The 72089-nt window shown below is 45.6% G+C and overlaps 2 protein-coding genes across 2 annotated transcripts; one reads left to right on the forward strand and one right to left on the reverse strand.

Annotated features, from left to right (window-relative positions):
• Nucleotides 1-30875: 30875 nt before the first annotated feature.
• Nucleotides 30876-31835, forward strand: LOC142290076 (olfactory receptor 52K1-like). Its single transcript, XM_075334015.1, has one exon. It carries the CDS (start codon nt 30879-30881, stop codon nt 31833-31835), a length of 957 nt encoding a protein of 318 aa, XP_075190130.1. The 5' UTR covers nt 30876-30878.
• Nucleotides 31836-51728: 19893 nt separating this feature from the next.
• LOC142290077 (olfactory receptor 6B1-like) lies at nt 51729-52676 on the reverse strand. The gene has a single exon (XM_075334016.1). It carries the CDS (start codon nt 52668-52670, stop codon nt 51729-51731), a length of 942 nt encoding a protein of 313 aa, XP_075190131.1. The 5' UTR covers nt 52671-52676.
• Between the last annotated feature and the right edge of the window lie 19413 nt (nt 52677-72089).

A 72089-nucleotide genomic window follows, 5' to 3' on the forward strand; every position in this document is an offset into this window, starting at 1 on the left:
TCACGTGGATGTGTGTCCAAGAGCATGCATCCAGCTGAAATACATTGCCGCACAGAAACCCATCAGGTCCCTGCGCTGTGCTGGCCGCCAATTAAAGCTATGAATATTCTTTGCTCCCCACGCCCATAATCCTTGGCATTGGCAAATATTCTGACACAGCTGACAGCACTATAAGTGGGTGCGCATGACAGTAAAGTCAAGCACTGCGCCACTTACACGTTGGTCAGTTACCAGCATGCCAGCACCAAAAGATGACACCAGGGGAGCGGCGGGAAGGTAATTGTAATCGTTTAGGTTTTTATACTGTGTGTGGCACTGGTGGATCATAGTTATCAAGATGCAGTCATATACCAGGATGGGGCTATATACAAGGATGGAGCTATATACCAGGATGGAGATATGATGGAGCTATATATACCAGGATGGAGCAATATATCAGGATGGGTCAATATACCAGGAAGGGGATAGGAGCAACTCGTATATCTTTACAGGATTTCAAATGCTACAAATCAGAGGGGGCCCAGGATCAAATTTTGCACCGGACTATAGTTACGCTACTGGTCCAAACATCATATTTAGCCAATGAAAAAATAAGTTTGGTATCTCTACAATTGTAATGACTTGGCAAATCATAATTATAGTTAATTTCTACTATAGAAATGTGCCGCCCCCGTGCCAGCAGCTGCCGCTGCTCGGATCCGGACCCGCTGTTGTGTGTGTGGCTAGAGGGATCCTCCGGACCCGGGGGTCACGCGGACATGCCGAATAAAAGGGGGGACGTAGTTGAATGGGCTTGGCTGTAATAAGTTCATGACGCCACCCACAGTGTGTGGTGAAGTGGGACACCACCGCTGCTGTTGTGGGGCACCCGGGGGAGATGTAGTGGAAGTTGGATGTTAACCCCTCCATCGGTAGGGATGGTTGCCCTGGGATCCATTGTCTCTGTGCAGGGTATAGCGATGGCAAGGGCCGGTGCATCCGGACGTGCGAGGGGATATTTGGTTACTCACAGTAAATGAATCACACGAGTCTTTTGGTAAACCAAGGTGCTGGTGGCCGGCCGCCGCGGCCGATTGCATTCAGGTTCCCCACCCGGGCTGGTGGTCACTGTCCTTTTCCTCTGCACTAGTTCTGTGTGATGTGGACTACCTGGTCTGGAACTCAGGAGTCCGCTCCCGGCTGGTTGTGGGCCTAAGGAGCCGTGCCCGCTGACGCTGACCTGTGGGATCTATGGGCCCTGGCGGTGGCCTTATCCCTCTCTGTGGGTGGTTGTCTGCTTATGGGACTTTGATTGGGACAGGACCTAAAATCCTGCCCTCAATCGGTTAATTAGCTAGGCCGTTGGTTCTGGTCCTGGCTTCAGGGTCCGAGTACCCCCTCTGTGCTACGGTTTCTGGGTCAGTTCGCCGTGTCGGTACTGGCGGGCTACAACCCTGTACCGGTCCACCTCGGATCTGCCGAGCTGTCTTCCTGTCTTCTGCTGACGGAGACCACCGTCTGCCACCTAGCCAAGGTACCAGGGCTCCAACCCTGGCACTGTTCAACTTGACCTTCTCCTCCGGCTGGAGCTACACCTAGCCCCAGCTTCCACTCCTCTCCACTTGAACTTCAGACCTTATCTAAAGCATAACTCAGACTGACTGTTTCCCCGCCCCGGGCTGTCTAGACACCTAGGTGGGCGTTTCCTACCGCCTGGTCCCACCCACTGGTGTGCCTATCTTTCCCTAAGGGAGGTGACTAGGGTTTCAGGTCGGCTGTATGTAACCTAGGTGAGGGAAGGTATTATGCGGGGGCCAATCAGTGACTACCTGGTTTTGCCAGGGCGTCACAAAAAGAATACTGTAAATATAAATATTAAAAAAACTGTGGTCGAAATTAGTTGTTGTCACCTTTTCTCCATCCACGCAATTTTTTTCCATTTTCCCTTTAAAAAGTGAAACTCATTTCTCAAACAAAAGCAAGCCCTAATCCAGCTACGTGGATGGAAAGGTAAAAAAGTAGTGAGTCTTGGAAGAAGAGGAAAAAATCTAAAGTACAAAAATGAAACTTGACCTCGGAAGGAAAGTGTTATGCCACACCACTGGACAGTAATGCAATGCTCGGCCTGGCTGAAAAGTGGCTACAATGTATCCAGTGTAGACAATGCTCTGTGAGCCCGGGCATCAGACTGATACAATGTAACAAACTAGTAGAGATCTGAGCAGATTCTGCTGCGTTCCGCTCACAGAGCACTGTCTACACTAATACGATTGTATCCACTTCTCAGCTGAGGTCAGGATTGCCGGGTGTAGGGTTACTATCTATATAGAGTGTTTTTAGTGTCTGGAACATGGAGTTTAAACAATAAATTGCCTTTATTTCTATATTTTTGTCCTCCTTGTACAGTTTTTCTCTTTCTAGCTAGACCTCAGCATTTAAAAAAAAAAATACTAATTGACAAATGTAACAGAAAAAATAATCTATCTGTGCACGATCAGTCTGTGGGTTACTACTCACCGAAAATCAGAAGACGCTTCCGCAGGGCTCCCGGCCTCCTGCTGCTCTGCTCCTCCGTGCAATATATATCCTGTGATGTCCTATGGGGACCGTCCCCGGAGACAGCAATGGAAACAATATCATTCAGTCTAGGGTGATATCACGCCACACGCATCACTGATGAAACGCCTGAGGAGTTCTATTTACATTCCAAGAAAATTAATTTTCCACAATTGGACTTTTGCCAAATATAACAGTAGATGTAATAATAATAATAAATAATAATAATAATAATAATAAAAAATAATAATAATAAAAAAAAACTGTTGGGTTTTCACAGCGTTACAAATGTCAAAGTGTCTTCATCACATAACAGGATGGTAGTAAACAGCCTATGTAAATACACACCACAGTATCAGACTTTTCACCATATTTTTTTAATTGCTAAGCGAGTTGAAATAGTCTACTTTTTAGGTGGCAGATGCTTTCCTTGATGATGTCTATAATTGGATGGTATCAGAGGTGAATCTAGTTTTTTCTGCATCCAAAGCAAAAATTCCCTATACACAGTCTCAGCAATTTTTAGTGGTCGTCACATCACTGTTTATATGCGATTTGCAAACTTACAGTCACATGCTGGTAAGCTGTTCTTGATTCTCTGAGAGTCAGCATGGCACCGTAAGTATGAAAATTGTACATGAGTGGTCATATGATGATCAATAGACTTAACATATAGATCCAAATCCTGACAGTGCTTATGTTACACACTATTAGGATTGGTTTACAGTGCTCAATTTACTACAGCTGGTGTAATTCTTAACTTGTCAAATGGCGTAATACTTTATTGACATAGCCACGTATCATGTTATTTGAATAGTTATGAATTGTTACATATGTAAAGGTTCAGAACCAATAAAAGCACTAAACTGCCTCCCAAACTACCCAGTCTCTATATTGTGCCCCTGCACATTCTTCTCCCACCATACCATCCCCTCACACATTTCTCCCCCATACTGCTCCCACACAAATCCCCCCATTCTAACCGCTCAGACATTGCCAGCCTGTTTTCTCATACATTTCCCCAACCATATTGCCTTCTCACACATCCCCCTGCACATTTTATCTCTTCCTACATTCCCCACCCAGCCATGCTGTCTCCTAACACATCCCTGCCTTATCATACCACATACCATATATGATTAAGACTTTCACCAATTGAAGGCCCACAGACCCAGCGCACGTTTTGCACAGATCATTTTCACTGTGAAAAAGCTCTGAGTGAAACATATGTCGGGGTCTGTGAGCCTTCAATTGGTGAAAGTCTTGATAATATGTGGTGTGTGATACATTTTTACTATTTTACTCTAATACTGCATTTGCGTATTTTCAGATGTATTTCATTCATTTATATTTATAAAACATTAGCACACTGTTATTTATATGGCCATATGCAGATGTACTTTTGTTATTTACCTTTTGGTTTGTACACTTCCAACTATTTTAAGCCTATTTTTTAAATGTTAAATTTTGGAATATTTTACGGTATTTTTAGTAATTTGTCACCATTTTGTGTGTGGGTTAGTTTATTTAAGGTGAAACTCCCTACATTATATTGGATAGAATTATTTGTCACATGGGACTATAGGGATAGTGGGAAACCATGGAATCTAAGCTGACTCTTAGACTAGGTTGGCCCTGTGCTATCCTTAATCTCAGAGATACCCCTAATGGTGGGGATGTCTGAGTCTCTTTCCTGGCCCTTCTCCTGACCAGCCTCCCCCAGGGAGGCCAAGACAGGATTGGGATTTAATCTACATAAATAGGCAAACAGGGGAAACCAAAACTGTGTAATACGGCATCCACAGAGAAAGGTATAAGATCATAAGAGATCAGGAAGAAAACAAGAGCAGGGAGTAAACAACAAGACAACGGTTAACTCCACAAGAACACCAAGCACAGGCTACTTTCTCTCCAGCAAATCTGGGACACCACAGCACACAAACCAACACAGCAGAAACTATAGTTGGCATGGGTACAAGATCTCCACCAATCTAAGTATGAGAGGAGCACATGTGATTTGCTTCCTTGCAACATGCGATCCCAAAAGCCTAACAAGCAGACCAAAAGAGGTTAATTCATGCTAGCCTGTCTATGAATGAGCACACCACTGATCAGTGCCCACGTCTGCCTGGGTAGATCAGAAAATCAGAGAAACCATAGGGTGGAGTGTCAGAATCTGCAATGTGAACAGCGTCTGATGCTACCATGACAGTTGTCAAGTTTTGTGTAAAACTCATGTGTAACAAGGAGACTATACTTTCTTCAAGCTACAACTGAGGCATTTGGACATAATGCCGAGGATTTTCAAAATGAGGTACCAGAAATTGTTACTGCTCACTGGTAGGTAACATGTTACCAATGTCTTCCTACAGTAATTTCATTCGGAAATAAAGAGCAACTTATTGGTGTGCCAAAATTGGACTATTGTAAAGTTGACGAAGGTTTATAAAAATGTGGTTGTCGTGGTCAGTGTCATCATCATCATTATTTTTACTCTCACTGTTAACTTCATCAATGGCCTGTGTCCAAGGTAATGTTATATCCCCCTCCACATTCACCTGCTCTTCTCCTCGTCCTTCTACAAATCCACATCCATAAAACACATCTTTGTAGGGTGGCCTATCACCCTCCCTAATCGAAGTTGAGTCACATATATCCTCTACACTATTTCTCAGAGCATAATTCTCTGACAAACTCGACTGCACTCAAAAGCATCACAAAGATAGGCTGGTGACCGGATCATTCAACCTTTATCTAGCCACCATTTTTTTGAGATGGCTGGACCATCATTGTAAATAAGCAGTTGAACCTTGTGTCACCCCCACCTCACCCCATTCTAGATTGTAAGCTCTTACGAGCAGGGTTGTCTTCATTTTTACTTTAATTATTGTATCTTCTATAACTGTTACTTATGTTTGTTTTTATATTAACCCCTGAATTGTAAAGTGCTGCTGAATATGTTGAAATAAAGACTATTAGCATTTTTATTATTATATCCTGCAGCATGCAGCATGGACCTTAAGGGCCCCAATAGGCTGAGATGGCAATTAAAATAAGCCCTTAACTGTACTTCCTCCATATCCCTGTATTTATCTGAGCAAAATTTCTTAAGTATTGAGGAAGATGATGTCTACGGCCCGGAAAGCAACAGCTCATTTCACTTCCTCTTATGTGCAGTAAAGTAAAGCAGTGCCATTTTATATCTTACAGCAGTCAAACTGTAGAGAGGGTAAAGGCCCCGTCACATGCTACGATATATCTAACGATATGTCGTCGGGGTCACGAAGTTTGTGACGCACATCCGGCATTGTTAGCGATATCGTAGCGTGTGACACCTCCGAACGACTGTTAACGAGCAAAAATACTCACCTTATTGTTGCTCGTTGACACGTTCATTTTCATAATGTCGTTCCTCCTTCTGCGCGCCGGTTGTTCGTCGTTCCTGAGGCAGCACACATCACTCCATGCGACACCCCGAGAATGAAGAACACAGCTTACCTACATCCCGCCGGCAATGAGGAAGGAAGGAAGTGGGCGGGATGTTACGGCCGCTCATCTCCGCCCCTCCGCTTCTATTGGGCGGCCGCTGTGTGACGTCGTTGTGACGCCGAACTTCCCTCCCCATTCAGGAAGAGGATGTTCACCGCCCACAGCGAGGTCATTAGGGAGGTAAGTACGTGTGACGGTGGTGACCGACATTGTTCGCCACGGGCAATGAATTGCCCTGATGCACAAACGACGGGGGCAGGTGCAATCGCTCGATATATTGTAGCGAGTAACGGGCCTTTATATTGAGAGCCATCAGTACCGGCTGATGAGGGATGTGTGTTACCTACTAAAGCTCTTTGAATAGGCTACTAAATTTGTCAAAAAAAGAATTCCAGCATTCTATATAAACCTGGGAGTGCGCAGCATGGCGGATGGAGCACGTTTGGGAGTGCGCAGCATGGCGGATGGAGCACGTTTGGGAGTGCGCAGCATGGCGGATGGAGCACGTTTGGGAGTGCGCAGCATGGCGGATGGAGCACGTTTGGGAGTGCGCAGCATGGCGGATGGAGCACGTTTGGGAGTGCGCAGCATGGCGGATGGAGCACGTTTGGGAGTGCGCAGCATGGCGGATGGAGCACGTTTGGGAGTGTGCAGCATGGCGGATGGAGCAAGTTTGGGAGTGCGCAGCATGGCGGATGGAGCACGTTTGGGAGTGCGCAGCATGGCGGATGGAGCACGTTTGGGAGTGCGCAGCATGGCGGATGGAGCACGTTTGGGAGTGCGCAGCATGGCGGATGGAGCACGTTTGGGAGTGCACAGCATGGCGGATGGAGCACGATGGGGAGTGCGCAGCATGGGGGATGCAGCACGTTTGGGAGTGCGCAGCATGGCGGATGGAGCACGTTTGGGAGTGCGCAGCATGGCGGATGGAGCACGTTTGGGAGTGCGCAGCATGGCGGATGGCGCACGTTTGGGAGTGCGCAGCATGGCGGATGGAGCACGTTTGGGAGTGTGCAGCATGGGAGATGGAGCACGATGGGGAATGCGCAGCATAGGGGATGGAGCACGATGGGGAATGCGCAGCATGGGGGATGGAGCACGATGGGGGGGTGCGCAGCATGGGGGATGGAGCACGATGGGGGGTGCGCAGCTTGGGGGATGGAGCACGATGGGGGGTGCGCAGGATGGGGGATGGAGCACGATGGGAGGTGCACACCTCCCCCCAACACACACACACACACGCGCACTGCACAACACACACACACTGGGAAACACAAACACCGCCCTACACAGACACCCACACACACAGACAACGCTGCACACACACAACACCCAACACACAAACACCGCGGCATACATAAATATACGCACATACCGCGCAACACACACACTGCACAAAACATACCTCCCCCCAAAACACACCACACACACACAAACCGCGCAACACACACACACACAACGCTACAGACACACAGCGCTCCACAAACAACGCAACACACGCAACACACATACAACACCGCTCTCACCCCCCGCCACACCCAGACAACACCCAGAACATGTACAGCCCCTACACAAACACTTGGTAACTACACACAACAACATCTATATATATATATAACAAAAATCATACATTAACTACACAATACGTAAATTCTAGAATACCCGATGCGTAGAATCCGGCCACCTTCTAGTTCTATATAAACCTTTAGCTTTTATTTAACCCTTCTTCCAATCTTACACAAAATTGGACATTGCCCAATCTGATGTTACTCAAGAACCCCATGTGCTTTTAGTCATAGATGAGCACTAGAGGTGCTTGAAATATATCAATTTGAACTTTATCTTGATTGTGTAAGATTCAGATTTTAATGGAGACAAAGTGTTATATGGAAAACTGAAATTCATTTACAGTACATACACGAGGTCAAAATTGTTGATTCCCCTCTCCCCTTGTTTAATGAAAGAAAAACCCACAATAGTCACAGAAAAAAATTTAATCTGACAAAAGTAATAATAAAAAAATCTATGAAAATGAACAGATGACAGCCAGACATTGCTGCTTTTTTGCTTTCACGGAATTTAAAAAAAAAAAAATAAACTCATGAAATTGACCTGGACAGAAATGATGTCACCCCTAAAAGAATGTGACAAAAGGGACGTGTTAAATCAAGGTGTGTCCACTAATTAGCATCACAGGTGTCTACAACCTTGTAATCAGTCAGTGGCCTGTATATAGGGCTACAGATACTCACTTTGCTGTTTGGTGACATGGTGTGTACCACACTCAACATGGACCAGAGGAATTGAAGGAAAGAGTTGTCTCAGGAGATTAGAAAGAAAATTATATACAAGCATGTTAGAGGTAAAGGTTATAACACCACTTCCAAGCAGCTTGATGTTCCTGTGACTATAGTTGCACATATTATTCAGAAATTTAAGATCCATGGAACTGTCGCTAACCTCCCTGGATGTGGCCGCAGGAGGAAAATTGTTGATAAATCAAAGAGACAGATAATACAAATGGTAACAAAAGAGCCCAGAAAAACTTCTAAAGAGATTACAGGTCAACTACAAGCTCAAGTAACATCAGTGTCAGATTGCACCATCCATCGTTGTTTGAGCCAAAGTGGACTTCAAAGAAGATGACCAAGGAGGACACCATTGTTGAAAAAAAAATCATAAAAAGCCAGACTAATATTTGCCAAACTATTACTATGTTGACAAGCTGCAAAGCTTCTGGGAAAATGTGCTATGGACATGAGACAAAAATGGAACTCTTTGGCAAGGCACATGAGCTCTATGTTCATAGATGGGAAAAGAAATCATATCAAGAAAAGAACACTGTCCCTACAATGAAACATGTAGGAAGCTCTGTTATGTTCTGGGGCTTCTTTGCTGCATCTGGCACAGGGTGTCTTGAATCTGTGCAGGGTACAATGAAATCTGAAGACTATCAAGGAATTCTAGAGAGAAATGTGCTGTCCAGTGTCAGAAAGCTTGGTCTCAGTCACAGGTCATGGGTCTTGCAACAGGATATTGACCCAAAACACAGTTAAAAAAAAACCAAGAATGGCTGAGGAAAACATTGGACTATTCTGAAGTGGCTTCTATGAGCCCTGATCTAAATCCTATTAAGCATCTTTGGAAAGAGCTGAAACTGCCATCTGGAAAAGGCAACACACACCAGACACAAGGAGCAGTTTGCTATTGAGGAGTAGAAGAAAATACCTGTTAAAAGGCGCAGAAGTCTCATTGACAGTTACAGGAATCGTGTGATTGCCTCAAAAGTTGTGCGACAAAATATTAAGGGAAGGAAGGAAGGAAGGAAGGAGGGAAGGAAGGAAGGAAGGAAGAAAGGAAGGAAGGAAGAAAGGAAGGAAGGAAGGAAAGAAGGAAGGAGGGAAGGAAGGAAGGAAGGAAGGAGGGAAGGAAGGAAGGAAGGAAGGAAGAAAGGGGGGAAGGATGGAAGGAAGAAAGGAAGGAAGGAAGGAGGGAAGGAAGGAAGGAAGGAGGGAAGGAGGGAAGGAAGGAAGGAAGGGAAGGAAGGAGGGAAGGAAGGAAGGAAGGAGGGAAGGAGGGAAGGAAGGAAGGAAGGAGGGAAGGAAGGAAGGAAGGAGGGAAGGAGGGAAGGAAGGAAGGAAGGAAGGAAGGAGGGAAGGAAGGAAGGAAGGAGGGAAGGAGGGAAGGAAGGAAGGAAGGAGGGAAGGAAGGAAGGAAGGAAGGAAGGAGGGAAGCAAAGAAGGAAGGAGGAAAGGAAGGAGGAAGGGAAGGAAGGAAGAAGGGAAGGAAGGAAGGGAAGGAAGGAGGGAAGGAAGGAAGGGAAGGGAAGGAAGGAGATTTCTCACGAAAAAGCTAATACAAGGAGAGCTCAAAACTTGTTCACAGACTGAAAACTCCTTAATTTATAAAATATTAATTTTATTAACAGAAGCAATTAATTAAAAAAAACACTTCCACGTTGTATAGAAAATATCCATGTAGTGCCATACAACAATTCAAAACATATATCCCCCTTATTATTGAAGTCCTATGTGTTTTTCCTATTTAGGAGCAAGAACAGATGTCAGTAAGGCATAGTACGGAAGAATATCCCTGAACAGTCCAGTAGTCAAGGGTCCTACAGTCAAGATCCCTAATGGCAGCACTTACCCTGTTAGTTGGTTCTGTATTGAGATATAGTTCTGTATATAATGCCACTTCCTATATTAGTGAGAATGTTGTCAACCCTCTACCCCTAATCGACCCGACGCATTTCCCCTTCCAGCAGAAGGTTTCTCAGGGGTCATCAAAAAGTAGTATAGAGAAATAATACAAATACATTTTCATCAACGCTGTCTCCACATGGGTTCTGCTGGAAGGGGAAATGGGTCGGGTCGATTAGGGGTAGAGGGTTGACAACATTCTCACTAATATAGGAAGTGGCAGTATATACAGAACTATATCTCAATACAGAACCAACTAACAGGGTAAGTGCTGCCATTAGGGATCTTGACTGTAGGACCCTTGACTACTGGACTGTTCAGGGATATTCTTCCGTACTATGCCTTACTGACATCTGTTCTTGCTCCTAAATAGGGGAAACACATAGGACTTCAATAATAAGGGGGATATATGTTTTGAATTGTTGTATGGCACTACATGGATATTTTCTATACAATGTGGAAGTGTTTTTTTAATTAATTGCTTCTGTTAATAAAATTAATATTTTATAAATTAAGGAGTTATTAGTCTGTGAACCAAGGAAGGAAGGAGGGTCGCCCAACTAGGGGTCAGGCAGACTGGTGGGAGGTGACAGAGCAGTCGGCTCCAGGGGAGCAAAGAGAGAGGAAGCTGGGGGTTGAAGCTCCCAGAAAGACAGAGGAGTGTGTGGCTCCCTGTTTGTGACAGATTGGGTTGCAGACGGTGGTCTGGGCCCGGAGGAGTCGGAGACCTGGTCGCGCAGGGTATTGAGGCTCGGTGCCTAGAACTGATCTTGGAGGACAGGAGGCATCTGAGTCTAATAACCAGTCCGGGACTGAAAGAACGGCAGGGTACAGGACCCTAAGTCGGGGAGTAGCTTCAGGCAACCCGGCAATTAACCTGTGAAGGATAGTGACTTTATGGACTGTCCCCAAGAAGCTCAGAGATTAGGGGCACTAGCGCAACGAGGAGGATAGGGCTTTCCAACCCATGCAGCCCACAGAAATCCCACGCGTGAGCCCTTGAGAGCACAGCTCCTCTACCGAAAAGGAGGGAGTGGGGCCTGAACAGCTTTATGCCAACGGGCCACAAGGACACTTTAAAAATTTGTGCAAGGAGGCAGGCCCGGACCACCCGGCAGTATAACAGGGAACGGAGACCCGGACGGGCTCCCCCAAGAGGGCAGCGGCACCCAGAGACTTGGTTTACCTTGTTGTCAGAGTCTTCTTTGCGGCTATCTCTTATCCCCTGTAAATAGCCCCCTTTTTATATTTGAGTGGCCGCAAGCCCCCAGGTCCGGAGACCCTGTGCAGGGACAGCACACAAGTATTTGTCAATTGTAAAGAAAAAGATATATGTTTTTCTAAATATTTAAAAAATTTAGATCTTAAAAATTGTGAGGTGCATTTGTATTCAGCCCCCTTGAGTCAATACATTGTAGGACCACCTTTCTCTGTCTTCGGGGGTCTGTCTATTAGTTTTGCACATACAGAGGTTGACATTTTTTCCCCATCTTCTTTGCAAACAAAACAAATTCTCGCTCAGTGAGAATAGATGGAGGCGTCTGTGAATAACAATTTTCACAGATTCTCAGTGGATTTGGGTCTGGACAGTGACTGGGCCTTTCCCATATACTGAATCAATATGCTCTGATCTAAAGCCTCCATTGTAGCTCTGGCAATATGTTTAATGTCATTGTCTTGCTATAGGGTGAACCTATGCCCCATACCACTTTTTTGCAGCCTTCAATAGGTTTTCCTCCAGGATTGTCCTGTATTTACCTCCATTCATCTTCCCATCAATTCTGACCAGCTTTCCTGCTCCTGCTGAAGAAAAGCCTCCCAACAGCAGGATGCAGCCTCCACCATGTGTGACTGTGAGAATGGTGTTTTCGGGGTGATGTGCAGGGTTAGTTTTCCGCCACACATAGCATTTTGCATTTAGCCCAAAAACTTCTGCTTTGGTCTCATCTGAGCAGAGCACCTGTTTCCACATGCTTATTGTGTCCCATACATGGCTTTTTACAAACTGCAAATTGAACTGGTTATGCCTTGCTTTTAAAAATGGCTTTATTCTTGGCCCTCTTCTAAAAGTCTCTTCAATTCCTAGAAGGCTTGATCTTCTTCCTCTCCCCACTTGATCGCTTTCCTCTTGTTGCCCCTAGGAGCCTCACCATTTAGCCATGCATATGTAGCGCCCCTGAACCCTTCAGGGCACAACTAGGTACTGCATCCTGTCACGGATGCAGGGCCTACCCCCAGGGACCTGGAAGCTCAATGCCGGTACCAATCAAAACACAAAACATCCCCAGTTCCCTCACCCAGATAGGGATGACTGACTAGTTGGAGACCCAATGGATGGCCACCTAGAGGTGGAGCCAATCCAATCCACTAGCGAACAACCCGGGGGGAGGAGAGAGACAGGAGAGGAGTGTGAAGTGACAAGTGAAGGAGATGGACGTGTCTCAAGATGGGGTCATGTAAGGGTGACCTGACTGGTACAGGAGAGTGGTTGCCAGGGAGGGTACGACGAGGTACCCCTGGAACCAAGGCACTGACGGGCACAGGGCCCTAGGTTAGGTGAACGCTCCAAGCTGCCTAACAAATACCTGCACAGTTAAGGGACCTTCATGGACCTCACTGTCCCAAGAATCCGGGGGCACCAGCAGTAACAATTGAGCCAGGGACCGGACCAGAGCACCGACCTTACAGGGTTCACGCTGCCCGCCGTATGGACCAGAGCCTGACAATTAACAGGAGGGGACTCCCAGACGCTCCAAGCTACAGGGTTACACAAAACGACAGAGAGGTGTGGGGGAAAGAAGCCCTTAGGGTACCACACCGGCACTGGAACTACAGGGACCAGTGGTCTGAACCAGCCATCCAGCGTCATCACCTGTTGTGAGTAAAATGAGAGTTGCACTGCATTCCCATCGTGTGGTCTCCATCCTTTCCATGCCACACCCCATCATTTACATCCTGGGGCTCAGCCCTACTTGCGGAGGGCCCAACATCCCCACTGCCATCACCACCAGCCCCAGTGTCAATAGACTGTGCAGCGGTGCCTCCAGCTATTTAGCCCCAACCCGCAAGTGGTGACTTGACATAAACTCTTTCATCTCCCCTATATATATATCCCCTTTTTTAAAAGCATCCCCAGGGTCACGGAACCGGGTAATGGCCATAGCACAGCCGTGACACAGCATCCCGATACATATACGGCCCGGGACCGAGTACCCCATATCCCTGGGTGACACACATATATAGGAGCTGCAACTTTGGCAAAATCCTTCATAAGTCTTCTGTAATAACTGACTAAACCCAAGAGGCCTCAGTGCTGAGACACATTGCATAGCATGGGCCATTGCTGCACTGCCTGGACCTGCAAATTTATATGATGGATTCAACAAGTTCCAGATAGACGATATTCTGTAGGAACAAGTGACACTTGCTGGGTTCAACGTCAACCTAGGCTTTTCAAGTTGGGTCAGCACCAGATCCAATTTCTCCAGATGCTGCAAGAAGGTGGGTGAGAAGATGATAATATTATCTCAGTAGCTTAGGAGGCACTCAATTGTCAACTCTCTTAAATATAGTCCCATGAGCCTTCATGGCTTGAGGTTTCTAAAATTCAGATGGCCTGCGGAGGAATTCAAACAGTCCCATTGGTGAGATGAATGCTTTCTCCTCTTGGGCTTTCTCAGCTACAGACACTTGCCAATACCCATTTGTCAGATCAAGGGTGGGGAAGAATTTGGCACAGCCCAAGGCTACTTGGGAATCCTCTATTTTAGGAATCGGATATGAGCATCCCAAACAGTATAGGCATTCAACCTTCGTTAGTCTACCCAAAACTGCAAGCTTCATCGTATTTCTTCACCAGCACTATGGGTCATGTCCATGGACTTTTGCTCTGTTGAATAATTTGACCATCTAGGATTCGCTTTATCAAAACCTTTGTTTTCTGATACAAAGCTGGGGACATGGGACAGTAATGTTGCCGAATGGATCCAGCATCCTCAGTGAAAATCTCATGCGCAATATGTCAGTCAGCACAAAATCAGCCTCATTTTTGGAAAAGACATTTAGATGTCTTAGCACCTGAGCCACCTTCTGCAATTCATCTGTAGAAAAGGTGGCCCTTTCCATCTGTACTTCCCACAGGAGCTGTACTCAGGTATTGTCTGTGGCCCTGGGAGTACCCTGGCACACTACCAATGGGGCCACTTTTACACTCTCCAGCTAGATTTGCCAGTCGGATTCTTGAGTTACTTGACCATTCCCAACAGGAAACACTTCTATCATCAACTTCCTGGGTACAAGAGTCACCTCATGCTTGTTAAGGTTGGTCAATCTCGACAACACCTGTCCGGCTTGAACTGTGCATAGTGTTTGGGCCACAGATACCTCTTATTTCGGCAATCCTGGCTCAATAAGTACTGTAGAGATTCGCAGTCTTTGGTTAGTGACTAATAGCAATGGCAACACTTCATTTCCCACTGGCACTGTTACTGGTTTAAAGTTGGCATGCAAACACAGCCCACCTTCCGAGATAAGTTCCTAGTCTCAGATGTCTCTGTAAGGCAGTATATAGCGGGTTGTGACTTGGAACATTCTTCAAGTACATGGGCCCAAACTCCCAAACTATTAGTCCAAATAAATCTTGCAACACATTGATGCCGAGAATCACTGGAACTTCATACTCCATTGCATTTTCTACCACTGTCATTCTATTCTTTTGTAATTCTCTTCCCCAGATCAATACTCTACCCTACCACAAGTATGGGTAAACTATTGACTGCTCTAAGTCACACTTGGTTGGTACTGTACTCTTAAAGGGGTGAAGCAAAATAGCTTTCAAATGCCAACCTCGCCATGGTGGTTACATGAGAACCTGTGTTGACCAACCAGGCTAGCTCTATCCCATTGAACTTTGCCTCAACCACCGGACACACTCACACTAAGTTTCTGGCTTCTTGCAAAGGGACTCAACATCTCCTCCTGCAGTTTGCAGAGCTCCCACTGGTATTCGGTGGGTAGACCTGGAGGGTGATGCTGCTCCTTCTGTTACCATACTTGAATCAATCCTGCCGATTACACCAAGTGTACGAGGATGCAGGAAAATAGGCAGCAATGACTGAGACTATTATTATTCATAATTATTTACTTAGTTGAGATCGGGGAAAATTACAGCAAACATTGGCAGTGATGGGCAAACCCAAGCTGAAAACTGCAGGATCTGTACCGGACACTTAGCGTTTGTGCATGGACCACGAACATGGACTTCTCAGGGAAGTCCATGTTACTGATCGGGTTCGGCCACTGGGATAAAATTTTTCTAAAAAAGCAAAAAGGAAGCAAAATGGGATTAAAGCAAGACAGTTATACTTACCGAGTATCTGTGTGGCTGTCACATTTCTTCCGGGTCCGCTCATTAACCCTTATGAATATTCACTGCTTTCTCCGCCCACCCTCTCTGAAATGATCTGTGATTGGTTGTAGTTAGACTGCCGGTATATGTGATTGGTTGCCCTCACACTAGCTGTCTAAGTGGATTGTAAAAATAAATAAATAATTGGAAAAAATGGCATAAGGGTCCCCCATATTTTAATATCCAGCACTGATAAAGCAGATAGCTGGAGGTTGTCCTTGAGGAAGCTTGTGGGATGTTCTGCAGTTGTAAATAGAGTTCTGGTGTTTATTAATTCATATTGAAATTTCCAGTGCAAGCACTGACTTACAAGAGTCCACAAGAGGCGCCATGGTCAAAGCTGGCAGATCCTGTACAATCACCCTATTTCCGAGGCCTCCATGCTTCTGGAATATCTCCTTTACAACCTTTAATATAATATCTATTGTGAGCAACTGCAGCAAAAGTAGGATGATAGTCCCTTGTCCTGATCAGAGCCGCTCTTGGGGGCTACATACACTGGAGATCAAAATTAGAGAACAACACACAATTTACTAAATGTTAAGGTCATTGTGTCCTATGTGATTATATCCTAACATGAGTAAACTAGCAGAATTTTATGCTTATTTCATAAATTTAATTTTTTCAAACGCACATAATAAAAATGTAAATGAGATAAATGTAAAAGACACTGATCAAAATTAGAGAACACTTTCAGTCGCCTGATGTTACTAATTTCCTTAATTATCTGACAAACCCTATGTAATTGGTGCCTAACTTTCCAGTTTGCACTGACTTTGCTGTTCCAAAGTGACTGAAACCCTCCGGCAGCAGGTTGTCCAGATGAAGGCCAAAGGGATGACCCTATCAGCCATAGCAAGAGAAGTTGGTCGTTCCAAGTCTGTGTTTTCGAGAATATTGCATCTTTACAATACCACAAACTCTTACAAGTCCCTCAAGAAGGCTGGTCGCCCTCGCAAAAGAGAACAGTATAGTGAGGAGAATCTCCATGGGTAATGGTTTCCACAGTGCAGCTGGAATTGCCACCAGTTCTGCACTGAACAGGGTAAAGATCTGTCTCGTCATACATTTTCAGGACATGTAAGAGCATTTGGACTGAAAGCCCACTCTGAAGTAACCAAACCTCTCATTAGAAGAAAGAATCACAAGGCTAGACTCAACTTTGATGAGGAGCATGTTGTGTGGACAGAGGAGAAGTGTTCACAGGTCATTTTGGTGATGAAAGCAAGTTTAATATTTTTGGGTATAATGGGAAATATTATGTTCATCAACAAACTGGGGAAAGACTGAACCCAAAGTGTGTGATGAGGAAGTCAGTGAGCGGCGGTGGAGGAAGGGTCATGGTTTGAGGAATATTTTCTGCAGCAGGAGATGGACCTCTCATACAGCTACATGGCAGAGTGAATGCAAGTGTGGATCAGAACCTTCTTCACAACACGCGGCTCCTTACTTTTGTTCATCATTCAATCAGCAGCAATTTTCATGCAGGACAATGCCCCTGTCACACAGCAAAACAGGGAAAGCAGGTCCTTGAAACAATAAAATGGCCACAGCCCAGAGTCCTGATCTAAACCCAATAGAAAACATCTGGAAAATCTTTGGTGACAAAGTTATGGCCAAGAAACCCACAAGAGTAAAAGAACTGTGGAAGAGTCTGGAAGAAGAGTGGGCCAAAATTCCCCCAGAGCAGTGTGAGAGACTAGTGATGTCCTGTGGAAGAGACTGGAGGAAGAGTTGGCCAAAATCTCACCAGAGCAGTGTGAGAGGCTAGTGATGTCCTGTGGAAGAGACTCGAAGAAGAGTGGACCAAAATCCCCCCAGAGCAGTGTGAGAGACTAGTGATGTCCTGTGGAAGAGTCTGGAAGAAGAGTGGGCCAAAATCCCCCCAGAGCAGTGTGAGAGACTAGTGATGTCCTGTGGAAGAGACTGGAAGAAGAGTGGGCCAAAATCCCCCAAGAGCAGTGTGAGAGACTAGTGATGTCCTGTGGAAGAGACTGGAGGAAGAGTGGGTCAAAATCCCCCCAGAGCAGTGTGAGAGACTAGTGATGTCCTGTGGAAAAAACTGGAAGAAGAGTGGGCCAAAATCCCCCCAGAGCAGTGTGAGAGACTAGTGATGTCCTGTGGAAGAGACTGGAAGAAGAGTTGGCCAAAATCCCACCAGAGCAGTGTGAGAGACTAGTGATGACCTGCGGAAGAGACTGGAAGAAGAGTGGACCAAAATCCCCCCAGAGCAGTGTGAGAGACTAGTGATGTCCTGTGGAAGAGACTGGATGAAAAGTGGACTAAAATCCCCCCAGAGCAGTGTGAGAGACTAGTGATGTCCTGTGGAAGAGACTGGAAGAAGAGTGGGGCAAAATCCCTCCAGAGCAGTGTGAGGGACTAGTGATGTCCTGTGGAAGAGACTGGAAGAAGAGTGGGTCAAAATTCCCCCAGAGCAGTGTGAGGGACTAGTGATGTCCCGTGGAAGAGACTGGAAGAGGAGTGGGCCAAAATCCCCCCAGAGCAGTGTGAGAGGCTCGTGATGTCCTGTGGAAGAGACTGGAAGAAGAGTGGGCCAAAATCCCCCCAGAGCAGTGTGAGAGACTAGTGATGTCCTGTGGAAGAGACTGGAAGAAGAGTGGGTCAAAATCCCCCCAGAGCAGTGTGAGAGACTAGTGATGTCCTGTGGAAGAGACTGGAAGAAGAGTGGGCCAAAATCCCCCCAGAGCAGTGTGAGAGACTAGTGATGTCCTGTGGAAGAGACTGGAAGAAGAGTGGGCCAAAATCCCCCCAGAGCAGTGTGATGGACTAGTGATGTCCTGTGGAAGAGACTGGAAGAAGAGTGGGCCAAAATCCCCCCAGAGCAGTGTGAGAGACTAGTGATGTCCTGTGGAAGAGACTGGAAGAAGAGTGGGTCAAAATCCCCCCAGAGCAGTGTGAGAGGCTAGTGATGTCCTGTGGAAGAGACTGGAAGAAGAGTGGGCCAAAATCCCCCCAGAGCAGTGTGAGAGACTAGTGATGTCCTGTGGAAGAGACTGGAAGAAGAGTGGGCCAAAATCCCCCCAGAGCAGTGTGAGGGACTAGTGATGTCCTGTGGAAGAGACTGGAAGAAGAGTGGGCCAAAATCCCCCCAGAGCAGTGTGAGAGACTAGTGATGTCCTGTGGAAGAGACTGGAAGAAGAGTGGGCCAAAATCCCCCCAGAGCAGTGTGAGGGACTAGTGATGTCCTGTGGAAGAGACTGGAAGAAGAGTGGGTCAAAATCCCCCCAGAGCAGTGTGAGAGACTAGTGATGTCCTGTGGAAGAGACTGGAAGAAGAGTGGGCCAAAATCCCCCCAGAGCAGTGTGAGAGACTAGTGATGTCCTGTGGAAGAGACTGGAAGAAGAATGGGCCAAAATCCCCCCAGAGCAGTGTGAGAGACTAGTGATGTCCTGTGGAAGAGACTGGAAGAAGAGTGGACCAAAATCCCCCCAGAGCAGTGTGAGAGGCTAGTGATGTCCTGTGGAGGAGACTGGAAGAAGAGTGGACCAAAATCCCCCCAGAGCAGTGTGAGAGACTAGTGATGTCCTGTGGAGAGACTGGAAGAAGAGTGGACCAAAATCCCCCCAGAGCAGTGTGAGAGACTAGTAATGTCCTGTGGAAGAGACTGGAAGAAGAGTGGACCAAAATCCCCCCAGAGCAGTGTGAGAGACTAGTGATGTCCTGTGGAGAGACTGGAAGAAGAGTGGACCAAAATCCCCCCAGAGCAGTGTGAGGGACTAGTGATGTCCTGTGGAAGAGACTGGAAGAAGAGTGGACCAAAATCCCCCCAGAGCAGTGTGAGAGACTAGTGATGTCCTGTGGAGAGACTGGAAGAAGAGTGGGCCAAAATCCCCCCAGAGCAGTGTGAGGGACTAGTGATGTCCTGTGGAAGAGACTGGAAGAAGAGTGGACCAAAATCCCCCCAGTGCAGTGTGAGAGACTAGTGATGTCCTGTGGAGAGACTGGAAGAAGAGTGGGCCAAAATCCCCCCAGAGCAGTGTGAGAGACTAGTGATGTCCTATGGAAGAGACTGGAAGAAGAGTGGACCAAAATCCCCCCAGAGCAGTGTGAGAGACTAGTGATGTCCTGTGGAGAGACTGGAAGAAGAGTGGACCAAAATCCCCCCAGTGCAGTGTGAGAGGCTCGTGATGTCCTGTGGAGAGACTGGAAGAAGAGTGGGCCAAAATCCCCCCAGAGCAGTGTGAGAGACTAGTGATGTCCTGTGGAGAGACTGGAAGAAGAGTGGGCCAAAATCCCCCCAGAGCAGTGTGAGAGACTAGTGATGTCCTGTGGAAGAGACTGGAGGAAGAGTGGGCCAAAATCCCACCAGAGCAGTGTGAGAGACTAGTGATGTCCTGTGGAGAGACTGGAGGAAGAGTGGGCCAAAATCCCCCCCAGAGCAGTGTGAGAGACTAGTGATGTCCTGTGGAAGAGACTGGAAGAAGAGTGGGCCAAAATCCCCCCAGAGCAGTGTTAGAGACTAGTGATGTCCTGTGGAGAGACTGGAAGAAGAGTGGGCCAAAATCCCCCCAGAGCAGTGTGAGAGACGAGTGATGTCCTGTGGAAGAGACTGGAAGAAGAGTGGGCCAAAATCCCCCCAGAGCAGTGTGAGAGGCTCGTGATGTCCTGTGGAAGAGACTGGAAGAAGAGTGGCCAAAATCCCCCCAGAGCAGTGTGAGAGACTAGTGATGTCCTGTGGAAGAGACTGGAAGAAGAGTGGGCCAAAATCCCCCCAGAGCAGTGTGAGAGGCTCGTGATGTCCTGTGGAAGAGACTGGAAGAAGAGTGGCCAAAATCCCCCCAGAGCAGTGTGAGAGACTAGTGATGTCCTGTGGAAGAGACTGGAAGAAGAGTGGGCCAAAATCCCCCCAGAGCAGTGTGAGAGACGAGTGATGTCCTGTGGAAGAGACTGGAAGAAGAGTGGGCCAAAATCCCCCCAGAGCAGTGTGAGAGGCTCGTGATGTCGTGTGGAAGAGACTGGAAGAAGAGTGGCCAAAATCCCCCCAGAGCAGTGTGAGACTAGTGATGTCCTGTGGAAGAGACTGGAAGAAGAGTGGCCAAAATCCCCCCAGAGCAGTGTGAGAGACTAGTGATGTCCTGTGGAAGAGACTGGAAGAAGAGTGGGCCAAAATCCCCCCAGAGCAGTGTGAGAGGCTCGTGATGTCGTGTGGAAGAGACTGGAAGAAGAGTGGCCAAAATCCCCCCAGAGCAGTGTGAGACTAGTGATGTCCTGTGGAAGAGACTGGAAGAAGAGTGGCCAAAATCCCCCCAGAGCTGTGTGAGAGGCTAGTGATGTCCTGTGGAGGAGACTGGAAGAAGAGTGGACCAAAATCCCCCCAGAGCAGTGTGAGAGACCAGTGATGTCCTGTGGAAGAGACTGGAAGAAGAGTGGCCAAAATCCCCCCAGAGCTGTGTGAGAGGCTAGTGATGTCCTGTGGAGGAGACTGGAAGAAGAGTGGGCCAAAATCCCCCCAGAGCAGTGTGAGAGACCAGTGATGTCCTGTGGAAGAGACTGGAAGAAGAGTGGGACAAAATCCCCCCAGAGCAGTGTGAGAGACTAGTGATGTCCTGTGGAGAGACTGGAAGAAGAGTGGCCAAAATCCCCCCAGAGCAGTGTGAGAGACTAGTGATGTCCTGTGGAGAGACTGGAAGAAGAGTGGCCCAAAATCCCCCCAGAGCAGTGTGAGAGACTAGTGATGTCCTGTGGAAGAGACTGGAAGAAGAGTGGGCCAAAATCCCCCCAGAGCAGTGTGAGAGACTAGTGATGTCCTGTGGAGAGACTGGAAGAAGAGTGGACCAAAATCCCCCCAGAGCAGTGTGAGACTAGTGATGTCCTGTGGAAGAGACTGGAAGAAGAGTGGACCAAAATCCCCCCAGAGCAGTGTGAGAGACTAGTGATGTGCTGTGGAAGAGACTGGAAGAAGAGTGGGCCAAAATCCCCCCAGAGCAGTGTGAGGGACTAGTGATGTCCTGTGGAGAGACTGGAAGAAGAGTGGCCAAAATCCCCCCAGAGCAGTGTGAGAGACTAGTGATGTCCTGTGGAGAGACTGGAAGAAGAGTGGGCCAAAATCCCCCCAGAGCAGTGTGAGACTAGTGATGTCCTGTGGAAGAGACTGGAAGAAGAGTGGGCCAAAATCCCCCCAGAGCAGTGTGAGGGACTAGTGATGTCCTGTGGAGAGACTGGAAGAAGAGTGGCCAAAATCCCCCCAGAGCAGTGTGAGAGACTAGTGATGTCCTGTGGAAGAGACTGGAAGAAGAGTGGGCCAAAATCCCCCCAGAGCAGTGTGAGAGACTAGTGATGTCCTGTGGAAGAGACTGGAAGAAGAGTGGGCCAAAATCCCCCCAGAGCAGTGTGAGAGACTAGTGCTGTCCTGTGGAAGAGACTGGAAGGAGAGTGGACCAAAATCCCCCCAGAGCAGTGTGAGAGGCTCGTGATGTCCTGTGGAAGAGACTGGAAGAAGAGTGGGCCAAAATCCCCCCAGAGCAGTGTGAGGGACTAGTGATGTCCTGTGGAGAGACTGGAAGAAGAGTGGCCAAAATCCCCCCAGAGCAGTGTGAGACTAGTGATGTCCTGTGGAAGAGACTGGAAGAAGAGTGGGCCAAAATCCCCCCAGAGCAGTGTGAGGGACTAGTGATGTCCTGTGGAGAGACTGGAAGAAGAGTGGCCAAAATCCCCCCAGAGCAGTGTGAGAGACTAGTGATGTCCTGTGGAGAGACTGGAAGAAGAGTGGGCCAAAATCCCCCCAGAGCAGTGTGAGACTAGTGATGTCCTGTGGAAGAGACTGGAAGAAGAGTGGGCCAAAATCCCCCCAGAGCAGTGTGAGGGACTAGTGATGTCCTGTGGAGAGACTGGAAGAAGAGTGGCCAAAATCCCCCCAGAGCAGTGTGAGAGACTAGTGATGTCCTGTGGAAGAGACTGGAAGAAGAGTGGGCCAAAATTCCCCCAGAGCAGTGTGAGAGACTAGTGATGTCCTGTGGAAGAGACTGGAAGAAGAGTGGGCCAAAATCCCCCCAGAGCAGTGTGAGGGACTAGTGATGTCCTGTGGAGAGACTGGAAGAAGAGTGGCCAAAATCCCCCCAGAGCAGTGTGAGAGACTAGTGATGTCCTGTGGAAGAGACTGGAAGAAGAGTGGGCCAAAATCCCCCCAGAGCAGTGTGAGGGACTAGTGATGTCCTGTGGAGAGACTGGAAGAAGAGTGGCCAAAATCCCCCCAGAGCAGTGTGAGACTAGTGATGTCCTGTGGAAGAGACTGGAAGAAGAGTGGGCCAAAATCCCCCCAGAGCAGTGTGAGACTAGTGATGTCCTGTAGCCACAGATGTGCTGAAGTCATTCACAGCGACGGCCGGTGCACGTCCTACTGATTGTGACTGTTGTTACCTGCAGAACATTTTATGTTGATACATTTTGGATCTTTTGTAAAACCCTGTTCTAGTGACATGGTGCACCCCAAATACAAAACCGGAGCATGGTCATCAATAGAGATTACATTATTTCTGCAAAAAGCAACTGGTCAGACATTGTTCTCTGATTTTCCAGTGTGTAAGGCCACTCTTCGCCGTCCATCATAGTTTTTTGTGTCCAGATAGTCAAATGACATTAAACTTTGATAATTGACAGGAATAAACCGATCGCTACATTATATCTGGATACATTATATATCATTACTATGTCCTTCTATTTACTATGTTGGCTTCTGGTGGGGAAATCATTGTGTCAGTAATGAGATCCCAGCTGAGGGAAGATGTCAGTAAACATTGATTGTTGATGTCTTCTATGGATCCCCGCAAGGAGCACCGCGCTATATTAGTGCGACACACCGGCTCCGCTCGTTTCTCCGTGCTGCCCTCCAGTATCTGACAGGTAAGACACAAGTATGTGCAACTCAATCCCAAGACGTGACCCCAGATTTACCGCTATGTGCAAGACGTCCCGGCTCTACAGAACTTTCCATTTGTTTGACCTTGTAAATTTATATTTTTGAGGATATTTTGGGATTTTGTTTTGTTCTTTGCCTCCATGTCAGATTCAGTGTAGGTTTAAAATTACTGATGGCGGAGGCCGATTGTTTAATGGAAATTTCAGGTTAACCAAAATACAAGAAACAAATGTCACAATACTGATTAATACCAATATCTCAAATATTTCAATTTTATAAGGGGCAAATAGCAGCAAATCAGAACCACATAATGTGACCATAAGGATAAAAGTATAAATAAAGTCCAGTGTCACCACCATACAGTGACCATATAGTGGAAGGCTATATACAGGAGCTCTGCAGACTATATGATTGAATATTATTCACAAAAATCCAGTGACTCACAAAAAATGTTATTTCTAATTGTAGACATTAATTTTCTCTTCTCCGTCCGTTCCAGACCACTATGATGATTCCTTCCTTCCTTCCCCTTATTTTCCCCCCATTTCTATGCCGACACCATAGTGATATAAACACCATAGCGCCACAAACAGTAATACCTCTTGTCATACACACTAGGAGTACCCATTTCTCATGTTCCGCACATTATTAGTGACACAAATAGTTCATTCTTCTTTGTAACAATAATAGTGTCCTTTTCTGCCCTCAAATAATAATAATACTGCTCTGTGTCCAAACAGAATACTATTTTTGTGCTCAAAAGTTTACACACCCCAGCAGATTTTTTTTGCTTCCTTGGCCTTTTTTCAGAGTATATGAATAACAGAGAATCTTTTTTTTTCCACTCATGGTTAGTGGTTTGGTGAAGCAATTTATTGTCATCTACTGTGTTTTCTCTTTTTAAATCATAATGACAACCAAAAACATCCAAATAACCCTGAGTAAAAGTTCACATAATCCAGTTCTTAATACCGTGTATTGTCCCCTCTAACATCAATGACAGCTTGAAGTCTTTTGTGGTAGTTGTAGATGAGGCTCTTTATTTTCTCAGATGGGAAAACTGCCCATTCTTCTTGGTCAGATGGTAAAGCCGCCCATTCTTCTTGGTCAGATGGTGAAGCTGCCCATTCTTCTTGGTGCCTCCAGTTCCTGTAAATTTCTGGGCTTTCTTGCATAAACTGCGCTTTCCTTGAGTTCTCACCAGAGTGGCTCAATGATATTGAGGTCAGGAGACTGAGATGACCACTCCAGAACCTTCACTTTGTTCTGCTGTAGCCAATGACAGGTCAACTTGGTTTTGTGTTTTGGACCATTGTCATGTTGGTACATCCCATGCGCAACTTCCGGGCTGATGAGTGCAAATTTGCCTCCAGTATTTGCTGATAACGTGCTGCATTCATCTTTCCTTCATCTTTGATCAAGTTTCCTGTGCCTTTGTTGCTCACACATCCCCACATCATCAGCGATCCACTTCCGTGCTTTACAGTAGGAACGGTGTTCCTTTCATCATAGGCCTTGTTGACATCTCTCCAAATGTAATATTTATGGTTGTGGCCAAAAAGATTGATTTTGGTCTCATCACTCCAAATTACCTTGTTCCAGAACTTTGGAGGCTTGTCTCTGGGCTGTTTGGGGGCTCGTCTCTGTGCTGTTTTGGGGCTTGTCACTGTGCTGTTTGGAGGCTTGTCTCTGGGCTGTTTGGGGGCTCGTCTCTGTGCTGTTTTGGGGCTTGTCACTGTGCTGTTTGGAGGCTTGTCTCTGGGCTGTTTGGGGGCTCGTCTCTGTGCTGTTTTGGGGCTTGTCACTGTGCTGTTTGGAGGCTTGTCTCTGGGCTGTTTGGGGAGGCTCATCTCTGGGCTGTTTGGGGAGGCTCGTCTCTGGGCTGTTTGGGGGCTTTTCACTGTGTTGTTTGGGGGCTTGTCTCTTGGCTGTTTGGGGGCTTGTCTCTGGGCTGTTTGAGGGCTTGCCTCTGGGCTGTTTGGGGAGGCTTGTCTCTGGGCTGTTTGGGGGCTCGTCTCTGGGCTGTTTGGAGGTTTGTCTCTGGGCTGTTTGGGGGCTCGTCTCTGTGCTGTTTGGCATATTGTAGGTGAGATACTTGTGGCATTTGCACAGTAATGTCTTTCTTCTGGTGACTCGACCATGCAGCCCATTTTTCTTCACGTCCCTCCTTATTGTGCATCTTGAAGCAGCCGCACCGCTAGTTTTCAGTGAGACCCATATTTCAGCTGATGTTATTTGTGGTTTTTCTTTGCATCCCGAACAATTTTCCTGGCAGTTGTGGCTGATATTTTTGTTGATCCACCTGATCATGGTTTGGTTTTTACGGAGCCCCTGATTTTCCATTTGTTAATCACAGTTTGGACACTGATGACCGGCATTATCAATTCCTTAGATATCTTTTTGTATCCCTTTCCTGTTTTATACAGTTCAACTATCTTTTTCCCGTAGATCCTTTGTCAATTCTTTTGCTTTCCCCATGACTCACAATCCAGAAACGTCAGTGACTGGAGGAAAGATGAAAGAGTCTGTCTGGACCCCAGAAACTCACTCAGCTTTTATGCACACACTGATTACAAGCAAACAGGTCACAGGCGAGGATGTCACCTTTATTAGCCATTCACACCCATGTGTGTCACCTTCTGTGCATGTTATTAGGCCAAAATCACAGGGTATGGGAACTTTTCATCAGGGTCATTTGGATGTTTTTGGTTGTCATTATAATTTAAAAAAAAGAAAAAAATTTAAAAAAAAGAAAACGCAGTAGCTGACAATAAATGGCTTCACCCGACCATTGACCATGAGTGGAAAAAAGATTCTGTGTTATCATTCAAATTCTCTGAAAAAAGGTCAAGAAAGCAAAAAATCTACCTGGGTGTGGAAACTATTGAGCACAACTGTAATGCCCAGGGGCAAGTGGGGTGTCCGGGGCCACAGGAGGAGCTGACTCCAGGGGCCACTCTACAGGTACATGAAAATACCTGCTAACCACTATCCCCGGGAAAGTGGAGCGTCGACAGTGAAATACAGGAGGCTCCAGCACATCTACTGTGCACATATCATATCCGGGATGTACAATTACGGTAGTTTACATTAAAGTGGTAACGTGATGGCGGGTGTGCTTGGCACTGCACGGTACGCGAAAAGGCATTGGGGTGCGCAGGACGATCAATCAAGTACCCCGGGTGCTGGAGCTAAATGCTCGACTCACCATTCTCTTACCTACCCTGACACAACCCCCAGCCATCACAGTTGCCATCATCTGCACCTCCGTCCCTATCATCTGTGTGCAGCCGGCATTGACTGTTACATTCCATTCTGTGTGTGTTGTCCAAATGTTCCCCCAAAGTAACTGTGCAGTTAATTCCACTTGAGTCCCCATTCCAGAAAATAAATGTCTTTCTCTCTTTTCTGAAATGGGGAATGAAAGTTGATGGACCATGCCAGCTGCACAGGTATGATGAGGACTGTTAGGGCACGTAACAGAACAGGGACTTGAGTCACCCATTGTCTCCTATTGTGCATGGCACTCGAATTGAGCATTTGCACATGTCCAATATGCTTGATTCAAGTGCCGAGCACCCGGACACTTTTGTGCTCACTCATTACTAGATATCACCAATCCATGGGATCCACAGAATGCGACTACTGGAAACCGTACCTATTAGACGATTCAAACACAAGCTCCAGTCTAATGAGGATAAAGGTTCACCATGCTGCCAATCAGTGCAAGTCACAGCAGTCAGACCCATACCGATCAAAAAGTTATCACTTATCCTGTGTATAGGCAATAACTTGATTTCACTGGAGAACCCTGTACGTACATTTCTACCACTGTGTAATAGTTACAGGACAGGGAGAGGTTAAACTTCCAAGTATTTAATCTCTAATGGAAATAAATAATCTCCTAATATCAAATTGAACAAATAACCTCCCCACACAACACAATCCAATATACCAAGATGAATAACACCCCACAAAAGGGAGAAATAACGCCACACCATGACCAGACCACATACTACCACCACATAGTGTCTGAAGAATATCAAATACAAGGGACAAATACCACAACACTGTGACCAGGGCACATATTACCACCACATAGTGACTGAATAATGCAATACTGATGATGGACAGAAACCACAATAAAAATACTAATAATACCATCATTATACACAGGAGCTCTGTATATAGTGTATAATGTACAGGAAATACATAGATCGATGGTTTAGGATACAGGTAAGACAGTGATCACCAGTGACATAATACATAGGAACTCTGTATATAGTATACATGCAATAAATTTATCACCGATGACATACTACACAGGGGCTCTGTGTATAGTGTACAGATAATACAGTGATCCCCAGTGACATTATACACAAGAACTCTGTATATAGTGTACAGTGTACAAGTAATACAGTGATCACTGGTAACATTATGCACAAGAGATCTGTATAAACTGAATAGTGTACAGGTAATTCAGTGATCACCGGTGATATTATACACAGGAGCTCTGTAGGTACTATATAGTTAGTGTGGGTGTGTGTGTGTGTGTGTGTGTGTGTGTGTACATGTAATACACTCTCTCACCATTGACATTTCTAATTGAAGTCATTCATTTTCGCTTTTTCTCTTCATCCAGAGCAGTTCGCCATCACATCTTCCAGACAGAAACTAGCATCTATAACTAATTGCTTCTAGAGTACAGTCTCCACGTTTTCCCTAACTTCACACTACACTACATAAAGAAATATGTGACATATTGGTGCCCTGCACAGTAAGCCTATGTTCACATGTTGCGTTTTTTTATGTAAATTTGAGGCTGCTTTTTGCAGTACGAGCTAAAGCTATAGGAATTCTGAAATACTGAATTGTAAAACGTCTGCGTTTATGAAAACTGCAGTATGTGAATTCTTTCAGTGTTTTTGCAGCATTTTTTCCCCATAGAAAACAATGAGCGTGGAAAAAATGCTGCAAATAATGCAACAAGGCATTTTGGCTGAATTAAATTAAACATATACTGTGGACAAATGAGATATATACTCTGCACCAAAAACACAGCAACAAAATCAGTAAATGTTGGTTTTTGTAAGTATCTTCTTTGCTGCCAAGAGAGCAAGTTTTGCCTGCAGAAAAAGAGCAACAAAAAAAGCAACGTGTGAACATAATCTTCTAGGATTTCCCTTTTATTCCACCCATGGGAAGCAGTATCCTCAAAGTTAGGACTCACATTTTTGTATAACTCAGACGACTGTTTTCTGATGTTTTATCATAGAGCAGTTTCTCCAGGGTTATACCATGGGGCAGTGCCGATTCGGCATGAGAAAAATAATCTCTGAGCGCTGCTATTGGCAGCGTATATCGGACAGTGCGCACCCATACAAGTCTATGCGTGCCTGCAAAACAGCAGATTGCACTGATGATGACTCAGTGCCCACCCCAGGGCCTTAGGTGACTTGGTGTCGGGCCGGACTAGGCCGGGGTAGTCAGCGGTGGCGGGCCCCGATTCCGTGACTCTGGCGGAGTCAATTAAAACGGCGGTATGGGGGAGATGGCAATAAAGTTTATATAAAATTCGTGACGCCACCTGTGGTATTTTGCAGCTATGGAGCCGCGGCTGCTGGAAGGGACTTCCGGGGCTGATGTTATGGCAGCTGAGGTGTTTCTTGCTCTCCACAGGTAGAGCGGATACCCCGGGGCAACCGGGCCGCTATTCTGAAAGTGTCAGCGGTTCGGGCTTTAAATAATGGCATACGGAGATGGCACGTGCGCAGATGGAGTTCTCAGCTCAAGATCTTATCTGCGCACCCACCACCTCCGACCCATTGATCTCCCTGCAGTGGATTTAAGGAAAATGGCGCCCGGAGGTGGTGCTTGCGTAGACAACATCTCTGCTTTTCATAGAACCCAGAGCTCCATTTGGAAACACAACATCTCCGGGCGCCATTTCTTTGAACCCCGCACTGCCAACAGTTTCTAGAGGCTCCTCCTGCCTCACAGTGCATGCAGCGAGCATCTGGGACACCCACCACACCGCCTGCAGAATCGCCCTACTCCAACACCATCCCTGCTTCCTGGTACCCCGCTCCACCACCGCTGCAGCCCCCCCTCCAGTAAGACACCACCGGTTTATAAGACGGACCCCATATTTTTTTCCCCTTTTCTTTACTCTAAATTTGGGATGCGTCTTATAATCCAGTGAGTCTTATAAAACAAAATGTATGGTAATCTCTCCCTCTTCTCCGCGCCTTTAATCCAATTCTCACATGCGAGCTAATTGGAGCACAGTGAGTGACGCTCGGTCACAGTTGCAGCATAGTTTGCGCCAAGTATCATTTACATATGAGGGGTAAAAGTTTTTTGGCCTACCTTTTATTGTGCAGTGAAAATGACCTAGCAACATGATTCTTCAGTATAAGGACCTCAGGGAAATAAAACAATAAAACCTGGAGATGAGTTTGGACTCTGTAGGAAATTGTTCCACTTGTGATTTTCTTTGCTCCATTGCTTTATCTCCTTATCTGCAAAAATACCGATGACTTCTTTGGAACGGTCTTAGCATTCAAGGTGGAAGGTTTCATCAGGATATTAGACCCTAAATACAGATGTGTGACTGCTCATTAGGCTAGGTTCACATTTGCGTTGTTTACGATCAGTCACAATCCTCCGCTCTGACAAACAACGCAATCCGTTTGGCGGATTCCGTTGTTTCCCATAGACTTGCATGAGCGGCGGATTGCGACTGATGCCCTTGCGTTGCATCCGCCGCCCAACTGATCAGTCGTGGAATGACTGACCGTCAGGCGGCAGGAATGCAGCATGTAACATTTTTTGAGCAGCGGAATCGTTTTGATTTCGCTGCGCATGCTCTCTCTCGGCGGCCGAACGATCAGCTGATTGCCCAGTGGCCAGTCTCTGTGAGCGATCAGCTGATCTCACAGATGCCGGCTTTTGAGAGCGATCAGCTGATCCCCCGGCAGCCGGCTTTTGAGAGTGATCAGTCACTCTCAAAAGCCGGCGGCCGGGAGATCAGCTGATCGCTCACAGAAGCCGGCCGCCGGGCAATCAACTCAACGCTCTCAAAAGCCGGCAGCCAGCTATTGTGAACGATCACTCATTTTACAATGGAGTCCGCTTTCTCGTGACAATGAATTCCAATTCTTGTCACCCGTTGTACAACGCATCAGTCACAAGCGTCAAGCAACACATGTGACTGATGCAAAACAACGGAAATGTGAACCTAGCCTTACTGTCTATTAAATCCACACATTATTTGTAGTATTTTATGTGGAAATGATGCAGAATTCCAGCCCTTTTAAACCTTCTAACATTCTGAGCCCTTCCTTCTGTTTCAGCTCATCACCAACACATGGCCAATCAGTCTGACGCCATGTTTGTGCTCATTGGATTCCCGGGGCTCCCTGAGATGTACCATACCGGGGTCTCTTGCATATTGTTTCTTGTCTACGTCACGTCCCTCTCGGCAAATTGCACGGTGATCCTGCTGGTTGTATGGAAGGAACAACTTCATCAGCCCATGTACATCATCATTATGAACCTGGCCCTATCTGATATCTTGTTTGATACAATAACTTTGCCTAAAATCGTAGCCAAGTACTGGTTTGGAGCTGGAACCATGACGTTCTCTGCCTGCATGTTCCAGCTCTTCTGCATCCATTTCTTGGGGTCTCTTGATTCATTCATCATCATGCTCATGGCAGTTGATCGATATGTGGCCATCAGTAAACCCCTGAGATATTTCTCCATCGTCACAAACAGACGGACCATAATTATCTGCATTTTCCTTTGGTTCCTTGCAGCTCTCTCTTCTTTGACCAATGCCGTCTGGAGTGCCCATTTTACATTTTGCGGACCTCGAAAAGTTAACAGTTGCTTCTGTGTAAGCATGGCGGTCGTGGCTCTCGCCTGCGGGGATAACTCCTTCCACAGACAGACGTCGTATTACATCGCCATGGTGGTTCTCCTAGGACCATTGTGCTATATTATCATCTCGTATGTCCTCATCATTGTGAGAGTCCGCTCATCGGTGAGGAACGAGGGTCTACAGAAAGCGTTCTACACATGTGTCACTCACCTATTCATCATCACCATGTACTATGGCCCTCGGGTGTTTGTGTACCAAATCTACAAGCTCAACATAGTGTTCAGTCTAGACATCAGCGTCTTACTTTTCTGCCTCTATACATATATCCCCCATGTTATGAGCCCGATCATCTATTGTCTAAGGACTCAAGAAATCCGGCAGGTCATTGGAAGAGCGTTAAGTAGAAAGTTTGGGTTAAAAGTTGAGATTGGGGTGCACTGATCTCAAGAATGTGTTAAAAAGATCACCAGCCTTCCAATAGAGGATGAAAAGAGAGGTGGTGTGCATGCTCGACCTCCATTCTATCCGGAAAAGGCTCTGATCATAGAACTGGTAGAGTTTAGACCACCAACAATCACAAAGAAGTCCCCTATCCTACAGATAAGGTATTGGTGCAATCACTTCTCTACCATATAATAGATAAATGTTAGAACATTAGGGTCGACCACTTGTAATCCCACCGATTTCCAAAATGGGCATCCCTGTGACCCAGTTCCCCTATTCACTAAATAGCAAATAAGAGGAAAAATGGAGCGGATGTGAAGTATGCACCCCTATATTCTATTCAAAGCCCATTAATTTATTCCCTGTCATTAATCTGATTTTTGTGTAAGTTCCTCATTGCACCCACACAGTAAATAGAGTAAAATAAAAAAAAATCCATATTTAACCAACTAAATTGTATTTTAGTTTTGTCACGTGCATTATTTTCTAACCAGTATTTCTAATCCTGGATAGTCACTTGACTGAGACGCACAGGTTAGAAAAAAGAAAATTAAAGGAGTTGTCCATTAGGAAGAATTGATCACAGTTCAGTGGGAAACGTCAGATGAAATGCAATTGTAATATACATCTAATAAAATGGTATACTGTACATTGGTGGTAGCCCGTATTGTCCCGTGGCCGGACCGGAAGGTTGGTTGACCATTGCCCTAGGTGGTGCATGCACGTGCTCAGTAGCTTCCATGTCCTATCGCTCCCCTTCATGCTGTGTAATTGTGGCGCCCTGGACAAGCCAGGACGTCACAGGTACTACACCAACACACCCTACACCCCGGTCAGGCACACCTAAGTCAAACAAAAACCCTTGTTGCCTCCCTCCAGGGGCTGATGTCCACACCAGGGGGTGGGCCAGGCGGTTGGTTCACAGTCCTGGAGGCGGGAAAAGTAGTTCAGAGAGTTTTCAGATTAGTTTGGAGAGGAGTGGAGTAGGAGTGAGGAGAAGTGGCAGAAGAGCAATCTGAAGTTGGTCCGGGTGTGTGGCCCGGACGATACAGCAAGGTTGGCAGACGGTGGTAACCGTCTGCAGGAGAGGCCTATTGGAGCTAGCCGTAAGGACCGTGGATGGGTGGTGGCCCGGCGGTACCGGACCGGTATGCAAAGAGAAGCCAGCACCAACCGGCAGGGCTTACGGACCCCGACAAGGCTAGGAGTCACTGCTGAAATTGTCAAATCCGTTAGCGAAGGGAACCTCCTGGGTTTCCCAGCAGCCAAGTCCCGATTGAAGGCAACAGTCCAACCGAGAGAGGGAAACACAGTCACCGCCAAGGCTACAGTTCCCAGGGCCAGAGCCTGCGGGCAAAAGGGGCTCCTTCAGCAACCTTCAAAGCTGGGGAGCGGGTTACCGGTGGGAACCCATTGGAACCGTACACAACACACTGGTGCAGGGAAAGGCAGTCACCATCAACCTGCCGGGAGGAGAAACACCACAGCCGTCTGTGGGACCCGTCCATCCAGCCGTCTGTTTTACCGGAGACTTTGTGTTCATGATTGGCTGAGTGAGTACCACCGTGCCGTGCGGCACAGCGCTGCCCCCACGACCCTGCACCTCACCAGGCCCCGTAACCCGCCTGCCATCATCCCTACCCCTCACCGGGCCCCGGGACAACCAAGCCCCCTACCCACGGAGGGGAGAACCAACATCCAAGCTGCTCCCTGTCATCGCTCCCGGGATCCCCGTCCAGAGCAACGGTGGTGACACAACCTCACCACAACCGTGGGTGGCGTGACGGACAATAAATCCCCAAAACCATTCCCCTTTTCACTCACGGGCGAGGAACGCCGCTCGAGTCCCCGGGATCCAGCCCACCGCTCGAGCCACCACCGAGCAGCAGCAGCAGCAGCCGGACCCGAGCAGTGGGAGAGCGCAGCGTCCCCTCCTCCGCCCGCGAAATAATGATCTACCAGATAAGAGACCAATGCTAAGTGACAGGAAAGGAGTAAATGTTGCAACAAGACAGTAAAAAGTGAGGATCAGAGAGAAGAGAAGAAAGATATTGAGATAGAGAAAGATAAAAACAAATCAATCCACTGTTTTAGCATAGCTATTAGCTTCCTAGGCTATTGAAATAAGAAATATAGAGGTGGATAAGAGACAGGTGTAGGGCTGGTGCTCCCATACCCCTGCCAGTACAGACAAAACACAACCTGGAGACCCATCTTGGAGTTTCTTGAGATATAAAAATATTTCAGGCAGACAGCAGGACAGCGGCATCAATTGCTTCCCCCATCCCACATTTCCCAATAGTGACTTGCACAGCATGGTGGTATGGTCCATGCAACACACAGGATGTGGCCTGGCATTTCCATTTTAAAAAGGGAGCACAAAGCGACTGTGCTTTCTGCACCAGTGCATCCAGACAGGAATAGTGGTCTAGAAATTTGTGTACAACCAGGTTGAGCACATGAGCCATGCAATTCACATGTGATGTCACCAAGCGTAGTGTCACCACCAAGTTTGCACCATTATCGCACATGGCTTTCCTTGGTTCCAGGTTCAGTGGAGACAGCTATGGATCAAACTGAGCCTGGATAGGTTTCCATAACTCTGCAGCTGTGTGACTGCGTTCTCTGATGCATATTAATTTAAGCACTGTCTGATAGCGTTGACTTAAGGCTACTTTACACACTGCGATATCGGTCCCGATATCGCTAGTGTGGGTACCCGCCCCCATCTGTTGTGCGACACGGGCAAATCGCTGCCCGTGCCGCACAACATTGCGCAGACCCGTCACACATACTTACCTGCCCGGCGACGTCGCTGTGACCGGCGAACCGCCTCCTTTGTAAGGGGGCGGTCCGTGCGGCGTCACAGCAACGTCACTGAGCGGCCCAATAGATACGGAGGGGCGGAGATGAGTGGCCAGAACATCCCGTCCACCTCCTTCCTTTCGCATAGCGGCCGGGAGGCAGGTAAGGAGAGGTTCCTCGTTCCTGCGGTGTCACACAGAGCGATGTGTGCTGCCGCAGGAGCGACGAACTACATCGTTACTGCTGCAGTAACGATAATCGAGAATGGACCCCCATGTCACCGATGAGCGATTTTGCACATTTTTGCAACGATGCAAAATCGCTCATCGGTGTCACACGCAGCAACATCGCTAATGCGGCCGGATGTGCATCACAAATTCCGTGACCCCAACGACTCCGCATTAGTGATGTCGCAGCGTGTAAAGCCCCCTTAACACACAGGATGTGGACTGGCATTTTCATTGTAAAAATAAAGAGAGGCATGAGTGGCAGGCGTAAGGCTGGTGCTTCCATACCCCTGGCACTTTAAAGCCATCTTGAAGACCCTACTTGCAGTTTCCACATTCCCAAAAATGAAAGTCAGGAAACAGGAAAAGTGGTAACAATTGGCACACACTACAAATAGGCCAATTAAGCAACTTGGCTTTGTGGGACTGGCCCAGAAACAAGGTCTGAATCATCATTTCTACCTTCACCAGGGACAGCAAAATAAAAGACAGGCGTAGGCCCCTTGCTCTCAGACCACTGAAACTGCAGTCAAAAGAGAATGTTGAAAGCTGACTTAGAGTGTTGAGATTTAAAAACCTTTCAGGCAGACAGCAGTATAGTAGCATCAATTTCCCCCCTCCCCATAGGGATTTAAAAGAGCTTGGAGGTACAGTCCATGCAACACAGGCTGTGGCCCGGCATTTGAATTTTAAAAATGAAGATATGCCTGATTGAAGGTGTAGGCTTGCTCCTCCCAGAAGCCTGGCACTACCGAAAAGACATTACTTTGAGACCCATTTAGGAATCTCAACATTCAAAATCCTTTCAGGCAGACAGCAGTACAGTAGCATCAATTGCCCCCTTCCCTATAGGGCATTAAAAGAGCTGGGTACACCTCTTGTGTACCCGCTACCCCACTGTAGCGGGTACACAAGAGAAGGTTCTGTGGTCGGAGACATGTGTTAGAATAGTTTCACCAGTGATGCCGGAGGAGGAAGAAGCAGCAGACGATGTTAATTTGTACTAAGTCATTGTATACAATGTTGGCAGATAACGGAATTTGGGTCCTCTTTTGTGGTCTCAAAAAAGGCCAAGGCTAGGCAACCCTTCCTACGAACTGCAGATCCGCTACCGCTGCTTGCCACAGCCAGTGTAGTGGCTGAGGATGCAGTGCTTGTAATAGTTGCATCACTACGTGTTTGTGTGGGAATCGCCACCATATCATCCTCAGCTTTCTCCTTCTCATTTGATGAGCTACTCAGCTGCGTGTCTCTGGGCTCACACCAAGTGGGATCTACAACTTCGTGGTCATGCTCTATGTTGTCCCCTCTTACTCTTCCTGCCCTGACAACACAGCAGAGTACACATGTGTCTCAGGTATCTGAGTCTCACCATCATTATCTCCACCCCCGGGGGTTAACGTCAGTTGACAAGGGTCGGGAACCTGCTGGGACCCTACTTCGTTCGAGCTAAGATCTAACTCACAAATATTTTGGGCATCGGTGCAGATGCTTTCCTCCTCTTGAGTCTAGGAATCTTTGCAGCGGACCTCTGATGTCCATGGGATAGAATGTGTGAAGAGCTCTGCAGACTCGCCCTTCTGGGGCTCCCCACAGTAAGTGTGCTGGTTGGAGATCTCTGATGCAGGTGCAAAAATGGGAAATTCGGGTGGCACCTCTGAGGAATGTAGACAAAAAGACTGACGGCACTCACCAAACTGCAATGTGAACAGCTGCATAACTGAACATGAAATAAAATACAAAAAAGACAGTTTGCATTCTGGAATGCTAAAGTATGGAAACTATGAATGTGTGAACATGGACCTGCATTACTGCTAAGGGAAATCTAAGAAAAATGAGATATTTAGCATATAGAAACGGCCATTTGTATATCTGCCCAGTTGCCACGTCACGGCATATTTCATACCTGGGTATCTACTCAATGTTGAAGCCTCTCTCTGGTTTAAAAAACTTCCTGTGCATGGTCAAGTAGGAACCTGCTATATAGGATAAAATCACCTGTAGCAAGTGGGGGAGGGGTGCACGGTCAGAAGGTATGACCCTCTTGAATATAGACAAGACCCAGAGAGAGGCTTCAACATAGAGTACGTACCCAGTTACGAGATATGCCGTGATGTGGCAACCAGGCAGATACACAAATGGCCATTTCTATATGCTAAATATCTCATTTTTCTTAGGTTTCCCTTAGCAGAAATGCAGGTAAATGTGACGCCCCTGGACTAGTCAGGTCATCACAGGGTACTGCACGCTCTTTATCTCCCTGTGCAGGACTCAACCCCCATGGTTCTGGGTTCCCAACTTGCAGTACTGCCTCCATCAGCATCCACAAATCCTAGTCACACCTCGCACCGCACCCTGTCAGGCACAACAGTGGGCTGCTAAGCTGGAATAAGGCCGCCCACCTAGGGGTCAGGCAGGGAGGTGGGAGGTGACAGTAGAGTTGAGTGGTAGCCCTCAAGCAGTGAGGAGCTTCGGGAAGCTGGGAGTTGGAGCTCCCAGGGGAGAAGTAGATTGGGTTGCAGACGGTAGTCTGGACCCGGAGGAGTCGGAGACCCAGTCGCGGGATATTGGGACTGGGTGCCTGGCTGAGTCTAGGAGGACGGTCAGCAGCTGCAGTACAATAGCCGGTCTGGGACCGAAGGCACGTCTGGCTACTGGACCCTCACTAGACCTTTCACTGACAGAACTTCCCACGCGTACACCTCCAACACCCCGCCTATTCCCCCCTTCCATGACAACCTCGTTGTGATTTACCACTCATGGTTAATGTACCCTTCACCTTCCAAACAAATGTTTTGCAACCCTACGACCCTCTTCACTGGGCCCCATACACCAGTAATGGTAGTAATGCCCTGATGGCGACCATGTGAGTGCAATACAATACTCTGCACTGCTCATTACTCAATAAAGCACCCTAATGCTTGGGAGCAATGAACTGTACTGAGCATGCTCACTCATCACAAATCTAAATATGAAACAAATTAATTTAAAAGGTAAATTATGTAATTGAAACGTCTTAATTATGTTTTTTTCTCAGCCACAGCACTGCAATAAAATGCAATAAACGACAAAACATTGTATCTATCCCAAAATAGTACCAATAAAAACATTAGCTCAGAACGCAAAAAGCAAGCTTTTAAACATCCCCATTAATCAGAGATTGAAAGTGATTCAAATCCTGGAAAATAGGGATACATGTGATTTTTTTTAGACTGTTTCAAATATTTTATCACCATTTAAATAAAAAAAATTGCATGCTTGGTATCTGTTTAATCTTACTGACTGTCATGATCCAGGCCGGTATCTGCCAACCAGGCAGTTTCCCCAACGCCAGCCTGGCCATGTGAGGTGTCCAGTTCGGCGCCAGTGATAGTTCTGCCTTGCAGCGTGTGTGCTGGCTCTGGTGAGTGTTCCCGATCTGTCCTGCTTCCCTGCTACTGTGCTCTGAACCATACCTCATGCCATCTGTCCGTCCCAGTCCAGCTCCTGTCGACTGTTTATCCCTTCCTGTCTGTCTTATCCACGTGCTGACCTGTTTATCCTCCTTCCACCTCGGTACTCTGACTTCCCAGCTCTGACCTGTATCCACGTTCCTGTCTCCGGGTCCCTTCTCCCCCTTTGGTATATTCATGACTCCTCGGCTTCCTGACCCCTAGCTACCACCTGACCACGATTTGTCTCTCCCTGTGCTATTGTCTTGACCTCCTGTTGCCGACTCAGATTACTTACTATTCTACTGCCCTCTTGTGGTCTGTCTGCTAACTGCCCTCTGAGGCTGCTTTGCTGGCAGCTTCAGCAGCCTTCATAGTGCAGTGTTACACTGACCAAGAGCACATGACATTATGACGTGTCATTAGAAAGCACAACTCATCCCACAAAAAAAGCCCTCATACGTCTATGTGGGAGGAAAGGTATAAAAATTATGGCCTTGGGAAAAAAGGAGGAAAAAAATAAAAAAATTGAGGGGGTTAAAAGTTTGATGTTGTTGCTATCATTGATATTTGATTCATCCCACGTAATCTGAGGTCTATGGCGTGACCAAAGATCTGAAGAGCCAAGCAAAGGACGTGCAGGAGCGCTGTGGTAGCAAAATACATGACGGGTGGGCCAAGGAGAGAGGAATATAATCTTTTATTGTGTTTTATGCCTTTCCTAATCTTCAAAAAAAATCCAGCAAAATGGCAGCCGTTCATCCATGCGAATTGAAAATCCCTAAAATTGAATTCCTTATAAATAAAACAAAAATAATTTTATTTAAGACATTTCTGTTAAAGTTACATTTTTACTACTTTTAACTTAATAAAAAAAATAATATATAATAGATTACAAAACATGTTTTTTTTAAATTTTAAATAACAATTGTAACATTAAAAAATGTATAATTTAGTCTGTAAATTCTAAGTTGTAACAGTCCAGAAGTGTGATTACACAAACATTGTGATACATTCCCTGAAAATAAAAAATAAAAAAATGATTTTAAATTGAAGAACTTTGAGATATATTTCCCTACAGCTATTTGAGTTAATGGAAAATAGATCTAAATACAATGTTATCATTTTAGATTTTGAATTTAAATTTTAAACAATAAAAGCATAAAAAATAAGAAAGAAATGGTTGAGTCTGACAAATCTGAAATGTAAGAGATCAGCTGTTGGATGAGACGTCTCATTAATTAAAATGCAAAAACAACACTAATTCACTGAAGACCATAAATGAGCAGTTGAGGTTGGGACTCGTTGACATTGGTAATGACGTCCTAGGAGACATCAGTAAAGAGCACAGTATCATTATCTAATGACCTCCCCTCTGACTTCTCAGTAAATAGAGACTGGGATAATGAGGTTGTTGTCAGTTTGACATTTGAAGGGTCTGGGGAAACCAACTGGGAATTTTTGGAAACATTAACTTAGAGAACAAAACAATCGGAGACGTCTGATGATCCTGACAAGCACTATCTCCTCATTATGTCTCGTAATTAGTTTTTTTATGACCCGGCTGAGGACTGGTACTGAGCCCCTTGAGCTTTCGCAGAGCAGGTCTACGCCAGGGCATTGGGGCTGGCTGCGCACTCATCTGTCAGCTTGTTTATAATATTCCTAGACGCTCGTAGAGATTTGTGTGGAATTTTCAAGTTCATACACTCAATATATTTTTGATATTCAAATAAATGAATGTTATAATTAAAAAATGAAATACATATTTACTATTGCAATTTCTAAGTTAAAAATTCAGATTTAGCAAAAAATTATATTTTTACAGACTCCTGCAGTCTCAGAATTATTTGCCCCCTTCATGACCAGTGTCTTTGGTACTTTGTAGTGTCCATCCAGCTGGTATGACCTGCTTCCCCTATGGCTGTTATGACCTGCTGCCCCTCTAGCTGGTATGACCTACTGCCCCTATGGCTGTTATGACCTGCTGCCCCTCTAGCTGGTATGACCTACTGCCCCTATGGCTGTTATGACCTGCTTCCCCTCTGGCTGATATCACCTGCTTCCTCGCTGGCTGATATCACCTGCTGCCTCTCTGGCTGTTATGACCTTCTGTCCCTCTGTCTGTTATGACCTGCTTCCCCACTGGCTGTTATGACCTGCTGCCCCTCTAGCTGGTATGACCTACTGCCCTATGGCTGTTATGACCTGCTTCCCCTCTGGCTGATATCACCTGCTGCCTGGCTGGCTGATATCACCTGCTGCCTCTCTGGCTGTTATGACCTTCTGTCCCTCTGGCTGTTATGACCTACTGCCCCTCTGGCTGTTATGATATGCTGCCTCGCTGGCTGAGATCACCTGCTGCCCCTCTGGCTGTTATGACCTTCTGTCCCTCTGGCTGTTATGACCTACTGCCCCTCTGGCTGTTATGATATGCTGCCTCGCTGGCTGATATCACCTGCTGCCCCTCTGGCTGTTATGACCTTCTGTCCCTCTGGCTGTTATGACCTTCTGTCCCTCTGGCTGTTATGACCTTCTGTCCCTCTGGCTGTTATGACCTGCTGCCCCTCTGGCTGTTATGACCTGCTGCCTCTTTTATTTTTGTGATTTCTGCAAAAAGTCAAACTGTCAGTTTTTGCCAACTTTTCGGCTCTTGTATTCAGAGCTTTCGTCTGGGCAAAAATGATCCTGAGGTTGACTATGAGGGACTTGCAGAACTATATGCCAGAGGCAATAATGAGAGCCTTGATGTTTGGACAAAAAGACAGCAATAGTGAGGCCAGTTCTGCAGGGAATCTGTGCACAAGGCAAGGTGGTGGAGTGCGGGCGCCTTAGGAGAGCAGCTGGGTGCCTGGGATGAATATCCAGTGTGGATGTTGTATGGCAGCCAAGTCACTGTACAACATGCACACTGGATATTCATCCCAGGACTTGTTTATTTATTTTTAACCAGTGAGTAGATGGTGGCCAGAGGCCTATAGGGGAGCATTAAAAAATATGGGGGTTGCATAATACTGTATAATATGGAGGACACCTTATACAGGAACTATTGGGGTGCATTATAATACATGGATACATGGAGGTCTATGGGGTGCATTAAATGGTATGGGGGTTGCACAATATAATTTGAAGGACCATGGGGCTGCATTATAAAACATGGAGGACTATGGAGGTGCATTAAATGGTATGGGGGCTGCATAATATAATATGGAGGACTATGGGGCTGCATTATAAGACCTGGAGGACTATGGGGGTGGATTAAATGGTATGGGGGCCGCATAATGTAATATGGAAGACTATGGGGCTGCATTATACAGTCATATGAAAAAGTTTGTGCACCCCTATTAATATTAACCTTTTTTCTTTATAACAATTTGGGTTTTTGCTATTTCAGTCTCATATATCTAATAACTGATGGACTGAGTAATATTTCTGGATTGAAATGAGGTTTATTGTACTAACAGAAAATGTGCAATCCGCATTTAAACAAAATTTGACCGGTGTAAAAGTATGGGCACCTCAACATAAAAGTGACATTAATATTTTGTAGATCCTCCTTTTGCAGAAATCCCAGCCTCTAGTGGCTTCCTGTAGCTGTTAATGAGTTCTGGATCCTGGATGAAGGTAGATTTGACCATTCCTGGTTACAAAACAATTCCAGTTCAGTTAAGTTTGATGGTCCCGAGCATGGACAGCCGCTTCACATCATCCCACAGATGTTCAATGATATTCAGGTCTGGGGACTGGGATGGCCATTCCAGAACATTGTAATTGTTCCTCTGCATGAATGCCTGAGTAGATTTGGAGCGGTGTTTTGGATCATTGTCTTGCTGAAATATCCATCCCCTGCGTAACTTCAACTTCGTCACTGATTCTTGCACATTATTGTCAAGAATCTGCTGATACTGAGCTGAATCCATGCGACCCTCAACTTTAACAATATTCCCGGTGCCGGCATTGGCCACACAGCCCCAAAGCATGATGGAACCTCCACCAAATTTTACTGTGGGTAGCAAGTGCTTTTCTTGGAATGCCGCGTTTTTTGCCTCCATGCATGACGCCTTTTTGTATGACCAAACAACTCAATCTTTGTTTCATCAGTCCACAGGACCTTCTTCCAAAATGTAACTGGCTTGTCCAAATGTGCTTTTGCATACCTCAGGCGACTCTGTTTGTGGCGTGCTTGCAGAAACGGCTTCTTTCGCATCACTCTCCCATACAGCTTCTCCCTGTGCAAAGTGCGCTGTATTATTGACCGATGCACAGTGACACCATCTGCAACAAGATGATGCTGCAGGTCTTTGGAGGTGGTCTGTGGATTGTCCTTGACTTTTCTCACCATTCTTCTTCTCTGCCTTTCTGATATTTTTCTTGGCCTGCCACTTCTGGGCTTAACAAGAACTGTACCTGTGTTCTTCCATTTCCTTACTATGTTCCTCACAGTGAAAACTGACAGTGTAAATCTCTGAGACAACTTTTTGTACCTTCCCCTGAACAACTATGCTGAATAATCTTTGTTTTCAGATCATTTGAGAGTTGTTTTGAGGAGCCCATGATGCCACTCTTCATAGGAGATTCAAATAGGAGAACAACTTGCAAGTGGCCACCTTAAATACCTTTTCCCATGATTGGATGCACCTGCCTATGAAGCTCAAAGCTCAATGAGGTTACAAAACCAATTTAGTGCTTTAGTAAGTCAGTAAAAAGTAGTTAGGAGTGTTCAAATCAAGAAATTGATAAGGGTGCCCATACTTTTGCACCGGTCAAATTTTGTTTAAATGCGGATTGCACATTTTCTGTTAGTACAATAAACCTCATTTCAATCCAGAAATATTCCTCAGTCCATCAGTTATTAGATATATGAAAGTGAAATAGCAAAAACCCAAATTGTTACAAAGAAAAAAGGTTAACATTAATAGGGGTGCACAAACTTTTTCATATGACTGTATAATATGGAGGACTATGAGGATGCATTAAATGGAATAGGGGCTGCATAACACAATATGAAGGACACCTTATACATGGAATATGGGGGTGCATTATAATACACGGAGGCCCATGGTGTGCATTAAATGGTATGGGGGCTGTATAATATAATATGAAGGACTATGGGGCTACATTATAATATATGAAAGCCTATGGGTGTGCATTAAACAGTATGCAGGCTGCATAATACAATATAAAGGACTGTGAGGGTGCATTCTAATATATGAAGGGTTATCTGGGACCCATTATACTATATGGAAGGATATGTAGGGGCCGTTATAGTATTCGGAGAGCTATATCTGAGGGGGGGACAAAGATAAAAGAATGGGATGGGAAAGTTTTGTGGTGAGGGATAGAGGCTCTTTCCCAAGCTCTGCTGTACATCTTTTCCTCAGCACCCAGCTTTCCCATGCCCTGATATCATGGGAAAGCCAGTTGCTGAGGAAATGATGTATATCATAGAATTGAAAAGCTGGGTGTTGAGGGAAAGATGTATAGGAGAGCATGGTGAAGATGCTTGCTGAGGACAAGATGGAGATCAGAACATAGGAAAGCCGGGTGCTGATAGAAAAAGGAATTTCAAATCATGGGAAACATGAGAGCTGAGGGAAGGAGCCAAGTGTCGGCGTCATTATCCCATATCCCGAGTCTCGGTGTACGGTTGGAGGGGGGCCCAGGTCTGAACTTTACTCCAGAGCCCATCAAACTCTAGTTACACCACTGCCTCCAGGTCATTGTACAAACAAGAAGAAGGATACAAAAAGTTACAAAGAGTGTTCTTAGGGATACTGCTGGAAGCAGAGGTCACATAAGAACACTGGCAGTACTACCAGGAAGTGGCAGGAGGAGGAAGCTGGCACCGGCTGCCTCTAGATTCCTAAGAAAGCAGTTGGTCAAAAACCATTGAGTGACTACAGAAGACCCGCACCAATGTTTGGCTGCATCAGGCACTGAGGTTCCAGTCTGCAGAGTGAGGCGCACACTACACACTGAAATCTCCATGCCTGAACCCCAAGAAGTCAACTCTAATGACCCAAAAGCACAAGAGAAGTCATTTCCGAGAGAGCCGGACACACATCTGTTGGAGATGGTTTAGTGAATCCTTCTTTGAGCCGGGGGCTGGACACGATGACCCTAGAGGTTCCATTCAACTCTAACATTTTGTGATTCTCTGACCCCAATGTGCTAAAGCCATAGAAATAGCCACAAAAGCTCTGGAATTTTGTTCTGTGTAGAAATTAAAGCAAACTGGAACTGATGCATCACACCCGCAGCAGGTCATGACAGCCAGAAGGACAGCAGGTTGTAACAAGTAGAAGGGCAGCAGATCGTAACAGCCAGAAGGGCACCAGATTGTAACAGCTAGAAGGGCAGCAGGTCGTAACAGCCAGAAGGGCAACAGAATGTAACAGCCAGAAGGGCAGCAGATTGTAACAGCCAGAAGGGCAGTAGATCGTAACAGCTAGAAGAGCAGCAGGTCGTAACAGCTAGAAGGGCAACAGAACGTAACAGCCAGAAGGGCAGCAGATCGTAACAGCCAGAAGAGCAGCAGATCGTAACTGCTAGAAGGGCAACAGAATGTAACAGCCAGAAGGGCAGCAGATCGTAACAGCCAGAAGGGCAGTAGATCGTAACAGCTAGAAGAGCAGCAGGTCGTAATAGCTAGAAGAGCAGCAGGTCGTAATAGCTAGAAGGGCAGCAGATCGTTACAGCCAGAAGGGCAACAGGTCGTAACAGCCAGAAGGGCAGCAGGTCATAACAGCTAGAAGGGCAACAGTTCGTAACAGCCAGAAGGGCAACAGGTCGTAACAGCCAGAAGGGCAGCAGGTCATAACAGCTAGAAGGGCAACAGGTCGTAACAGCCAGAAGGGCAGCAGGTGATATCAGCCAGAGGGGCAACAGATCATAACAGCTAGAAGGGCAACAGTTCGTAACAGCCAGAAGGGCAGCAGGTCGTAACAGCCAGAAGAGCAGCAGATCGTAACTGCTAGAAGGGCAACAGAATGTAACAGCCAGAAGGGCAGCAGGTCGTAATAGCTAAAAGGGCAACAGATCGTAACAGCCAGAAGGGCAGCAGGTCGTAACAGCCAGAAGGGCAGCAGGTCGTAACAGCCAAAAGGGCAGCAGATCATAACAGCTAGAGGGGCAACAGTTCGTAACAGCCAGAAGGGCAACAGATCGTAAAAGCTAGAAGGGCAACAGATTGTAACAGCCAGAAGGGCAGCAGTTCGTAATAGCTAGAAGGGCTCTACTAAGTACTAAGGAGCTGGTCATGAAGTTAATAATTCTGTTACTGCTGTATTAAATAAAAGTGTCATTTTGTGGTGAAGTTGGAGAAACCACTTGCTATGTTAGTTGTATTTAGCGATTATATTTTTCTTGTCTCATAGGTTTATTGCAAATGACAAAAAGTTCTTACAATTTGCAAGTTAACTGAATTTATACAGGGGTTGACCAATTCTGATTGGAGCTATAACTATAGTAGTTGGTTTATACAAGAAAGGAGCACATTTCTTAATTAGACTTTGTCCGTTTATCAAATTTGTGAGCTCGGTGTATGAACCCACATCAGAGACACGACCTTGGATGTACCAGCACGTCCATGGTCATGAAGGAGTTAATTACTATTCCAGTAATTGTATACTTCTGCTGCACCTCTGAAAAAAAGCCTTTTTCAGTGCTACTTAATGTCCTTTCCCTAGTAAAATTGCTGTTACCTGCATTCAGTGTAGGGATAGTTGTTGGAGAAGGGATAGTTTTGGATTAGAGGAATATATGCAGGCTTTATTGCCTTACAGTCCTTCTATACTTATACAGTTGTTTTCAGGGCTACATATTTTCTTTTCCCTATTAATACTGGAAAGTTTGCATACATATACTATATAATTAATTTAAATGTGCAAAAATTTGGAAGGAAAGTGAGAGGGGCATCTTATAATCTGAATGGGATCACAGGAGGCCGGGGGAATGCTGCGATGGCTGTGCAGGAGTTGCAGTGGCTGGGCTGGTGCTGCAGGGGCTGTGCGGGGTATGTGGCAGCTGTGCGGGGTATGTGGCAGCTGTGCGGGGTCTATGCTGGCTGTGTGGGCTCTGTGGTGGCTTGAGCTGCGGTGGCTGGGCTGGTGCTGCGGGGTGGGTGGTGAGGAGATCATATAATGGTGCCAAGAGTCGGTGCATACTCAGATGGTGCTCTCAGCTCAAGATTTCATTGCGCTCGCGCCGACTCTGGCCCGTTGATCTCTCAGCAGCGGACTTGAGGAAAATGGCACCCGGAGGTGGCGTTTGTGCAGATTAGATCTTGGCTTGCCATTGAGCTGCGAGCTCAATCTGTGCATGCGCTGACTCTGGGCACCATTTCCTTGAAGACCTCACCACCCGCAGCCGACGCAGCTCGAGCCCCAGCACAGATACACCAACACAGCCAAATGTTTCTGGGACAGCATCTGGGACACTCACCGCCCTTGCCTCCTCTGACCCGGCGCCACCACTGCTGCCACCAACTTCGGTAAGACGCCACCGGATTATAAGACTGACCCCTTTGTCTTCACTCTTTTTTTCTCTGAATTTGGTGAACGTATTACAATCCGGTGCGTTTTCTAAACCAAAAAATACGGTACATTTATTTAACCTCTTTCCTGACCTTTATAATCCAGCAAAACAGAAATCAAATTCAAATTTCAAGGTAAATTAGATTCTGCATGAATCAATTTCTAGGGTCAATATGGAAATGTAACACGCGTGTCCAGCTTCCTGACTCACACTTTCATATTGTGTCTTTGCGAAATCTATGGTGTATTTTCCAGTTTTGTCTTTAGGTGATTGACTTTACCCACTATAGTACCTTTTACTTATTCAAATAATTGTAAAATATATGCTCAACATTGAATAAAATAAAAAAACAAATCAAAAGATACAAAACTCACCCATCATGTGTTTGGTGTCAGAGGAAACAATATAAAAATTTCCCAGAAAATAAATTGTAGCCCCCATATGAAGAACACTAAATAGGGATGAGCAGCCATAAGGAGACTAGAACAATATAAAGGAAGGGAAAATTATCTAACATTTATATTATTCCTTTTATTTATTTGACTTTTTGCTTTAATTTAACTTAAAATCTTAATCTAATATGTGCATTGTAACTTTCTGTATTTTGTACATTGTTTATGGTGACCCCGGCCACCGCTCTTCTCTTCACTTCTGTTCTTCTTGGTTTATGATAAACATTTTATTCAATACAATCTGAAAATATTTTAATTAAAACACAATGTTAAATCTAATCCCTTTGATACAATCCCTTTAAGTTGTCCATAGACATTCGGATCTTGAAATGTCCAGTATCAAACATTACATACATTTTTTCTATGGAGATAAAGAAGATAAGTGGCCACCGGAGACTAGAATTGAGTGAAGCTCCCAAAATTCCATTTCGAATCAGTTAATAATAAATTTGATACTAATTGAATCAGCCGAGACAGGGTTAATATACCATAATATACCATCCCCATACCTGTCCCCACTTGAGGTTCTCCAATCAGCTGTTGTGGCATGTATCTTCTTTGTTCTATCCTTGTTTTTCTGTCTTCTTTCTTCTTTCCTTTCTTTTGTGTTACATCTTCTTTGTAATATTTTCTTGGTCTTTCATTCACTAAACCTTACTTCATTATATGGGACGCCACGTACATCATTGACGTGTCAAGAAGAACATGATGGGTTGGGCAGAAGAAAGATAGACTAAAGAAGATAAAAGATAAAGAGAAAGGATTAAAGAAAAAAGGGAAGTGAAAAGGTAGAAAAAAAAAGAAAGAAAATAGAGGACAGAAAATAGAGGATAGTAGAAAAGATAGAAGACAGTAAAAGTATAGAGAACAGAATACAGAAGTGAAGAAAGATGGAAAGATAAGAGAAAAAAAAAACAAAACAAAACCAAGAAAGGAGATAGAAGATCAAACCCAAAACAGAAATTAGAGGATAAAATAAATAATATAGGCGACTGAAGAGAGGATAGAAAAAAAGAAGATACAAAATAGAAAAAAACATGGAAGAGCAGGAAGACAACAGAAGATAAAAGATAAAAAACAGAAGAAAAAATATAGAAGAGAATAGAGATGAAGCAAGATACAAGAGAAGAAAGAAAACAGAAGATAGAAGAATAATAAACAAAGGACATGAAGGAAAGAAGATAGAAGACAGAAAACAGAAGAAAGATTAGAGATGAGAACAGAGATGAAGAAATATGAGAAGAAAGAAAACAGAAGACAGAAAAATATTAAACAAAGGAGGTAAAGGAAAAAAAAGATACAAGTCAGAAAGTAAAAAAAAGAACAAAGAAGATAAAAGAAAAGCATGAAGACAGGCGATAGAAGAAAGAATATAGAGCACGGAATACAGAAGAGAAGATGGATGAAAAGATAAAAAATACAAAAAAGGAGATAGAAGATCGAAGATTAAAAAAATAAAAGACTGAAATTAAAGGATAGAACAAAAAATATAGATGACCGAAAAGAAGAGAGAAGAATGAAGATACAAAATTGGAAAAAAAAACATGGAAGAGAAAGAAGACAAGAGATAAAAGAAGATTGAAAATAGAAGAAAATCTAGAAGATAGAAGAGAATTAAGATGAAGCAAGAAGAGACGAAAGAAATCAGAAGATAGAAGAATATTAAACAAAAAGATACAAGACAGAAAACAGAAAGAAAAGGATAGAACAAAGAAAAATAGACAAAAGAAAAGACAGAATATAGAAGAAAGAATATAGAGCAGAGAATGCAGAAGAGAAGATAGATGAAATGATAAAAAAATACAAGAAAGGAGATAAAAGATCGAAGATAAAAAATAAAAGATAGAAATTAGAGGATGGAATAAATAATATACAGTACAGACCAAAGGTTTGGACACACCTTCTCATTCAAAGAGTTTTCTTTATTTTCAAGACTCTGAAAATTGTAGCTTCACATTGAAGGCATCAAACTATGAATTACCACATGTGGAATGAAATACTTAACAAAAAAGTGTGAAACAACTGAAAATATGTCTTATATTCTAGGTTCTTCAGTCGCCACCTTTTGCTTTGATTACTGCTTTGCACACTCTTGACATTCTCTTGATGAGCTTCAAGAGGTAGTCACCGGAAATGGTTTTCCAACAGTCTTGAAGGAGTTCCCAGAGATGCTTAGCACTTGTTGGCCCTTTTGCCGTCACTCTGCGGTCCAGCTCAGCCCAAACCATCTCGATTGGGTTCAGGTCTGGTGACTGTGGAGGCCAGGTCATCTGGTGTAGCACCCCATCACTCTCCTTCTTAGTCACATAGCCCTTACACAGCCTGGAGGTGTGTTTGGGGTCATTGTCCTGTTGAAAAATAAATGATGGTCCAACTAAACGCAAACCGGATGGAATAGCACGCCGCTGCAAGATGCTGTGGTAGCCATGTTGGTTCTGCATGCCTTCAATTTTGAATAAAACCCCAACAGTGTCACCAGCAAAGCACCCCCACACCATCACCCCTCCTCCTCCATGCTTCACGGTGGGAACCAGCCATGTAGAGTCCATCCGTTCACCTTTTCTACAAAAACACGATGGTTGGATCCAAAGATCTCAAATTTGGACTCATCAGACTAAAGCACAGATTTCCACTGGTCTAATGTCCATTCCTTGTGTTCTTTAGCCCAAACAAGTCTCTTCTGCTTGTTGCCTGTCCTTAGCAGTGGTTTCCTAGCAGCCATTTTACCATGAAGGCTGCTGCACAAAGTCTCCTCTTAACAGTTGTTCTAGAGATGAGAAGGTGTGTCCAAACTTTTGGTCTGTACTGTAGGTAACTGAAGGGAAGATAGAAGAAAGAAGATACAAAATAGAAAAAACATGGAAGAAGAAGGTAGACGACAAAAGATAAAAGACAAAGAAAAATTGAAGAAAGAATCTAGAAGATAGAAGAGAATAGAGATAAAGCAAGATAAAAGAGAGAAGAAAGAAAATAGAAGAATATAAAACAGAGGAGATAAAAGAAAGAAGATAGAAGAAAGAATCTAGAGCACAGAATACAGAAGAGAAGATAGATGACATAATAAAATGCAAAAAAAAAGATAAAGTAGATAGAAGATCAAAGATAAGTAAATAAAACATAGAAATTAGAGGATAAAACAAATAATATAAGAGACGGAGGAGAAGATAGAAGAAAGAAGACACAAAATAAAAAAAAAAAACAGAAGAGAAGGTAGACGTCAGAAGATAAAAGACAAAAAAAAACAACAGAAGAAAGAATATAGAAGATGGAAGAGAGAAGAGAAGAAAAAAAAAACAGAAGATAGAAGAATATAAAACAAAGAAGATAAAGGAAGGAAAATAGAAAACAGAAAGAAAAGGATAGAACAAAGAAAATAAAAGACAGAAGAAAAGACAGAAAAAGACAGACGATAGAAAAAAGAGCACAGAATACAGAAGAGAAGAGAGATGAAATGATAAAAAATACAAGAAAGGAGATAAAAGATAAAAACTAAAAGACAGAAATTAGAGGATACAGCAAATAATATAGGAGACTGAAGAGAAGATAGAAGAAAGGAGATGCAAAATAGAAAAAAACACAGAAGAGAAAGACGAAAGAAGATTAAAAACAGAAGAAGGAAGAGAATAGAGATGAAGAAAGATAGAAGGGAAGATAGAATAGAAGAATGATAAACAAAGGAGATAAAGGAAAGACGATAGAAGACAGAAAGAAATGGATGGAACAAAGAAAATAAAAGAAGAAAATGCAGAAGACAGCAGATAGATGAAAGAATATACAGCACAGGATACAGGAGAGTAGATGGACCACATGATACAAAATACAAGAAAGGAGATAAAAGAAAGAAAATAGCGGGCAAAGTAAATTTGAAGAAATGGGATAGACGATAGAAGACAGAAGAGCTGATTCAAGAAGACAGTGACAGGGAGGATTGAGGGGAAGTTAATATATAACCCCCTTTTTGACCCTCTATAACCTCTTTTTGGCCCCCTATAACCCCGTAATATGATGCTTCGCTGCCTTCTTGCCGTATTTGTCAGAAGTGAACTGCAAACAAATTCTGATTCAGGTGATTCTGAAAGTTTTGTAAAATTCAAGGTGATTTCGTTTTGCGTCAATTCCCTTTTCTCCTCTCTGCCAGAAGTCTCCCATATTGGTTTTGATGTAGAAAAAAAATGTAAAAATAAAGTAAATAGTAAATATGTAATTTTCCCAATTTACTGCCCCACAACATAACAGCTTGACCATTCTATTTGAGGTTGGATTGTTGGAGAACATCTCAGGAGCATTTACTTGTGTCTCGGACTTCCCGTAACTTTCATCCTCATTCATTTTGACACATTTCCATGACATCCTTACAAGAAACATCTGTTTATTGTCAGCTGAAAAGTTGAATTGCTTTATTTTTTAGTTTTGTAAATAAAAAGATAAAAAAAAATCAAATTACAAAGTAATTGTCTGTTTCCTCAAAATTTTGATCAATGTTTTTTTTATCTCCTCTGTTCTTAGACAAAATACAATTGGGCTACTAACATGTGGCACATATGTATACAAGCAAATCAGTAATACATTAATATCAGCGTTGGGCATGAGCTGCGCCTGATCGTAGCTGTAAACCACCAACCGGGGGACGAAGTGTATGACTATGACAAACCAGTGAGTTACACAAGTATAAAGGGCCTTCTGCCAGTTCTCATTGCGAGCTGTTGAGTAGACCTTCACAAGGATGATGATATAAGAAAATATTATAAAGGACAGGGATCCCATATGAGCTATCAGACCAATGTAATAGCTCGTTTTTCTAGTCCATAGAGAGTCAGCACAAGACAATACCCCAACTGGTGTGACAGCGCAATAAATGTTCTTGACCATGTTGGGACCACAATATGTAAGTTGCATCCCAAATGACATGACGGTCAATGAAATAATGGCTGCCATTAACCAGCAGAATGAGAAGAGGATGGCTATGACCTTGTTGCTGATGATATTGTGGTACCTAAGTGGGTTACAAATGGCCACGTAACGATCAACAGCCATCAGTAGGATGATGAAGGAATCAAGAGGGCTGAGGAGATGAACAAAAAACATTTGGAAAAAGCATAAATTATATGGAATGAATCCGTCTCCGAACCAATACCGGCAGATTATTTTTGGAAGGGTTATTGTGTCAAAAAGCAAATCAGAAAAGGCCAAGTTAGCAATGATCATGTACATGGGCTGATGAAGGTGAGATCTGAGTACGATTAAGACTAATACGGTGGCATTCGCACATACTGATACGTTATAGACACAGAAGAAGGTCAAGGAAACCACCGGGAAGAATTTTTCTTGAAGTCCTGGGAAGCCAAAGAGGATGAACTCTTTCACGTAGGACTGGTTGGCCATTGGATCTGGTAAAGAGATCTAGAATTTAGTTTTAGAAAAAAATATTTATGTATTAAAAATCTATATAAAAAACAATCAACCTGAAGAAAAACAGAATCTTACAATTTTTGTTGTCTCTCTTTTTTATACATTTTGTTTTCGACATACAATTTTGAAACTTTGGTAACATAAAAGTATAACATATCGGCAAAGCTGTAGGACCCAAACTACTGGTATTGGGACGAGTGCACGTTCTAGTAAAACACTTGGTGGATTTGACCTATAGAGAAAAGGATGATTTCTAGAAACTGCCATATTGGATCCAGTTCTGGTTGGCCCTGTTGTATTTGCTCCTGGATAGGAACTTGTGCATTGTTAACACACAAGGGGTTAAAAATAGGCCCAAGAGTTAAGGAAAAGTCACGGAGATTGATACAAATATTGGGACCCTCAGACCTCCGGGGCAAAGCATGACATGATAATTGATTTCTGCCATGGAATCAAAGATTTACAAATAGGGGGTGTAGAGATGGCGGTTACTCCTTGGTCCAGAAGGCTAATGGGGTACAAAAATCCTTTCTTCCGCAAATGATTAAATTAATACTACAAATATGCACCATAAATGTGACAGAAACTGTCAGGTGACTTAATAAACTTCCGCTGAGCCCTAATGCTAATTTTGGTAAATAAGAGCTAACATGAACTGAGATTAAAAAGTGTGAACAGGCGAGAACCAAGAAATAACAAGCCCAGTCATGTCCCAGCCCATGCATTCAGCTTGCAACATGTTGGTGCTGGTTTCCTTAGCTCACTCTCAAAGTTCTTTTCTTTGAAAGTTATAATTTTTTTTTGGCATTGTATATCTTGAATGCACTGATGTGAATTAATTAATAGTAATTTTGACGTTAAATTTGGTTAAAAACCCTAATATCAAAAAAATACCAAAAATTGAGAAAACTACTAAATTTGAAGAGAATTTTGAATTTTGTGCCTGTCATCCAGAATTTTTTTTCAATATTTTTTTTTTTCATTTTCAGCACACCAAAATACATGGAAATTAGATGAAAACAATCTAAAAGATTTTTAGTTGCACACCTGTGTAATGTAATAGGGACTCACATTACGAATTTTGCCCCAGTTCTCAGGAGCTTAAAGTTACACCTGAGCTGCCTTTGTCAGTTGGGTAGTGTCACCCTGTGGAAAATAATATATGTCATGATGAGTGTTTTGATCAACGTTAGTCATCTTCTCAAGTGCTATGTATTCCCTTTCTCGCGACTACCGTCTTGAGAAATACTGGAGCCCTCTGTCGTCAAGATAAGGTTCCAAATTAAATTTTATTTTTATATGTTGATATCGTTTTTTGCCATCACTTGTTTTTGAGCATCTCTCACAGCCGTCTTCCTCCGCGCAATCACAAAGGACAAGCTTTCGTACTTACATCTTACACTGTCTCCAGGGTGTGAGGAGAGCGGTCCGTTCTCCACGCATCTTCCGTATGTCTCCTCTATATATACTGTATCTGTGAATCAGTCCCTTGTGATTAACATCTGTTATATTGACAGAACAGAGGAATCAGTAATTACTGGTTTAAACATTATGTACAAGAATATTCCCAGGAGCCACTCTTAATACATCGAAGAGTATTTCTCTATATTATTACGAAACAATGAGTATTTATAATATAGTGTAATTCTTAATTTTTAACTTACCGTATTTTTATTTTTATAAGATGCACCTGATTATAAGATACACCCCAAATTCAGAGAAGGAAAATAGGAAAAAATAATTCTAAATGTTAAAGTGGGAGTCCTTCGCATAATCCTAGCGTGTTTTATATTAGCTCACCGGGGGGGGGGGCGTTCAGGACAGTCATAGGAAGCAGAGTTGACGATGTTGCGGGCTCAGAGGAGGGGGTATTGTGGCTCGGAAGGGTCAGTTGATGTAGAGTTGGCAATGCTGCGGGCTTGGAGGAGGGGGTGTTGCGGCTCACGACAGTCAGTGGACAAAGGGTCAGCAATGCTGCAGGCTCAGAGGAGGGGGGGTCGCAGCTCAGGAGGGTCAGTGAACAGAGGGTCGGGGATACTGTGGGCTCGGGGGTAACACGGTGGCGGGTGCCATTGATCTGCCAGCGAGCTGTGGGCGCCGGACTTTCTTGAACTTCCGGTAGTTGATGCAAGGGACTTCAATAAAATGGCCACAGAGGCGGGGCATGAGCAGTTTGGCCTCTGACAAGATTTTCTTGAGGTTCATCACATAAACTGCTGGCAGTTCAGTGGAGCTCGCAGCCTGCTGGCAGATGAATTGCACCCACAATATCACCAACCCTCCGTCCTGTGACTCTCCTTAGTCACTCCATTGCAGTAACACTTCCAACTCCGAGCCCTCAATATCGCTGACCCTGCTTCCTGTGACCCCACTCCATCACCGCCGCCCCAGTAACCCATATACAAATTATAAGACGCAGCCCCATTTTACCCCCAGCTTTGGGGGGGATAAAGTGTGTCTTATAATCCAAAAAATACAGTATTTGTATCCCCACAATCACTGTGGATGAATATTACGTGTACACTGATGAGTAAAAGGGAATAATGTTTTGCACTTTTGACTTTCAGGCTCCATATCTCACCATCCTCTACAGCTTTGAGCGTGAAACGACCTAAATTTTATAGACAATCATCTCGGCTTCTCATATATAAATGTGACTTGCAGCTATTTTGCATATGATTAGTTATGCAGATTCTTGTCATGTCTCTGCATTGTTACTGTTTTATTCCGGTGTTGTAAAACTCTTTTTCTTCCTGTATACTACAAATCACAACCTGTTCTCACATACCCTAATAGCTCAGTGTGTTATTAGGTTGATTCCTAAGTGAAAGATCACTATTTCGAATCAAGGAGCCGCCATAAAGACGATTTCCCAAGAAAAGAGAAACATCATCCATGTCATCAATAGCGCTCTCTCTCTGCAAAGAAAATTACCAAACTGCATAATGTGAAGCCATGACAGGTGGAAGAATAAGATATGAAGTCCGTCCATCCATCCATTCAAAAGCCAAGAGGTGACGTCCAGGCAAAATATCAAAGTCAACAAGTCGCTCATTACAAGGTCTATCAGTTTTGGTGGCACCCGGCAGTGGAGGCGGCTCGTCTGCTCCATAATAGTGAGATCACAGACGGCCATGAAGCACCAAGTGAAGCACGTTACACAAGTCTGAAATGGTGGCCCAAAAATGGGTATAATCCTCAACTTTAATATTGTCATAAGACGCGTCAGCTCAAGTTTACAAAAAAGTACAAAAAGTGGAAGATTGGAAACGGGCGATTTGGAGCCATGAGACGAAAGTCAAAAGACGGCTGTGATGGGGGAACTGGGTCGGTAAGAAATAAGGGGAAAAGGCAAACAGATTGAGAAAGTGAAGGAATTGTGAAGTTTGGTGGAGGAAGCCTGATGATATGGAGGTGTTTCAGAGCCAAAAGAGTTGGATACTTGACCAGGATCGTTGGTGGTCTCAATGCTGAACTACTTGTGAGTATCATATGAGTTACTTCATACACTCGAGTACTATGGGTATGAAAAAGAATGACATAGTGTTCCAGCAGGAGAAGAACCCGAAGCATATGGCGAGATTGGTGAATAATGGCTCAATGACAGTGAGATAGAGGAGCTGGATTGTCCCCAGATCTCAACCCAATCCAATACTTGTGGGTAGAGTTAAAGAAAAACCTGTATATGTCGCGGGCGGGGAGGACGCCGCTGCGCTGTGCTCGCTAACGCTCGGGTCCAGCGCTGCTGCGACGGCTGATCGGTGGATCGACCACCACCTTGCTCTTAGTGCCCGGGTCACACACCCGGACACGGTCAGTTTGCTCCTCCACTACTACTCCACTCTTCTCCTGACTCCTACTCACTCCTACTGACTGACTTCCTTTTCCCGCCTCCAGGACTGTGAACTCCTCAGTGGGTGGGGCCAACTGCCTGGCTCCACCTCACCTGGTGTGGACATCAGCCCCTGGAGGGAGGCAACAAGGATTTTGTGTCTGGCTGATGTGCCTGTCTCGGGGTGGGGGTGTGTGTTGCAGTACCTGTGACGACCTGGCTAGTCCAGGTAGCCACATTCCCCCTTGGTTAAATGCAGAGCATCCGCGGGCTGCCCGTCCATCACCGGTTTTATTTTTATTTTTAACTGTAAAAATATAAAACAAACATCAACAGTTTATGCATTTCTAAATCTTCCCATACGGGAGGCAGGTCACTTAAACGTTGCAAAAACACAGATATTTACATTTTTAATAACAACGGACAGCTTCCGCTCTCCCACCCAAGCAACCTAGCCCTGATGCTGCCCCTAAGAAGTGGGCAGCACCCCATGACCCCAGTCCAGATCCAGGCTGCCCGAGGGGGAACAGGTACGGTGTCTCGCACCCGGCTGTCACTTCAGGGGACCCCACGTCCATGGGGGACCCCTGACCCCCGGAGGATAGCCACCGGTTTTGGTAGTGGCGGGCCTGGGCCATCCTTTTCCTCCAGGCCCATCCTCCAAATCAGCCTCTCCGGAGGCGGCAACGGAAAACATGCCCCAACATATTTACAATTCCACAAGTTCGTGGGTGCCCTGCAAGTTTTCAAGCATGTCCATGAAGAGTTCCTCATGCAACGGTAGCAAAGGGTCCCTATGGGGACTACTTGCCGGCAACGGCCGGGTCAATCACGGTGTCAATCAGGTTAAACTTCGGTTTGATTGGTCTTTTCATTCATTTACTTGTAACGGTACTGATGGTCCCAACGGGGACAATGGTGCAACGGAGGGACCGCTGCCTTACTGCTCACTTTCGTACTCCTCACTCGGCCCCAGGTGAAGAAACACGGGTTCCAGCCCCTCCAGCGCACGACAGACGCGACGGGGAAGGGCCGCCCGATATCCATTATTTCCGCTCAGTGGGATGTAAGTGGCCTCCATGTCATACAAGCTGACGATTCCCTCCTCCTCTGAGACAGGCTCTGTGTCAGGCCCGAAATCATCACTCCTAACCCCCTCACGGTCAGGCGCTCCCTCTAGGGCCAGGCGGACTGCCGAGGTTTTCTTCTCCTCTGCACCAGGAGGGTTGTTACCAGTCACAGCAGCATCCGGGCCTGCAGCCTCCTTCAGTTCTCCGACCTCCGGCCCCTCGGCACTCAGCATCTCGGGCCCCACCGCCGTAGCGCGGGGCAGCAGGTTAAGCAGGTTAGTGCTGGGGAGCCCCAAGGTTAGTGGCGGGGACGGTACAAGGGTCAGGATCGAACCGGGTCTCCCAGCCGCAGCGGCCGGTCCCTGAGGGACATGGAGGCGTGGGTCACTCACCAGCTCTGTCACGTCAGCTCCCATCTCGTGCATCTGGGCAATTGCAGCCAGTGCTTCCACCTCGGTGGTCCACTGCTCCGCCAGGAGACGTATCTGATTCCGATGACGTTGGTTAGACTCAGTTATTCGGGCCCTCATCCACGCCACGGTCCCGGGCGCGGGCTGCTGAGCCTCGGGCGGTGCAGGCGGGGCTGACATGGTGTTGCGGTTTCAGGGTTCCAGGGTTCCAGGAACCGGGTCATTTACAGAGTCCTGGCGTCCCTGCTTTCACGGCCTCGGCTTACATGCGGCCAGACGCCATCCATCCCCCCTTGGTCTTCTCTTGGCACCTCCTCTTCAGGTGTGGGGCTTCGGCTTTCGCGCCTCCACTGCTCGAGAAGACGCTCGAGCGGGAAAATCTTTGCGCCGAAGATGGCGCATTCTGAAATTTTTCAGCCGGACACCGCCGGCGGGACACAAGGCGCACTTCTACCAGCCGGCAGAACAGTAAGATCCTGTTCGTGATGCCAAGTTGTCGCGGGCGGGGAGGGCACCGCTGCGCATGCTGACGCTCGGCTCCGGCGCTGCTGCGACAGCTGCTCGGTGGCTCGAGCGGTGGGCCGGATCCGGGGACTCGACGGCGCTCCTCGCCCGTGAATGAAAGGGGGTAGTTTGGTTTGGGGATTTGGTCCGTGACGCCACCCACGGGTTGTGGTGAGGTTGGGCACCACCGCTGCTGGTGACGGGGATCCCGGGAGCGATGGTAGGGTGCAGCTAGGATGTCGTCCCCTCCGTGGGTAGGGGTTGGTGGTCCTGGGGCCCGGTGAGGTGACGGGGGAGACAGGGTTGGCAGGGTGCAGGGTCGCCTGAACTGCGCAGCGCGGTGCCGGATGGCACGGTTGTACTCACTCAGCCACAAATGTACGCAAAGTCTCTGGTAAACCAAACGGCTGGATAGACGGGTCCCGCAGCCGGCTGCTGCAGTTTCTCCCGGACGGTTGGTGGTGGCTGGCTTTCCCTGCACCTGTGTGTATGTTCGGTCCCGATGGATTCCCACCGGTAACCCGCTCCCCAGCGTAGATATGTGCCGGAGGAGCCCTTTTGCCTGCAGGCTCTGGCCCTTGGAACTCTAGCTGTGGCGGTAGCTGTATTTCCTTTTGCTGGTTGGACAGTTGCCTTCAGTCGGGTCTTGGCTGTTAAGAAACCCCTGGGGTTCCGGTCACTGACGGATTTGACCTCTAATGGCGGCTCCAAGCCTGGTCGGGGTCCGCACACCCTGCCTGAGTGTGCTGGTTTCACTTCGCTCCCCGGTTCGGTACCAGCGGGCCACCGCCCGTCCCCGGTCCTACGGTTCCGCGTTGATTCGCCTCTCCTGCAGACGGCCACCACCGTCTGCCAACCTTGCTCTTAGTGCCCGGGCCACACACCCGGACACGGTCAGTTTGCTCCTCCACTACTACTCCACTCTTCTCCTGACTCCTACTCACTCCTACTGACTGACTTCCTTTTCCCGCCTCCAGGACTGTGAACTCCTCAGTGGGTGGGGCCAACCGCCTGGCTCCACCTCACCTGGTGGGGATATCAACCCCTGGTGGGAGGCAACAAGGATTTTGTGTCTGGCTGATGTGACTGTCTCGGGGTGGGGGTGTGTGTTGCAGTACCTGTGACGACCTGGCTAGTCCAGGGCGCCACATATACATCTTCAAGTGAGCCGACCAGTACACACCAACATTGGGAACATGTAGAAACGACCTGAGATCAGATTTTGGTTGAGAAATGCTTGAATCTGATTGAGAGGCCAGAAGGATTCAGGCAGAGGTGAAAGCCAAAGGTGGATTTACAAAATATTAACAATATCATAAAAATACAAGTTTTGATTGTTATTTTAGGATAAAAACATTAACAATGCAGCGACAGGACAAGAATCTGCTTGGAAAACATCTTCGAGGTGTGAGAAATCTTATCCATGAAGAAAGTGAAAGGTAGGACTCTTTTCCTTATTGATAGGAAGGTCTTTCACCCTGAGGAGAGGTTTTGGGCACCCCGGGAGAATATTCTCCTGAAGAACATGCTATCCAGTTTAAAGAAGGGGATGGCGTAAGGGAGGGGGTACTTCCACATTGTCGTGCTCTCAGCCAAGGAGCACCGATGCTCTTGCCTGCTCACTCTCCTGCTCCTGCATCTTCCGTCCGCCCCCACAGTCCTTGGGTCTCCTCTGTTCCTCCGTCGGCACCCCCGCTGCCCGTGTGCCAGGGGCTCCGATGTTCTCCTGCTGCTTCTTCATTCTCCATGCTGCCTGGTCCATCCTCTGGTTCCCAAAGCCAGAGCATGCACAGCAGGGCTCTCGGGAGCGTGCCTAGGAAGCGCTGTTCTGCCTTTTCTTAAATGACCAGTTCAACCTAATCTGGAAGTTCCTCTCGGCCACCACTGTGAGGCAGTGTGTATATAAGGCAAGCTCCCCCATTGGGAGGTGCCTGTTCAATGTGTCAGGCTCCTGTGCTCTTACCCGCACAAAGTATTTTCCGTGACTTTGTCTCTACTCTGCCTTGTATTATCTGTGTACCCGTCTATGCCCATCCTGTGTCCTCCAGAACCTGCAAGCAACTTTCTGCCCACCTGTGTTCACCGGTACCAGTGTACTCCAGTCCGCACCATCTTCTATTTCATCTGCTCCAGTTCCTGGTTTTCATCCTGTAACACTAGTTTCCGAGGTGTCGAGATGCCCCGGGGCTGCCTCTTGACAGTTACCTATCGGCGTTCTGCCTACTTTCACCTCCTGTGGTTGTGTTGAAGTCACGATAGCCACTCAGCTCCGCTCCTCTGGGTCGGTGAACGGTTTCTTGGGCCAGTTGACCAACATCATGCTCATCTGGTTACCTGGGTGTGACAATGCTGATCCTACTGTCAGTGGTCTTGTTGCTCAATGCAGATACCATTTTTAGCACTGTAGAGAGAATGAGCACTGCTCCTGGGGACACACTACCACTTAGTCATGGACAAAAGTGTTAACACCCTTGAAATTGTTCCAGAAAAGGTAGTATTTCTCTAAGAAAATGAATGCAGCTACACTTTGTTTCTTATACACACACGTTTAGTTATTTTATGTGTACTGGAACAACACACACACGCACAAAAAAAAAAAGGAAGAAAGAAAGACAAATTGGACATAATTTAATTCAAAACTCCAAAAATGGGCCGAGCACAATTGTTGGCACATTCAACTTAATATTTGGTTGCATCCTTTGGAATAAATAACTGCAGTCAGTCGCCTCCTATAACCGTCCACAAGCGTCTTACTCCTTTCACCTGGAATTTTGGACTCTCCTTTTGCAAAATGCTCCAGGTTGCTCATACTTGGGCAGGACGGCTTGAATTTCTTTGGCACTTGATTGGGGTTCCTTTTACACCATATGGACCGCTGGCGGACACAGACAGAAAAGGGCCCCTGTTCAAGAACATTATATAGGCTGTTTGCAAGATCTCATCAAAGTGCACATCTCCACCTGCTGTGAAGGAAGAAATAGGCTTGCTAACCTCTTGGGCACAGACTTAAACAATAATATTGTCTACCCATGATCTGGACTATTTTGCATTGCAACCTTTTATGATAATTTTTTCTGCTGCTCACATGCAAGGATATTGGCTACAGTGCCATGGGTTTTAAACGTCTTGATTATGCTGCCCACTGTGGACAAAGGAACTGTGATGACTGTCAGAAGGTGGCGCTAGACACTACTTGTATGCAGTAGATGGAGAGGTAGTCAGGCATGCTGAGATCATAAACCAGGAGGTCACGACAGTGCATGGGGAGCAGACAGAAATGAGGTCAGGATACAAGCCGAAGGTCAGGGTTCCAGAAGAGTACATACAAGATACAGGCAGCATGCGAGGACATGGTCAGGAGGAAGTCAGAGGTCAGAAGCCGGGAAGACACAACAGAAACAGGGGAGAGCAGGCAGAGACGGGTAGATAGCAGTCAGGAGTCGAGAGACCAGGATCTGAACACTGAGCACCACGGGAGCCAACAGCACAACTGTAACCAGGAAGTACCATCTGGCGGTGTCCTGAGCTAACACGCTCCACAAAGATCAGAAGAAAGCTGTGGAGAAGTATTGCAATAGGGTCTTAACTGATAAAACACAAAAAAAAATTAGAAGTAGGTACACTCACCTAAAGGGGTTGTGTTAGTCACAACTCCTGCAGTCGCTTGTTGGCTTAAATTGGAACAGCCGCAGCTCCAAAGAAATCAAGCAGGATACAAACAGAGAAAAAACGGGTGTCTTGCCATGCTATTCACCATTCAAACAAAGGAATTTAATTTATTCCATGACTTTATTGCATATTGCCAATACAGGTCAATGCGTTTCAGAGGACTCATCTCCCTTCCTCAGGACATACAGCAATGACAAGGATAATCCTTGTATGTCCTGTTGGAACGGTTGAATGTATGTCCTGAGGAAGGGGGCTGAGTCCTCCGAAATGCGTTGACCTGTATTGGCAATATTCAATAAAGACATGGAATAAATTATATCCCTTTGTTTGAATGGTGAATACTGCAGCAAGACACCCGGTTTTTCTCTGTACGCTCCTTAAGAAGCAGAGCAATCACCAGGAACGAGAATCATCTGTGAGAGCACCTCCCAGGACCATCGTGAAACCCAGTGCTGTGAAAAAATCAGCAGAGCGTTCATCCTGCAAAATGCTCTGCACCATAGGCAGCATATAGTGCTGGCCAAAAGTATTGGCACCCCTGCAATTCTGTCAGAGAATACTCAGTTTCTTCCTGAAAATGATTGCAATCACAAATTCTTTGGTATTATCTTCATTTAATTTGTCTTCAATGAAAAAAAAAAAAAATTGTCATAAAGCCAAACTGGATATATTTCCACACCAAACATAAAAAGGGGGTGGACAAAAGTATTGGCACTGTGTGAAAATTCATGTGATGCTTCTGTAATTTGTGTAAAAACAGCACCTGTAACTTGCCTGTGGCACCTAACAGGTGCTGGCAATAATAAATCACACTTGCAGCAGGTGACGTGGATTAGAGTTGACCCAACCTCGGTCCTGTGTCCTTGTGTGCACCACATTGAGCGTGGAGAAAAGAAAGAAGAACAAAGAACTGTCTGAGGACTTGAGACTCCAAATTGTGAGGAAGTATGAGCAATCTCAAGGCTACAAGTCCATCTCCAAAGACCTGACAGTTCCTGTGTCTACAGTGCGCAGTGTCATCAAGAAGTGTAAAGCCCATGGCACTGTGGCTAACCTCCCTAGAGGTGAAAGGAAAAGAAAAATGGACGAGAGATTTCAACGCAAGATTGTGCGGATGGTGGATAAAGAACCTCGACTAACATCCAAACAAGTTCAAGCTGCCCTGCAGTCCGAGGGTACAACAGTGTCACCTCGTACTATCCATCGGGGTCTGAATGAGAAGGGACTGTATGGTAGGATACCCAGGAAGACCCCACTTCTTACCCAGAGACATAAAAAAGCCAGGCTGGAGTTTGCCAAAACTTACCTGAGAAAGCCTAAAACATTTTGGAAGAATGTTCTCCGGTCAGAGGAGACAAAAGTAGAGCTTTTTGGGAAAAGCCATCAACAGAGAGTTTACAGGAAAAAAAGAGGCATTCAAAGAAAAGAACACGGTCCCTACAGTCAAACATGGCGGAGGTTCCATGATGTTTTGGGGTTGCTTTGCTGCCTCTGGCACTGGACTGCTTGACTGTGTGCATGGCATTATGAAGTCTGAAGACTACCAACAAATTTTGCAGCATAATGTAGGGCCCAGTGTGAGAAATCTGGGTCTCCCTCAGAGGTCATGGGTCTTACAGCAGGACAATGACCGAAAACACACTTCAAAAAGCACTAGAAAATGGTTTGAGAGAAAGCACTGGAGACTACTAAAGTGGCCAGCAATGACTCCAGACCTGAATCCCATAGAAGACCTGTGGAGAGATCTCACAATGGCAGTTTGGAGAAGGCCCCCTTCAAATCTCAGGGACCTGGAGCAGTTTCCAAAGAAGAATGGTCTAAAATTCCAGCAGAGCATTGTAAGAAACTCACTGATGGAACCGGAAGCGGTTGTGCGCAGTTATTTTGGCTAAAGGTTGTGCAACCAAGTACTAGGCTAAGGGTGCCAATACTTTTGTCTGGCCCATTTTTGGAGTTTTGTGTGAAATGATCAATGATTTGATTTTTGTTTCATTCTCTTTTGTTTTTTTTTATTGCAAGCAAAATACATGAAGATAATTATACCAAAGAATTTGTGATTGCAATCATTTTCAGGAAGAAACTGAGCATTATCTGACAGAATTGCAGGGGTGCCAATACTTTTGGCCAGCACTGTATACCGGCTATGCAGGAGAGCATAGCAGAACAATACAGAATGTTCTGCACAATGGAATTGTGACAGGAACATCAAGATCTCTGGAGATGGACTTGTAACTTTGAGATTGTTGATGATTTTCAATAATTTTGATTTTCAGACCATTCTCTTCTCCTCCTTCAGGTTCCCATTATTTAGTGTTGCATGTAGACACAGAATGCAAAGATATTGCCCACAGATTGTTAAAAGTTAATTTGTGTTTTTCACAATATATGATGAAAGGAAAAGTGGCAATATCAATGGATAGGGTAATGTAAAAGAATAAAATATATACCATGGCTTAAAAATATGGAAGCCATAAGCAGAAGTATCAACACCTCTGGCACCAGCCAGGCAGGCAGGTCATAATTACCCTCCTATTATTGGGTAAGAGGTTGAGGATGTTATGGAATATATGTCATATCACTCATCTCAGACACAACAAAATGCTGTTACCTCTGACAGCGACACTGTCAGTATGAGTCACTGTTCTGCCCAAACAAGGACATCGCACTTAAAGCATTAAATAATGTGCAGGTGCATGCACGCCAATTCCAATTTGCAATCAAATATCGTAAAACCAATATGCGACAGCAGTCTGCAATTAGTGAATGAATTAAGTCCATTTGTAAATTAATTTAACACTATAGATAACTATATGTATTTTCTGCATTGCGCATTGGGGAATGTGGGAGTACCCTGGGCCATGCTCCATTTTCAACCCATCAACCCAGTCATGTTTTAATTAGAAATCCATCGCTTCTACATTTACTGTATTTTTCATTTTATAACATGCACTGGATTATAAGACGTACCCCAAATTTAGAGAAAAATAAGTTAAATAAATGGGATTTGTCTTATGATCCGGTGGTGTCTAACTGGAGGGGAGTGGCAGCGGTGGTTGAGCGGGGTCAGAGGAGGCAGGGGTGGTGTGGTGGTGGAGTAGGGCGATGCTGCCGGCGGTGTAAGGCAAGAGGAACATCCAGAAACTGTCAGCGGTGCAGTATTCAAAGAAATGGCACCCGGAGTCAGCGCGTGCGTAGATTGAGCTATCGGCTCAATGACAAGCCGAGATTTCATATGCGCACGCGCCACCTCCTGGCTCTATTTTCATTAAATCCGCTGCTGGGAGATCAATGTGCCATAGGCAGCGCATGCACAGATCAAATATTGAGCTAAGAGCTCCATCTGAGCACCATTTTATGAAGTCCACACCGCTGAAATTTTCAGTATGGCGGCCCCAACCTCCCCGCCTGAAGCAACGCCCGCAGCACAGCACAACGAACCACCTGCAGCACAACCTTCAACACAGCGCAACACCCGCATCTCCCCTGCCTCCTGTGACCCCTTAGCACCACCCCCAGTAAGCAACATTTGGATTATAAGATGAACCCCTCCTAAGTGTGTCTTAAAATCTGAAAAATACAGTACTTGAAAAATGAATTTACTTAACTCACAAACTGTCTAATTCATGGAAGCCCATCAGCTGTGACAAGGTGGACCTTTGTTTGATGTGACCATAAACAAATATGACCATCAAATTTATATTGCAGGCAGAATCCAGCTAGCCAGAAGCAATCATAGGCTGATGGGAGGAGAGCTCAGTCAGAAGGGAGTATGTCCCAACCTCCTACACTATACTGAAGAAGCAAAACACTGACCAGGACCTCTGAATAGAATAAAAACGATTAATTTCTGATTAGTTGGATCCTGCCTGAACTTTACATTTGACGGCTTTTAACCAGAGAGAGGCATATTGGTTAGGGTGCCATAAAAGCAAGGTCACCTTACCTTCTCGTGGCTGATGGGCCTCATGAATTGGACAATTTTTACACTAAGTGCCTTCATTTTTATAAGTATAGTAATACTCCATAAAGCATGCTATCAACACAGAAAATAAACAGCCCTTCAGTGCAGGAAAATGAGATACACAGTCCAAACAACGGCATTTCAGTGATAGTCTAGTAGACATGTCTTAGTTTGGAGACATCACACTGGAGGCCTTCTTACCTCCGCACCCAGACACCTAACGATACACCAAGGCTTTATCGTGTCCACCATACCACGCTAGTCCCACCCATCTCTCTGACTGCTAGTAAACCCGGCCCTGCTGCAACTTATTAACCCTTCCATTACTATATGTGCTAGAGCCTGCTTCCGGGCTTACAACACTGAGGTTAACCACCTCTGTGATACATATCTCCCATCCGTGACATATCTAGTGGTTTAATTAGACTTAAGCTAAATTTGATCTCTTCTACAGTTTATTTGAGACCTGGTTGGGAAAATGGAAAGAGTTGAGTCAATAGATTTAGCGTCCAATGGATAAGATTGTTAGTGGCTGGCTTACGTATAGTGATGATTAAATTTGCACATTTTCAAATCCAATAGTTCACTCATATTTGTAAATGAAATTCTATTTGCATTGAAATTATTTGATGCAAATCAAATGTTCCTGATTATGGTGTCTCAAGACCCTAGGTCATAATATACACATGAGGTGATGAGGTGGAAGCAAAAAACCTCACCGTTAATCTGTCTGACCACCGCAGGGTTCTGTCTCTGGTGCACCGCACATCCCGTTCATGAGCTCCACTCCTCACATACTCTTCTGTCATTTTCATGGAACGGCAGACAGTGGCGACTAAACAAGTGAGCCACGAGGTGAGTAGAGATTAGCGAACCTGAAGTTCGGTGTTCAGCAGAGTTTTCCAAGAAAAAAGTGTTTATGTGCTTTACCTATGCAAACCACTCACTCAAGCATTGCTATGCTCGGGTACACTCAGTGCTCAGGTACGCTCGGTACTCAACCCTGTGTGAGACGCCGTGTAGTGTGCACCACACACAAATAAATGGAAAAAAACCTGCTAACCCGTCCTCAAAAGTGATCTGTTTATGGCTGGCTACACGTGGGCGGAGACCCAAACTGCCAATCAGTGACTTGAAAGAAGTTCAGGTGAAGTTCGGGTCCAGAACTGAACTTTAAAAAAGTTTGGCTGGACACTCAGGACCCGAACTTCCGAAGCGCCGCTCATTTCTACCGGCGAGTATTTTTCATTTTTGCTCTGGCTCAATACAATTCTAAAAAACAGGCAGCTAGTCGGCTTCCAACTTCTTGACTTTGTACAAGAGTGAAATGCATGAAATTTAGATTCAGGAGGATCCCAAATGTTTTGTATTATTTAAGGTGAATTACATTCATCTCGAGCAGATCGGCTTTACCCCCTCTAAGTACTTGAGGTTACGTAACATAACGAATTAGCAACATTTGCAATTTGTTCATCTGAGTCATTACAATAAAAGCATTTCTCACTCTCATTGGTTACATTTGCTTTTAGGAACAATAAATTGAATACAATTGAACACAAGGTTTTTTGTAGAAGTGTCCAGTAAATTGAGTCACGTTCAAAGGCATTGCTGGACATCACCAAAATATACGGTTGGAGACTCAGTGATATTACAAGAGATACATTTGTAATAAAGATGACAATATTTTATAATTTCTTACCATTCAGTGACATTATATTCAGCCTATATGAACACACCACACTCCGGTCAGGGTCAGGGTCTCCTCCTCAACCAAAGTACATTCTGCCTAGTTCCGTATTTTAAATTGTTCCCTTTTTAAGTCTTTTATCCCTTTTGGAGACACTCAGTTTCACTCTTAGGATCAAAAAAACTTTTAGTCATCAGACTTGACTTCACCTTTGTGAGTCGACCATCAGGGTTTTCGGTAGGGGTACTCTGGCGCCGGGACTACGGATACTTTACTCTCGATGGGGTTATCACAGGTGGTCGGTCCCGGCTTCGTGCCCTGGGCGCGCACTCTGCGGCTGTGGAATGGGGTTCAGGGATGATTTTGGGGATATACGTGACGTCACCTGTGGTGTCTGGTAAGCGGATATACCAGTTCTGCCCACGGTCGACCTCTGAGGCGATGGTGACGGCAGCTTAAGATCTCTCAGCTCCCCACAGGTGGAGATTTCTTACCTCAGGGTGGAGGGTCTCTGAAGGCTGCCTTCTTCTCTGAAGGGTCCTGTAGAACGGTGGAGAGATGACACACCATGTCCACATCAGCTTAAACAAGTCCTTTTTACAAGCATCTGGTTTGTTTTGTTCACAGCAGAAACAGTTTGGTTACCAGAAGGCCGATGGTCACAAGTTTCGAAGGAGATTTGATGACAGAGTCTCTCTCTGAGGTAACCTTTCTTTGTCTCTTTCTCGGTCTCTGCTCTGAGGGCTCTGTGACTCCCTCTTTAACCCACTCGTCAGTCTCGTCACTGGTTTTCCCAGGGGTCTGATGCTGCACGATCTCTTTATCTATCCCGCAACAGCGTTGTGAACTCGGCTTGGGGTTAGTAGTCAGACTCTTGATGGGTACCGGGCCTCCTCTTATTTAGGATCCTAGGTTAACGGTCAATGGTTTTGGGGATAAACCTGACAAACCTTCTTGGTCCCGTTATACCGGTGTCGACCTGAACTCTTCAGCCGGCTCTCGCCAGACCTAAAGCATCCCCTTTCCATCTGGGTTACCCCTTTACCAGTGTCTTTCTTTTCTTTTGGGGTACCTTCGCTCAGGACGTCGGACCTATGTTATTTCTAGCCCTTTTTTCTGTCATTCATTTACTCTCATCTCTTCTTGTCACTCCTTACTGACTGACTGTTAACTGAACGTCACTCAGTCGTCCTGTCAATCACGTTGCATCTCATGCTCAGCTAGGCTCCACCCCCTATGGACCTACTATATAAACAGTCCCAGGAATATGAAGGTGGGGGCTGCTGAGTCAATGTTACTCAATCTAATATAAGACTCTGCATTTCCTCTCTCTTTCACCTCTGACCAAAAGGCACTGCACCTTGCTGTTAAGGTGCTGTATTCTTCTGTAGCGCCTAACCACAGGGGCGCCATATTTGCAACATACAAAGAAAGAATGGTGGAACCACCTCATTGTCCATTGGTTTTACCATTTTGTGGCATCTTGAGACTAGAGATGAGTGAACTTTTTTGGTTCGCGTTTGCCAATTTCGAATTCGGTATGAGCATTTACCTATCCAGCTCTGGGTTGTGTACCCGAGCAGTTTTGGGAAAATCTGGTAATGATCCATTATGTTCATTTTCCAAAATGCTTTTCTAATAACATGTGGTGCTTTTAGATAGGATTGTGGTGCTGTATGATGAATGGAAGGGATGTGCTTAATGACTGGGGGGGGGTGGTAGGTCAGAGGAGCGGCACACTTTTTTTTCTTAACTTTATTTGTGGATGTTCCTGCAGCCAATCACTGAGCAGAAAACATCCACAATGTTCAGACACAAGAGCTTGTGTCATTGGCTGCCTAAGTCACATGTCCCTCTGCATATAAAATGTGCACATGCGGCGGCGCGATTTTGTGATTATTAAAGTTTAGTGAAGGTGCTGCCGCTGCTGCTGCTACACAGTTAGCTTAGCTATTGGTTTAATCATAGGTAGTTGAGATAGATAGGAGAGTGATAGTGTAGAATAGGGACGTGCAGTGTAGGGAAAGCTGTGTGCCACAAATTGGTATTTCATGATAGAAATAGGTATTGTTATTTTTAGTGTCTGCTAAACATTTGCTAGTGAACCCCCTAACTAGGTATTGGTACTTCTTTGGGCCATCCTAATATTGCCATCTCAGCCAAGAAATACAGAATTTTCCTTTTTTTGTCAGGTGTCTGACAGGTGTGGGCCTAGAGTCTAGAAGGTGAAGGTTACATCAAACATGAGTGGTAAATAACGAGTTAAAGGAAGGGGAAATGGACAGCGTGTTCGAGGTGTACATGGGGGATGTTCTAATGTTAGTCAAAGCTCTACTGAGCAAACACCAGGTTGTGCTATCCGAAGAGAACTGAGAACAACTTGTGTTACTGGACAAGCTATTCCACTCCATATGTTTGGCACATCGCTTCAACTTGTAAATGAGGGCCAGAAACAGCATGTGCTAGAGTGGATGGCAAGTGCTTCATCAAGTGGCCTTTCCTTCTCCTCCTACACTTCAACATCACACATAATTAATTCCTAAGAGATTCCACCCAAATTACACTTGTTTCCCCATGTCACTCTCTCACAACTTTCCAACTGCCCAACTGATTGTAGGGAACCACACATGGGTGAGTCTGCAGAGATGTTCACACATTCTATCCCATGGACATCAGAGTTCTGCTCCAAAGATTCACAGACTGAAGAGGAGGACAGCATCTGCACCGATGCCCAAAATCTTTGTCAGTTGGATCTGGGCCCGGATGAAGTTGGGTCCGAGCAGGATCCAGGCCCTCATCAACAGACGTTAACCCACTAGGGGTGGAGGTGATGATGATGAGACTCAGATATCTGAAGCGCAAAAGTACTATACTGTGATATCAGGTTAGGAAGAGGAGGACGATTGTCAGGGTGAGGAGTGGGACAACAGAGTGGATGATGTTGAAGTTGTAGATCCCACTTGGTGTCAACCCAGAGGCACGCAACTAAGTAGATCAGCAGAGGAGGTGGAGGAGGAGGAAGATGAGGTACTTCCCTCATAGACAATAGTGATGCAACCAAGACAACCCCTACATCCTCAGCCACAACTCTGGCTGTGTCCAGCAGTGGTGGTAGGCCTACATGTCACATGGGGAGCAATAATTGCCTAGCCTGGGCCTTTTTTGCAAGCGGAATGGGTAACCCAACTCATGTTCTCTGCAAACTGTGTTACAAAAATGACTCAATAGAGGCAGAAATACAAAAAATTTGACTACTACCTACATAAACCGTCACAGGACCAACCAACACGTGTTAGTCTTCGAATCTTACTGCGCTAAAATGCGGCCTAGCAGGCATCCTCAACCAGTCAACGCCCCATTAACCGCATCTGATGCTTCTTCCTCCTCCATCACCCTCAAAACTGTTCTCTCCCAGGTCTCCATCAGCAGAACCTCCACTTGTATACCAACTACAGTTGGGGTGAGTGAGAGCCCATCAGTTGTTACAGAGCTGGACATGCCTGTGGATTTTGACCAATCTCACAGACCGAGCACACCACGTTTTGTAATCCACCATAACATTTCTGCCTGTACCTCTCTCAAGGTCCACCACTTTGTTGTGTACAACCTACTCCACCCTCTCAGCACATGTGCCAACCCTAGGTCACACAGCTCTAGTCACAAAAAAGATTGTTTCCTTCTACACATGACAAAGCTAAGAGCTTAAACTTCATCATATCCAATCTGTTTGCAATGGAAATGCTGGCTTTCTGCCAGGTGGATACAGAGGATTTCCAAAAGCTGATGGCCATGGCAGTCTCCCAGTACCAGTTTCTCAGTCACCATTACTTCTCTAATAAAGCTGTGCCTGTCCTACACCATCATGACGCCGACATTTTACCCTTTCCTTGAAAAACTCTGTGTCTCCCAGGGTGCATTTCACAACTGACACCTGGATGAGCAAGCATGAGCAGGGGCGTTACATCTCGCTGACCGGGCACTTGGTTACTCTAGTGGCTGCAGGGGCAAGTGAGAAGGGGAACGAAGAAAAAAATATTATTCAGCTCACCCGTATATGTATCCGCTCAGTTCAGGTGGGATGCAGGATGTCCACCGGACAGGCAGGTCCGTAGAGGCAATAACAAGAAGACAGGATGGGACTCAGCACCAATTCCAGGATAGCAAAAATATAAATCCAACGAAAAATATATAAAAATGTAGAAACTTTATTCAATGATTAAAAATCCAAGAAAACATCATCGGTTCCATGAAAACATCAT

The sequence above is a fragment of the Anomaloglossus baeobatrachus genome, chromosome 2 (genome assembly GCF_048569485.1).
Source record: "Anomaloglossus baeobatrachus isolate aAnoBae1 chromosome 2, aAnoBae1.hap1, whole genome shotgun sequence".
NCBI lineage: Eukaryota > Metazoa > Chordata > Amphibia > Anura > Aromobatidae > Anomaloglossus > Anomaloglossus baeobatrachus.

Bases quoted from the DNA above. Each gene is read 5' to 3' on its own strand.
- LOC142290076 (XM_075334015.1), top strand. From the start codon at position 30,879: ATGGCCAATCAGTCTGACGCCATGTTTGTGCTCATTGGATTCCCGGGG.
- LOC142290077 (XM_075334016.1), bottom strand. From the start codon at position 52,670: ATGGCCAACCAGTCCTACGTGAAAGAGTTCATCCTCTTTGGCTTCCCA.